This window comes from Pempheris klunzingeri, chromosome 13 (genome assembly GCF_042242105.1).
Source record: "Pempheris klunzingeri isolate RE-2024b chromosome 13, fPemKlu1.hap1, whole genome shotgun sequence".
NCBI lineage: Eukaryota > Metazoa > Chordata > Actinopteri > Acropomatiformes > Pempheridae > Pempheris > Pempheris klunzingeri.
In genome coordinates this window covers 1,579,618-1,650,115 of record NC_092024.1, presented here as the reverse complement: position 1 = coordinate 1,650,115, position 70,498 = coordinate 1,579,618, and the positions used below count along the sequence as shown (strand labels likewise).

The window sequence follows — 70,498 nt, the reverse complement described above, 5'->3', positions numbered from 1 at the left end:
GTAGCACATCAGAATGCCACAGTGCATTTCACTACTCATTTTACTGTGTGTGTGTGTGTGTGTGTGACACATAAACCCCTGAATGTGGAGCAGGGAGGCCATGACACAGGGTTGCTTATGTAAGTACAAATGAATTCTGATCACTCGATCTAAATACTACAGTAGATCCTCTATGTGGCTGCCTGAGGTGGACAGACGTGAGGTGGAAGTGTCTGCAGACCGTGTTGGCTGTACAGCGAACATGCTCACACCTCACTCACACGTGGGTGGTGTTTGGTGATGACGTTAGCTGGTTAATCAGCGCAGTTGTAGCTGGTGTCAGTGTGGAGGTTCACGCAGCGAGGCGCGGATGTTGATTTGGACTAAATCCGAAGTGCAACTCGTGAAAAAGCAGAAACGATCATTGTTTTATCAAACGTTGTTTTAAAAGCATAAAGTGATATAATAAGCACGTTATTGCAACAACTGAGACGAGGTGGCCGAGTGGTTAAGGCGATGGACTGCTAATCCATTGTGCTCTGCACGCGTGGGTTCGAATCCCATCCTCGTCGCTGCGGATGTTTTGAGCGGAAGTGGATCTGATCTTCACAGCTCTCAGTTAATCCGCTCATCCTCTAACAGGCTGTTAATGTAGTCATGATCAGCTCAACTATCTGTCAGGTGAAAGTCTTTTCTGTAGCATTGTGATAAGCTGCAGAATCCCCTTTGTTATAGTGTTCAGATACTGGCAAATGGATTAAAACCCACATTTAAGTGATTACAGGGAGCACTTGAAGGCAGCAGTGCAGGCTGCTGTGCCCCATGTCTCCCCATGGTTGGACAGCATTAGTCATCTCAGAGCTGTGATGCAGGTCGTCAGCACGTGATAGTCCACATGACAGGTACTTACTTGTTACTTGGATAACAGTGGTGGAAAATGACTCCATAAGGCCGGTTGAATAGATCACTATGGGTCACTGTGACCTTTATGCTCCCCCTGATGGCTTGGTGGCTCCAGACCGTCCACACAGAAAGATTTTATTGACATGTGCTTGTTCTGACAAGATATCAGAGTAGAAGGCTACATACTCAAGAGTCACTTGTTTTTCTTGGGTGTAACGAGAAAAGAAATTCAACTCCATGTCACAGTTGTTGTTTGGGAACCCTATTTCCAGGTGTGTATAAATTATATTCAAACTAAACTATCATTGATCAGGAAGTGCTCACTGTGGCATCTTCTTCTTTACCATCAATCCCTTGCAAAATCTAAAACGTACCGATAAACAAACCCCCAAACACACATAGGTAGATACAGAGATAGGCAGAGAAAGAATCTGGTGTGTTTAACTTAGAGAATGCTGCTATCTAGTGGTAACAAACATTTTCACTCTCTGATGACGGTCTGAAACAAAATGCTGCCTTTAACCAACAAAATAAATGCATCCATTTCCACAGCAACAGATTTTCATGGAAGGCATTAAATCACAAAAAAGGTCTGTAAATCATGTGCTGCTTCAGAATCAGGGTCCTGGTATTGTGCGTGCCGGTCAAACCTCCACCAAGGGGCTTATGTTCTTGGTGCTGTCTGTCTGTCTGTCTGTCTGTCTGTCTGTCTGTCTGTCTGTCTGTCTGGAGGATTACTGACAAACTAGTGGCCCGATTTTCAGGAATCTTGGGTGGGTGGAGCGCTTGCAGATTTTCACACGATAGAGAACTGGATTGTCGGCCTTGGGGGAGATCTGTCCTCTCTGAGTGCACTTGTAGTTTCCTTATTAACCATATTGCTATAAGAGATCTAGATGTCTGTCATGAACTAATGTCTAGGGCACTAAAATGATAGGCACTAAACTTCATATAATATTGAACACAATCTACATTTTTTCATTAATATCTGCTGCTAAATTTAAGATATAGCCTTTTAAAGAAAGCCTTCCCTTTCTCTGTCTCTGCTGCATATACAAACCCTGCATATCTGTGGGGAACACATGATACAACATGTGGAGAAGGAGAGTCTAGGTTATTATCTTGATCAGTATTTTACAAGCAATTAAATATAGGGCTGAAATTAAAAACAAGTCTTAAAAGAAACCACATTGTGGCGTTCCCAGCTGACTCAAAGTCAAGGAATGAGGTGTTTGTCAGATACAGCAGGTATGAGCCAGATATGAGTTTGTTGGAACTGTGATGAAGTCCATTCCTTACTGGCAGTCATTTTGCTGATAAAAACGCTCTCAAATCTAGATTTAGACCATCGTGCAAAGAGTTCAACGCTTCATCAGACCATCAGATTCCCAGCGGTGCAAAACCAAGTGCTGTAATTTACATTATTTACAGTTAAAGACATAGTGATTGCCCCCCCACACAGCATCAGATCCCATTTATCCCAACAGAAGTCGGCCTTGATGTTCCTCCTTGTACAGACAGCCATACACCAATCAGATCTATGCTACAGAGTTGGAAATGTGATATCCACACACAGTAATAGTAGTAGTTGTCCTACAACAAATAGCCAGCCGCTGCTCAGAGTCTCCTTTCATGTTTAGGCGGATCACAGGATCAGTCTCTCCATCAGTCTTTGCTTTAATAACTTTATCAGGTAACTTGTGGTCCTTGTGCGTGGCCAGACATTAGAAACAAGCCCACGGTCCAGTGACCCCTGAGCACTACAGGGTCCCACGGGGTCCCACAGGGTCCTACAGGGTCGTACTAGCAGAAGCCTCTGTGGCCTTCTCCCTCCTGTTTAGATTCAGCTGGCTGTCCAGCGTCGGGTCGGTCCTTCGATACTGGGACCTGGGCGGGGCCATGCTGGTGAGCTCGTGCTGCTCAGCAAATAGGATCCTCTGATTTTCCATGCGGGCCCTGAACAGTTTGGCGATGCGCTTGCCAATGAGATAAATCATCTCGCAGATACACATGAAGATGCACAGCGCGCTGGAAACAACCATGAACAGCATGAAGATCTTCTTCTCTGTCGGGCGGCTAATGAAGCAGTCCACGGTGTTGGGGCACGGCTCCAGAGAACATTTGGACAACCTGAAGGAAAAGTTCTCTTAAGTCCTCATGTCTTTTATTTGTAATGCTGAAGAGGATTTAAATCTAAAGTATAATTTGAAAAGCAATGATTAGAGCCCTACCTGGGCAGGTCATAGCCATGGTATATCCGAAACAGGATGTAAAGGAATGATGTGTCGAATCCAGCTTTGAAGACCAGACTCAGCAGGTAGGTCCACCACAGCCCCCCCCTCTTCTTGCCGGGGTTGGAGTACAGGTGAGAGCCGTGGTGCAGCTCCTCGTATTTCCTGTCCTTTCCCTCGCGGTATTTAACATGTGCCACCACCATCAGAGACGGACAGGTGACGAAAATCAGCTGCAGCGCCCACAGGCGGATGTGGGAGATGGGGAAGAAGTGGTCATAGCAGACGTTGGAACAGCCAGGCTGGAAACAAAGTGAAAGAATCTTTAAGACTTATTGCAATGGCTGTAGTGTCTGAGAGGGGTAAGAAGAGTGACAGCACAGGTTGTTGCATCTGTACCATAACCTCAGAGTGGTAGAGGCAAAGCTTTCATTTTATACCACAGCTAATGCAACTGTCACCAAATGATAAATACACAACAATACCAGTCGTGCTGCCAGGAGGGTGTGATGGAGGTTATAATGCCTCTACGTGGGTAAAAAGCTACAGCACCTCTAAATCTGCAGCACTTTTTTAGGGGATCGCTGAAACATTCATACATCTTAACAAAAAAGCTGGATCATTCCAACAGCACAACTTTTTTCCCTTGAAGTACTTAAAAAGATAAAGGAAGGACTTTCCATTAAGGTACGGTTCATTTTCTGATGTTCAGAAGAGAATAAAAGTAAGTTGTATCCCCACAAGTTTTACTTTAATGGATAGTGCTGATTGCCCTCTAGTTACATTGTGTTCTCTGTGATAAATATGAAGTTAGTGGTTATTCCATAATCTGACAGAGATGAATTTTTTTAGTTTTTTTCTAGTTACCTGGGTAAGATTACGAATGTAAACTTTGGGATTATGAGATTTGGGTTTGTAATTTAAGTTTTCTGTGAAAAATTTGAGATTACTCTGATGACATCATCAGGGGTATAACTGAGGTGACTCTTTAGAAGTTTTCCTGTACCATGTATGCTGATATTAATGTGTAAAATCAGTGGAACGCCTCTTTAACATGTGACTCTGATGGGAGCAGCCAACAAACTCACATAGAGGAGTTACGCAGAAATCCTGTCAGTTTATTACAAATAGTGGGAATCTAAGTTCTCTTAAAGGTGCCATGTTCTGTTCTTTTTCAAGTTCATAACTTGTATTTGGAGATCCTTGTAGAACAGGTTTGTGTGGCTTAATGTAAACATGGCTGCTGCAGCTGTTTCCAGCCTCTGTTTTAGAAGAACAGATCAGTCTGCGTGCTCTGCTCTCGCTTTCAACGTCTTCATGTTACTGGGAGCTGGTGTTAGTGAGGAAAGAATACTGGCGGACAGCGAGGTGAATTTGCATTGAAGTTTGCATTGGCTGGGGCAGTCGGCCTGCTGAAGGGCTGGAGGAGGTCACATGATCAACAGATCCCCCCCCCCCATGTGACATCATAAAGGGAGCCAAATCTAAACGGAGCATTTTCACACACATTTACTGAAAGATGGAGCAGGAGAAAAAGAGAGGATGGCTTTTACTCATCGTCTGGCGGTGTATTTATGCTGAAAGGACATTTTTTAAAAGTGCATTTTAAATAATATGGGACCTTTAAAGGCACAGAAGTGTTAGCACAGGGGAACCTTCCTCCATCTCACCTGCCGAGTATTACACACAAAGTCTCTGCTCTCGTCCCCCCAAACCCTCTGTGCTGCCACCACAAACACCAGGACGCGGAACACGAACACCATGGAGAGCCAGATCCTCCCGAACGCTGTGGAGTATTTGTTGACTCCACTCAACAGATTCTCCAGCCCCGACCAGTTCATCCCTGCTGCTGCACCGGCCCGGGTGAAAGACACAAGAGCACCCTGGAAAAGACAGGAGGAAAGAAAAGAGGGTTATGAGCGCTCATCCTGGTGACGGGATAAAGATTAGAGCTGAATTACTCCTCTGATCCCCTTAGATATTTGATATTTCCCCTGAATGGCTTTGCGCTCTATTGCAATAGTAAAGTTCAATTTAGACCTCATCTTACCCAATCTAACAGATGTAAGTCGGTGACATTAATGGAGCAGCTGCTCCCAGGACTGCTGTGTCTGACTTGCATGGGCTTGTATAAGCTTGTTATATAATTCAAAATAAAAAGCAGATCTACCATCCAGAAGCATGGTTTCATCTCATGTCTGCAGGCCATTGAGGAGAAAGCCTGCTCACATTTTTTTTAATGCTTCGTAAATTAATATTCAGGATTATTAATATTATCAGGCTCCTCGCTAATGAAAATTCATGCTTCAGTAGCCATAACAAGATGTGCACAGGCCAGACAAAGTGAAGTCGTGTCACGTTCAGCTCAGCGTGGAAAATAAATGTCTTTGTCAGCTGGCTGCTGTGGCTGATGGATGAGTCAATATTTGCAATCTGTTCTTTAAATACCGACATAAAAAAAATTTGGTCATGATAGTGCTGCTGTCCGCCACTTTTTAAACAGGCAGGTAACAACTCAGCGTAAAGGAATAGTTTGACATTTTTGTGAAATACAGAAATAACAACTTCAGCAAAATTTGTATCTGGAACCAGCGGCTGGTTAGCTTAGCTTAGCACAAAGACTGGAAAGAATGGGAAACAGCTAGCCTGACGCTCAGGTTTCCATCTGAAAAAAGTGTACACTTGCTATTTCATGTGAGGATACGTGACCATCAACAAGTCAAAATGTCTGCTGTAAAGAAGCACATTGCTACAGCTCTGTTCAACTGTTCTAATGATGATACAAAACACTGTTGAGTGTTGTAAAATCTTGGTGTTATTATGTACTTAGACTTAGACTTCTTTTATTGATCCCTCATAGGGGGAAATTTACATGTTACAGCAGCAACAATAGACAAGAAAGAGTGAATAAAAGCAACATTGGAAAATAAAGCAATAGTAAAATAAATATGTGTTGTGATGATAAATAAATATTTACACTGTGGAATATTTACATTACGGGATATTTACACTATGTATCATAAAATAAAATGTGAAATGTTCAAGTATGGACAGGAATATCAAGGAGTGGAATGATATGAGTGGAAAAACAGGGTGTTAACATCAGCCAGTGATGCTGCTGTTAAAGAGTCTGATGGCTGATGGGAGGAATGACCTGCGGTAGCGTTCCTTCTTGCAGGGTGGGGGCCTCAGCCTGCTGCTGAAGGAGCTGCTGAGGGCCCCCACAGTCCCGTGCAGGGGGTGAGAGGGGTCGTCCATGATGGACTTGAATTTACAGTAATGAGACTAAAGTGTTAAAATGAAAGGATTTGTTGAATTCCTTTTACACATAAAGTAGCTGCCATTGAAAAAGGCTGTATAATGGTATCACCATAGCCTTTACTGCAGCTGGCTGTTAAGCATGTACACATGACCATAGCAGCATTTTAAGCTGGCGTATGATGCTTACAATTCATCATTGTGCATGCACACACAGTGGTTGCACATTATGTATTGAAGTCTTTATTTATCTCTCTGGTCTACCCTGGACGCTGCTAATTGTGCCCACACAGCTGCTGCGTGTGTTAACAGTGGACATCGCAGCTGCTACGTGCCGGCCTGCTGCTGCTAAATGAACACAGTGGAAACACTAGCATGTGTGCGAAGGTAATGAGGATCATTGATGAAACAGCCCAGCGTCATTAGTCCAGTATAAATACAAGTTCAATCATGAACCTCCTGGAACATGTGTGTGGTTTCAGAGTTTATGTTACCTAGAGACCGGCCGGTGTGTGTATGAGTGTGTGTTAAACAAATATGTATTTGTGCGTGCGCTCAAAATCTAATGTACACAGTCAGTGCACAGATTTCTATTGAACTCTTATGGTCTCTGTAAGCACATGGGGCTGACACTGGACATTTACAAATATGCACAAATACTGTATGGTCTTCTTTTTCTGATGCTTTCAAACACAGTAACAGACATGAATTCATTACAAATGTGTGACTAATGCAGTGTTCCACCGCATGTTTGTTCCCATTCACTGCAGGCAACAATCAGACTTTAAGTGCAGAAAGTCTTCTACTATTTAGAAACCAACCAATGATGGTTAGATGGTTAGATGGTTAGGTTATGTGAGTGTTTTTCAAAGGAATGGAAAAATGTAAGCTTCTCTGCAGATAGCTGTTATCATTATGCGATGATTCTCACACATACTGGATGGATAGATAGCATATTAAAGACAAATAAATCCATACTGCCATCCTCAGGCCCGTATGGTTTCTGGAGCGGTTCAGGATCACGCACTGTTTAGGAAAGACTAAAATATTTAGATTTGGGAAAACAGGAGTGGCTCAGCACTGAGGACTTTTCAGCGTTAACACTTGGAAACTCTGGATTAACTCTATTGCCACTTAATTTGTCTTTCTCATATAGGCTAAATAAAAAAAGGTTTCAGCAGCACTGAGGCGTGTGGTGACGTTACTCTGACAGCGGCCCTTTGTGGAACATCAGCTCTGGTCCAGCTCAGTGCATGGTCACCTGAAAATGACCTCCATTGTTGGTGTGAAGGGATACAGAGGCAAACACTGACATTCAGCAAACTGTTTTAATTTGAGGAAATCGTTAAATCCTGCTTCTCCATCATTAAAAACCCAATAACATATAATTTACTGTAAAATAAATGACTTTATATAGTGTGTGTGTGTGGGTGGGTGGAAAGTTTCAGCTTTTACTGTAAGAGGGCTACATTCCACAACCGCTCTGCCTGTGTGTTGACTCATACAGTTTATATGAACTCCACATTTGCTTCATGTCAGTGTATCTATGTACTGATTGCTCAATGTCTTGCCAGACTTGAAATGTGTGTCTTAGTCACAGCAAAAGGAGAAGCAAGAAGAAGGAAAGAAAAAGTTACTCCCATTATATCTTTTTTTTTAGGTGGAAAACTGGCACTTTTGTCCTTCTGTTGGCACGAATAACAAGATGTATCCATGTTGTTTTAGGGTAAATAAGGAGAACAACACTGCTGAAACTGAGCCTGTGTTACATCTAAACACTGCTGGCTGCAGTTCTTGGTTTACCGTACTGACTTTAAGCCTGTATTTCAATTAAGTTAATGAAAATCTAACAAAAAGAACCTTACCTAGTGATGAAGCCCCCAAATCCCCAGTACGTGGACGCCACCAGGAGAAGGTTTACGTACAAAACCAGTTAAGTTAAAAATGTACTGAAGTAGAAACGAGTTTCAGCTCCTTTTTCTCTCTGTGTCTGTCTCTCTGCTCTCTCGCCCTTCCCTCAGAAATCCTGCCAAACCAGATTCAGCAGCTGCTACGTCATCCCACACACACACACACACACACACACACACACACACCATATACATGCCCTGTCTTGTCAGTTTGCAGGATCCAGGCACTCCTACAAGCCATGTAACCTAACACCTTATAAATAGGTAAAGAAGCAGACACATATGCTTTACTGAGCAGAACATCCATCCTTGCCAACAATAATGCCTGTGGTGTGTGTGTGTGTGTGTGTGTGTAGGAGAAAGAGTCAAGAAAGACACAGAGATGCCACTCCCTCGTCGATCTTGTACAAAGAGCAGGGAGCAATGCAAATGTGCTCTTACAGTGAGCGATGTGTTCAAAAGGCAGAAACACAATACAATCTAAAAACAGATTTGAAAACATTTAGTGTGTGGAACATTTGTAGTAACTTGCTGCAACAGTTTTAGCCTGGAATCGGTCTGGAACCTCTCAGATCATTTTTCATTTTCCATATCCAGTTGGGTAGACTTACAACCAATCAGAGCAATGACATGTGTGACGTAGCACTGAGCGTAAATTAAACTTTTACCACATCCTGTTGGAAGTATGGCAAACACATTTTTATTATGAAAAAACGTCTCTTGTTCTTCTTTAAGAGAAAATATACCGTCCAGTTTGTCTGATACTGATGCAAGAGTGGATTCAACAGAGCACACAGCCATCTTGGTTCTTTATGAAAATGCTTCAATGGCGCTCCTCTGTTGTCAAAATTGAAGGGGGGCAGGATGCATCTGCCAGAGCAAAAACAACATGGCTCATAATGTCGTTAGGCTACAACAGTTTATCTGAAATACAGTAGCTGCATATAATATGATGCAGTTGCTTAATATGTAAAGGTTAAAGGTCAAGCTATAAATTGCACAGGAGACACATTACCAGTGCTGCCTCTACTCCTGAACCATGAATCATGCAAACCCCCAAAACTGACCGCAAACACATTTAAAAGAATGTGATTTGTAGTTTGGAGTGTTTCTCCCTCGCTCACTGTGTCACTCAGTTACATGCTGGCAGATTCATTCCAACAGTAGATGGCAGCAATGATCTCAACATCATCCTGACACTTCCAGTTTACCTTACAATACCATACAGTATACATATTAGGTAAACATGAAATAGAATTTTCAGGTATGCCTGGATTAATAACACTTGACTTTAAGGGAGTAGGGAACACCAATATCATAAATTAAAGTTTAAGCTTGATGCCTACTACTACTACTACTACTAATAATAATAATAATAATAACAATGATGATAATGATAATAATAGATGCAATAACAAATGCATAAAATAAAGCAGCAGCATCCAGCATGTGATTTCTATTAATTCGTCAAGCTAGCAGGTGACAGGCTAATACCGGAAGTGAAATGGTTTGCCTACAAATTAAAACAGTCATGATTTTTTTTTAAAACAGCGCAACAGATATTTTATTGCACAAAGCTCGCGGCCGGAAGCTTCGGTGTGTATTGATGCTAACTCGACATTCCTGTTCAACATGTCTCCCTCGCAGACTCTTCTCTGTCACTAGAAGCGTCTGGATTTTTCGTGAAACCACTGCGTTTTGTAAGTAGACATGTCCAGTCCGAGTGTGTGACTGTCACTGTTGGTTAGCTCGTGCTAACAGCGTTAGCCCGCTGTGGGAGCGCTTTAGCCTGGAGGTGCTAGCTTGCTCTTTATTCTGTGGACATGGCTGTTGACCTGCTTTCATGACCCGGCTGGCGGCGGCGGAGCCTCTAATGACAGATGGCGTAGTTGATTAACAGGTAACGCTGGTCTGGGGATGTAGTTTGTACATCATGTTTTAACATCTTAAGCTGGGTGTGTTAAAACATTTGTCGGCTCGACAGTGATGTGTGTGTCTTTATTAAAGGGCAGCTACCAGTGCCGTTAAGCTAGCTGCTGGTTGTTGGGTGTTTTAACGGTAGAACATCGCCGTGGCTAACGCTAACATCTCAGCAGGTTGTTTCTGCTGCACAGGCACTAAATTATTGTTTTAACGGAAGGTTACTAGCGTTAAACACTGACTTTCTAACTACTTGTACCGTACTGTCAATCACTGGATAATTAATGTTACTGTCGGCAACTTGCAGGTGTAAATCAGACCTTTGGTAATTGAACGTTAAGCTAACAGTCTGACGTTCCGGTATTTACACGGAACTCCAGTGAGAATCCGGTAGATTATATCACGTTGTTCCGCTGTGCAGGGATGCAGGCTGCTCGGTGGCTAATGGCCTCGCTTGGGGAAGGGATTTGACGTTAAGAATTATTCTCATAAGTCCGTAATGCAGTGAGCCACTAAAGTTAGGTAACGTGTGCTGAGCATCATTAACAGGTTGTGTTCTGGCAGCAGGTTAGCAGGAAGCTAGCGGGCCGTTGTCAGCCAGGACCCAGAAAGCAGCAGCATCATCATCAATGGTGTGTCTACATCCCGGAGCCGTCACATTTTCCTGTGTCCGCTCAATGAACCATCTCCTCAGCTCTCATCTCAGTGAGTGTACTTCCTCAGTCAGCTTCTCTGGATACAGTGCAGATCAGCAGGCTCACATCACACCTGATCCCTCCCTCCCTCCCTGTCTCTCCCTCCCTCCCTGTCTCTCTCTCCCTCCCTCCCTGTCTCTCTCTCAGGCTGCACATGTATGGCGTTTGCGAGGCTTGGAGGGGAGTTTTGCCAAGCCCAGCACCTGCTGCTTATTGTGGACAAGTGAACAGGAGACACCAGCTAGGCGCAAACACTGCCATTCACACACACACAGGTGTGTATTATAAAGCCTGGTCCTCAAAAACTGGTGATTTTTTTTGCCTATATATATATATAGCCTGTGGATAGTAGATAATATATGTGCATAATTGTGTGAATCATTTGTGACATAAATACAGGTTTAAGTGCACATCCTTTATGCAGGAAGTCATGTGGCCTGTTAGAAACTGGTACAAGTGCATCCAGTTAAAGGAAATCAGATAAAATTCACACTAGAATTACAGGTTAACTATTTCATGGAGAATAGATGAATGGACAGAAAGGCCATATCATAATAAAGTAAGAATGAATGAATGAATGTTTCCATGTCCTCATAGGTCCTTACTGCCATCCTGGTCAACCCATATGAAGACAAGCCAACCTCCAGCCTGTCACCTGTCCTGGGGAGTAGGGGAGGCTTTCGTTTTATCCCAGGAGTTTCCTCTCAGCTCATTTCCTCTCCTGCTGTTCTTTTCTTCATCATCTACTGTGAATCGTACAAGTCCTCTCTGAATGGGCTAGAAATCTGAAGGGAAGGAAAGACAGATCTTTTTTTCTGTCTGTTTTTTTTTTTTAATTCAGGACTTTGAGTCTCCTCTCTCCAGTCTTTTATTTCCCACTCTGCTTGTTTTTTAGTTTTTGTCTTTAGCCAAGCCAATTTGAGTTTTTTCTTCATTGCCAAGAAAAAAATTTGATCCTCCGCATTTCTATCTGGAGAATTTTGTCTCGTCTTTTTTATTATTTATTCAGACTGACTTTTTATCACCAAAGGAGTAGAATATTTACATTATTTTCCCTTGAAGCACACAGATGCACTAGTCAGTGAAGTTAATTGTAAAGTGTTTTTTCATTTAAATTTTTTTCCCTTTTTAAAAAAAAAAAAACCAACCAGAAGACTTTCACTTTGATTCCTCTTTGAACCCTCTTCCTCTCCATTCTGTGAAGCACAGTACTTTATCTTTGTTTTTCTTCATCAACAAACTTTTCTGGGTCTAAACATGAACCGACCGGCTCCAGTGGAGATCTCTTACGACTGTCTGAGGTTCCTGATTACGCACAACCCCACCAACGTACAACTGGGAAGGTTTATAGAGGTAACACGCATTTTAATAACTCATTTATAGCCTTCATTTGTGTTCTTTTTATTTATAGAGGAAGCAGCAGTGACGGGGTTTGATGTAAAAAGTGTGTTTTGATGTTTAGGATCTGAAAGCTTATGGAGTCAACACCCTGGTGAGAGTGTGTACAGCTACGTATGACAAGACCCCAGTGGAACAAGAAGGCATACAAGTCCTAGTAAGTGACACAGACTCACAGATTAAACACCAGACTAAACCCAACAATGATCTACAATATTAGAATGTACCTAAGCAGCATTATAGAGGGGTGAAAATGCATTATTCCAGTGCGTCTGCCATGACAGCCCGGAGCAGTGGGCGCAGTGGGCCTTCAGCTGATCTTAAAAGTTTCCTGTTACAGGGATTTGCAGGCATGGCAACAGAACAATGACCAGTGAAAAATGCTCGTCTCCAAACGAACGTGTGCACTTTTAGATTATGTTGCAACAAATTGGCGAGCTCAAATAAAAGGCTGGATCTCCCCTGCAGGATTGGCCGTTTGACGATGGTTCGGCCCCCCCAGACCAGGTGGTTGACGATTGGCTGAACCTGCTGCAGACAAAGTTTAAAGAGGAGCCCGGCAGCTGTGTGGCTGTGCACTGTGTTGCTGGACTAGGACGGTTAGTGTGCACTAGACACAGGATTTAACTTGTGTGTATTACATATGAACAGCTTGCCAGGATGAATTGACCAAGGCAGGTTGAGCTCAGATTATGTTTTTTCAGATTCATGTAATCTTTTGTTTTACAGTTTTTCACAGTAGCTAACAACCATCTACCGAAACGTATTACACTTTTTCTAAATTGTTAACACAGCAGCACACCTACATCACAGCCAAATAGTTCATTTTCAGCTCAAATCACATTTTCTTCATTGAATACCAACTCTACATTCCTTCAGTAAAAGCAGTAAAAAGTAATTAGCTCTGCGTTTGTTCTGTATCCACAGTTAACAAAGTCACCTTTTTTACTGTATGTGTCCATGTAGCTTAAATCAGCTATTTCTCAGTGTTTCTATCAGAAATGCTCATCAGCTGTTTGAATATAGCTTTGTATTTGCTGTCGATGCAGAAGTAGAGGTTCTATATTATATTAAATGGTTTTGAACACTTGGTTTTTATATCTGGCACGCTGTGCGCAAGCAGTTGTAGATAAGACGAGAAAGATCCATAATGTTGGTTTTGGGTACGTTTATATAGAAGACAATTGACTGCACATTCTGTGAAAACAACATGAATTGGGTTAATTGTATGACCGTAAGTGACCCGTGTCGTGCTGATTATGTTCTGCTGTGCCACTTTGATCTTAAGCTTCAAGGGCTCAAAGAAACATTTGGTATTAACTTGATGAAGAGGTGCAGGGAAAATTCATCTGTTACAAACACAGAGCTCATACAGCTGTGTTCATACAGAACATACAGGGCTGACGCCCAAGCACATGGTCGTACATGCTAATCTACTTGTTGTTTGTCCTCAGAGCTCCTGTGTTGGTGGCTCTGGCTCTAATTGAGTGTGGGATGGAATATGAAGATGCCGTGCACTTCATAAGGCTGTGAGTACAAGACACTGATTCCACTGTTCTCCCTTTCACTCGCTTCTACTCACAGCTGCTCTGTGCGCTCTTCTCATGCATCCACATCACACGGCGGCCATTCTCCTCCTGAGCACTGTTCCTCGTTTTGAGCGTAACGTCTCTTTCATATTGTCAGGAAGCGTCGTGGAGCGTTCAACTCCAAGCAGCTGCTTTACCTGGAAAACTACAAACCCAAACTGTGTCTGCGCTCCAAAGACGCCAACGGACAGAGCTGCTCTATACAGTAGGAATCTCCAACCCCCATACATCTTGGCTGCAGCCTCACAGGACACTTTCATCTCTTGGTGTTAAATGGAAAGTGGACGTGTTTGGGTAAAACCTTTTTTTGGTAACATTATAGCCAATGAAACCTATTCAGAGCACTTTGTGTATTTCCAAGTATTTAAGGGCCACATGTCAAAGTTGTGAAAACATAGAGAGCCAGCTTCTTATCTCACATCAAAGATGAACCTAAAAACAAGTGGAGCGTGTTAGAAGTTTTTATTTCTGCTCCGAGGTCTGTAACCTCACCTTTTTAATATGTAGCAACAATAACCAAACACTCAGCCCATTAAAGGGAAACCCCACAGGCAAACAGAGCTCATTAGAACTGAGCATCACTGTGAAACCAAAAGTCAAAAACACTTATTCATTTGAAGGTGTCACACTGCCACAGTGATGCTGCTGATGCTAACACGCTTGTTTTTTAGCTCTGACGTTGACACTGGGAGTCGGACATCATAGAACATTCTGTGTCAGTGAGCAAGTGTGTTCGACAGCTAATTCATTGTGACGTTAAACTGGTCTGCGGCTCGATACTCGTTCTAAACCACAACACCTGCAGACGCTGAATGAATAGTTGGCAGTATGTGCTTTCAGACGCCCGCTGGTTTATTGCGCATCAATCCACACATTTGTTTGATTTGTTCATTCCAATCTCTCCTCAGTGACCAAATCAATGTCCCACATCCAGAGCGGCGCAGGTGGTAGAGAGCTCAGACAAGTTAGAAAACATTCGATATTCAAAATAAAAGTAAAGAATAAAAAAATACTCAGCTTGATGCAAATGCAGCACATGGCCGATGAAACGACTTCACATTCTACCGTCTTGATGTCCTCAAGTCAGAGCTGTCAGCGCTCGGTCTGCTTCTCTAGAACAAACGTGTGTTAAATGTTCAACGATGTCCTTCATAATGTCAGAGGGCAGACGTGTTAAAAGGTCAGTTGGCTTGAATGTATTCATAAACAACCACTCTGAGGGTTCAGTAGGTTGTCCTGTTAGCTGTAAAATGTCCACAAATAAAATCATAGACATGTCCTTGTTACAAGCCACCTTTAGCGTGGGTGATATTTGGCAGTAAGAGCAAGTAAGTAAGCCAGAATGTAACAAAGTCATACAAACGTGTAGATCTTTCTGGCGGCGTCATGGCCGAACAGTCACACCGTCTAACGGGACAATCTCCTGAAAACTCTGTGTATTCCTGTCACAGCCACCGTGGAACAGGAGCCAACATGGCTGCCGCTGACACTCTAGTGGCCATAGTTCTCGTCTGTCTCCGGCTCAGTACTTACCTAGCTGTCTGGTCAGCTGCTGTGTTTGTAAGATGCTGTTTGTGACGTCATTATTTTTGTATAGGTTTTATTTCCCTTCCCCGTGTACCTTTTATCTATTTGTACGTGTTATTTATTTATCGATTCCACAGTGTTTCTGTGAAATGTCTGTCTGCTTGAACAAATCTTAGTCTTCTTAGAAAATTAAAGTGTTTAGTACTGTAACTGCTGCTTGTTGCAGAAGCTATTTTGAAAATCATCCTTATTCTGGTTTAATGTGTCTGCCTGTATGGTGAGTTGTTAAAACAAGAAGTTTAATTTTCAGGAGTATTTGCGTACAATTCTAATTCACAAACTAATTTCAGATTAAAAGCCACTTAAAGACAACCAGTATGGCATGGATCAGTCAGACTACATAACATCTACCTGGTCAGAGGTTGACATGATTTGGATAGTGAAAAGACACGACCATCTTATCAGTGGCATCCATCCTATGTATCTCCAAACACTCCTTTTTGTTAATGTTTGTAAATGAAGCTTCACACAGAACCAGGCTGCTTCTACACTCCAGGTCGCAGTGTTTGGACGGCATGTCGGCTGTAGCTGTAACATGGCAGCCGCCCTCAGTGTGAGGCTGAGCCTGAACTGACCTCCGTGAACTCTGCCTGTGTGTGGGTGAGAGAGTGCCTGCGGCTGGGGTGATGCCGTGTGAATGTGGCAGCATCACATGGAGCCAATGGATGGTTTAAGGCTGATCGGTTTTATTGACTGACCCGACAGCACACGCACATGAGCTAACCTTGAACAAGAGAGCCACAGTGGATGAGAACAATGAATGTCCACAAATTAGCTTCCAGACTCAGTTCTTCAGAAGAAATCTGTCAGATGTTGCTTTTCATTGCTGCCTTAATGTGCACTCAAAGAGACAAGTGACTGAATTTGACGTGACATCCTGGAGCCAGGATATCAAGACAACATTAGAGCAGTGAACTGATGAGAAGTAAAATGATTTAAGAGGACTTAATAGCTGGAGTAAAATACTATATTTCATTTTTCTTATTTGCTCTAGTTTGGTTTCATTTGTAAAACAGTGTTATACAGTAAAAGTTAAATAGCTGTACAGTGTGATAAACCAATAGAAAACAGGCTCAAACACTGAGACAGAGTACAGAGCACACGACAAAACAGCCAATTCATCATCTATCAAGTGAGAGGGCTCTTGGAGTCATTGCAGTGTCCTGTATGTAGCTCATCCAAACCAACCAAGTGAAACCCTGAGAACCGCCTCTGTGTCTTTGTTAAAGCCAGTTTATTAGGTACACCTAACTGACGGGTGTCTCTATTACGTTGTCTAACCTATTTATACAAATGAGGTGGGCTAAATAACTCCCTATACCACAGTACAGTTCAATAGGACCACAAACTTCACCCTCCAGAATCACTCTTATGTCAGGGCAGTGCAGAGGGGTCGAGTCGTTCCAGCGTTCCCATGTTAGGTATCATGGGGTGTTGGTCGGTCCTGTGGACAGTAGATGGCGCTAATGTCCTGCCACATAATGACCGTTATTATTAAGCCATTTGCACCCAGGTTAAAATGTAAGAGGAACACTTTTACAATGTTAAAATGTTTTTTTATTTCAAAGGCCTTGAACAACGAATCAACTTCTGTTCTCAAGTTTGGACACATTAACAACAACAGCTGTTCTCTGGTTTAGTCCCACAGCACAGAGCGTCACAGGAATACTAAGCAAATGCAGCAGTCACTGCTTTACTGTACCGTACTGAATTATTATGGTTTGTACAATGTGCACACACACACACATAATAAACATACGAACTTTCCACACCCAAACACCCATCACCCACCCACCCCTACCCCAGAAGGGTCAATCGCTCACAGAAGTGACTGGCATCTCAAGCAAAATATAATAAAATAAAATAAAATAAAGAAACTGAAATAAATAAATTAAATCAGAAAATTGAAACAAAACACATCTAATAGCAGCTCATCGACATCTTTGCGCATCCGCCTGATCTTTACTGTGACATCTGGATATAGTCGAGGTACATACCCCACTTTAGACAATATTTTTCTGTTCTGTCCAACATCCTATATGACATTCTTTCATAAGCCGCAGTTCTACCTAATTCAGTCATCCAGTCCTTAAGCGAAGGTTCTTCAGGTTTCTTCCAATTCCTGAGGATGATCTGTCGACCAATCATGATAGCAGTCTGTGTCCAATATTTCAGTGACTGTGGAAAAGCAGACAGCACTGTACAGTCCCCTAAAATATAAAGTTTTGGACAGAGCACCAATTGCCTTTTGATAACATTAACCATGTAACTGTGAATCTTCCTCCAGTACTGACTGATCTTGGGGCACGACCATAACACATGTACCAGCGTACCTTCCTCCCCACCACACTTCCAGCAGGCAGCTGCGTCCCTTAGACCAAGTCTAAAAAGTCTGCTCGACGTCCAATAGAATTGATTTAGTATTTTAAATTGAATGAGCCTCACCCTCAGGTCTCTTGACATCATTTTGGAGTTGCCGCATATCGTAGCCCAGTTCTGTTCATGGATAGAGGCCCCCAGATCTCTCTCCCAGGCCAATCTAAGTGCTGAGATACCTCCATCTCCTCCATATTCCATTAACATCTTATAATATTTAGCCGCTTCATGACCCCCTCCCAGTACCTTAAGGACTCTTTTCAAATCCCCTGCCGACCGTGGAGAGAGTGACCCAAAAGTCTGTTGCAATAAATGACGAAGTTGTAGAAACCTCCAGAATTGGGAATAAGGTAAGTCATATTTACGTTTTAGATCATCTGCAGCGTTTTTTTTTTTTTTTAAATTATAAAGACATTAGGAAAACAACACAACATACTGTATAGCCAGGTTACATTACAATCAGCAGTAGTAGTGTGGTTCTGTCAGATGCTGTGGGTGAGAGCACTGGACACGGCCGAGAGGGGGCGCTCCACTCTAAATGACATGAATTGACCTCTTTGGAAAACAGTATTGATTTTTGTATTAGTGATTGTTCCACCACCTACTTTTAGCCACATATTTGAATGAAGCTGTAGGCTATTTGTCGAGAGAAGAAGAAGAAGAAGGAGGAGGAGGAGGAGGAGGAGGAGGAGGGGGGGAGCGGGGGCAGATGGGACGGATGATTGGGACGGTGACCCAGTTCACCCTGCAGCCCAAACCGGAGGAGTGCCCGCCCGCTCGGGGTGACCGGAGGATGAAATCAGAGAATCTGTCATAATGGAACCACTGCTGGTGTTTCCAGGTTTCTCACGTCCAGTTGTATTTCCTCTGTGAAACAAAAGAGAGAGAGACTGTGTGTGTGTGTGTGTGTGTGAGAGACAGAGAGAGAGAGAGAGGGGAAGGAAGAGGGAGGGATTGAAAGAGGAAAGTGGAGCTTTGGTTTTCTCAGCATCTGGATCTCCGGACACGCAGAGGCGGAGAAGAAGAAGAAGAAGAAGTTGGACTTGTGGAAAATGAGCTGAGAGCAGAGGAAAAGAGGGAGAAAGCGCAGCAGCAGCAGAAGAAGAAGAAGAAGAAGAGTGGAGGACAGCGAGGAGCAGAAAGTTGCTGTCCTAACGGGACAGGAGGGCAGAGCCGCAGCGATGTTACCGGTGAGTCTTCATTGATTAAACACATTAAATGAACGTGTTCCTCAGAAAAATGGCCAACACATCCAACACCAACACTGCTGTGTGCTCCAGTGAAACAAACAGGACGTCAGTGGTAGTCACTTAAAGCTGGAGCTGAACCACAGAGCGACAGGATACTTAGGGACATTTTACATATTAAATATTTATTATGTACATTTAATCAACTGCAACTAAAAAATACAACTTTTCAGTCGCTAGTATCGTCATTCAGTGTGTATTTTCACATCAGCTCTTCCCAAAATGATGGATAGCACAATGTGCTGCGAGTTTCTTTCTGGAATAATTATCATAATTTATAAAAGTCTTTAAATTGACATGTAAGAAATGACTTCAGAGATACAAAGGTGTTAAAAGCTGCTGCTTGTCTTCAGGTCTGAGCTCCGTCAAGCTGCCACATGTATGAACAACTAAACCGGAAGTTTCAAAATTGCTTCTTAGCAACTTAGGATGTAGTGAGAAGACCCACTGAGGTTTGTGTGTTAAACCTTTCATACATAGTCCTTCAGTAGGCAATGAAGGGAGGCATGTACTGTAACATGGATACACCAGTGTGTGTTCTTAAAGTGTGCAAAGGATGATGAAGTTATTGTAGTTATATATCAAAGATGCCTGTAGTTTACAGTTTCTATTATTCTAGCTGGTAAAGGTGGTAACTCCATATATCCTCACATAAAGTACCTGCTGTATGGTGCAGTGAGTGTATATGCATTGGAGATTTTCTCTCATTTTGCTTTATTTAACAGTTCTACTGGCAAGTTCATCAGTAGGGCTTTTATTTTGAAGGTTTCAACCGGAAGTCTTACTTTACCTCTCCATGTCTTGACAATATTCAGTGTGTGTGTGTGTGTGTGTGTGTGTGTGTGCATATGTAGTGCGATTGCTCGTCTGAAGTTGGTTGAAATATTTTCATGTTTGTATTTTAAAAGATACAATTAGATTTATATATATTAAACAGAGAAATGCATTCATGCACGACTGCAGCCGAATAAACGAAAAACCTTTTTAAAAGTGCATACATTTTCTGAAGTTTTCAAATACTTTGAAGGAGGTGTTACTGATGTACGATAAGTTTCTGGAGGGTAGAGAACAGTCAGTGGATCTTGCTTTGCAGACGGGACAGATAAAGGCTTCAAAGTCTCTCAGTAGTCTCACAACCAAATAGTTTCTACCCACAAACCAACACTAAAATCAGTAAACCATTAGTGTTCCTGTTCCCATCCTGTCCTTCCTCTCTTTATCGCTCCCTCTCTCTCTCTCTCTCACTCACTCACACACACACACACACACACACACACACACACACACACACACACTCTGAAAACACTTTGTGGCTGGGTTGGGCCGCTGTCAGCTGCAGACAATACACCAAAGATATAGAGATGTGTTTACTGCAGAGACAGAGAGACACACACACACACACACACACACACACACACACACACACACACACACACACACAGAGTACTTCTCTCTTGACCTTTGACCTCACCCTGAATGTCCTTCCTGGTTCAGGCCTTTTCTTCACCCTGTTTTTCCAGCGTACGGAAGTTTTAGCTCCTACCATTGTCCACTCAGCGTTCACAGCTTTGGGACTTTCAGCTTGTCAAAGTATTTGCCTAAAGCTGCCATCATCAAGTTTTCACTTTATTATTCAAACTGCTGAGAAGACTGCACTGACTCTGAAGCACTTTCCTCATGTTTTTTATTTATTTATTTTTTTCTGTCCTCACTTCTGCAAACAGCGAGCAGCGTGCTTGATTGATACAGCAAATGCAAAACAGAGCAGGATATCATCTGGCATCTTCCTGTGAAATGTTGAACTGCCAACACATATTTTCCTGGGTAGAGTGCTGGCTACATTGCTGCCGCCTCTCTCATTTCCCACGAACAAAGAAAGTAGTCCCTGCTAAATCTAAATATGCTGTTTATTAGCCATACCAGCTGCATGGCTGTGTGACTGAAATATTGGATGTATTGAGCTTTTGTGCAGACATTCATGGCCCCCAGATGATGCACCCTAATGACCATTAGGCTTACATTTGTCTAACACACTGATTTATGACCAAAAGCCTGCTAAGTTAAAGACATCCCTGTCAACCTCACTGTGTGTGTAGTGCTAATTAGCACGTTTGCATGCTCACACACTAAACGGTGATCATGGGAAAAGTTATACCCACTAGCCCATCCACAAGTTTGCACGTGGCATTTTAAATTTACAATTAACATTGCAGCTCCTGCAGTTTATCACATCTGAATACAAGTGCAGGTTAGTTCAACACTAATTAACATGCTGAAATGTTCCTATTATGAACTACAAAGTGCAGTATATCCCTCAGTATTAGCAGGGAGCCTACTGTGGTGGCACAGTCAACATATTGATGATCTTGTACTCTGCTGTTATCATAGCCAACATTTCCAAAAGCTGAATAGGAAAAAAACATTTACACCAACTAAAAAATGTGCTGCAAAATCAATTTGGTGGGTTTTTCTTTTGTTGAGATAAATAAATGAATCCTGAACATTAAAATGCTCTCAGCAATGGATAGTGCCAAGCATTGATTTGTTGCTCACTGAGATTGCTGTGGGATTTCTGGGAGGCTGCTCGCATTTTGTAGAAAACTTTCATGAACACAAGCGATTCCGAGGCACAGTAGGAGATACTGTACGCGGGCTCAGAAGTGTACGGATTGTTTCTTTCTCAATGAGCTGGAGGCTCGTGTTTCACAGGTCACATGCGGTTCCTATAGAGACGGTACTGACTGATTTGTGTGTGTGTGTGTGTGTGAGTGTGTTTGGGTGTGGGCAGTGGGAGCTGGGTTGTCTGAAACGCAAATCACTTTCAGCTGTCGCCGTGTTCAACCGTGCTCTGCCTCACACACACACACACACACACACACACACACACACACACACACACACACACACACACACACATAAAAACACAGAGGTTGCTGTCACTTCAAGATGCTTTTCTTTCTTTCCGCGTTTTCTTGTTTTCATTCGTGAGCTTTAGTCATGAGCTTTCTTAAGAATATTTGTTTTGTCAGCCCTCTGTTACCTCTGGACTTTTTTTTTCTTATTCTAATTAATGAAGAAGTTAATTTATTCCAGGACATGCTTACAGTGACAGCCCAGCTCCTCAAGTGCATGTAATGCAATATGGACTCACGCCTATCATTAGTCTGTCTTTAGTGAGTGTTACTACATATTTGACTCCATATTTAAGCTTGCAGATCCCTTCAGTTTAATAGCAGGTGATACTTGAAGCTGCCTCACTGGAAAGACAGTAGCTATTTTCTCCTCAGTGTGTAATACTTTGCTAATCTTGGTTGCTGTGCTCACTATAAAAGGATGTCTTCCTGTGTGGTGTTTGAATGGCAGCACACTCCTCCTCTCCCACACTAACCAGCCCATGATTCATCAGTAACTCGTGAGCAGGCCGTTGTTTGAAATGTCACAAAAATGTAATTAAAATAACGTGGGCTCCCACCAGCTGCTCTTAAATAATCTTCCCGATTTCATTTAAAACCAGAAAGAGTTCAGGTGTCGCCCAAGATCTTGGAGGAAGAGATGAGCAATGAGGAATTTATCTAAGCAACTGCAACAAAACACACAGGAAGCATCTGGACAGTGGACTGGGGGAAAAAAAATCCAGTCTGACAGATGGTACAGACTGAAACCATTTTACTCCCAGGAGGACAACTCTGCCTGAATGGTTGGCACAGCAGGTATAAGCACAGTACACCCCCTGATCCCAGCAGAGCATATCATCATTTTAAATCATTTACTGGCACACACAAGAAAAGGTGCAGCAGCCTGAGCAGCGTCCAGTCCTGTGTAACATAAAGCACATTCACAAACATGACACTGCTGTAGTAAAGTCACACGCTGTGAATAATGCAATAACATGTTAACATGCAGTTTTCACTATGTGCCTTTGTCTTCGCCACGGATAAGTTGTGTAAGCTGCAGAGGGTGACAGAATAACTACACTATACCACTACACACACACACACACACACACACACACACACACACACACACACACACACACTCAGTTCAGTTCAACCAAACAAGCCCCAGTTCTGACATGATAAATATATTTATTATTGTAATATGTATCATAGAGAGAGCAGAAGTCCCAACGATACATCCGCCAAAAAACTACAACTCCCATGATAATTTGCCAATGCAATTTACAATTAGCTTATTTGACTCGGTCCATATCCTCTCGAAAAGTCAACTTGTTGTCCCAACTTTCTAGCTGTTATCTCTGATGTCTAAATCGTGTGTCCAGTCCTAGGGCTTATGGGAAATGGTGTTTGTCCTTACGTGGACATATGGAGAGAAAAACACGGCACACTGTTGAGAAAGACTCCAGTGTTCCAGTGTTGTATTTTTTAGTTATTAATGTTGTTACAGATATCAGTGAGATTTTGAAGGAGGTTTTCTTCTGGAGCAGCAACCAGGAGCTTCTGGTTTGACTTTCTCTTGATACATTTCTCCTTTCAGTGGGCAGCTGGTGACAGCTGATGAGCACAGTGTCACACCCATGTGACTGTTTCACCGCTCTTAGCATGCCTTAGCAAGACACACAGTCACACTGGTCAGCTGAACATGTTTTCCTGTACGAAAAAGCAAAACATTAGTATTGTTATTGTTAAACAGAGGCAATAGGTTGGGAAATATATATTTATCCTTATTCTTGTACTGATTGTACCTTGAATATATCTGAGTGTGTCTCTGTGTGTGTGTGAATGTGACTCGGCTGCAGCATGTGGTTGTATTGTCTGTGGTGGGTGGAAGTACAGTTCTGTCCCTTTGAAGAACTTGGAAGAACATTTTGTTTGTAAGAATTCTAGTTCCTGTGGAGACACACACACACACACACACACACACACACACACACACTAACGAATAACAAAACACTGCTTCTTCTCTAGTCAACTTAAATTACTGTTTTGACATAATGATTGGGTTACCCCACTATAAAAATGCCTCATGATGCTCAAAATTCCTATTTTTTTTTTTCCATTTATCCCAATCATTGATGCTTCTCAACTTTAAGGTCACGGCGGTCTGGAATTGCGTCAAACTGCAGTTTCAAAGGATCATGCAGCATAAATATGAGCCACATCCACACAACAACTGATCTGTGACTGAAGATTTATCGTGTGTGTGTGTGTGTGTGTGTGTGTGTGTGTGTGTGTGTGTGTGTGTGTGTGAGAGCAGGAGTGACACAGAGGTCAGGAAACAGAAACGGTAAAACAGGAAGTAAAAGAGAGATAAGGCCTGTTTAATGTTGTTGCCTTGAATGAATGTGTTCAGTCAGTGCAGACAAACCATATGAATGTGATGACAGTCCACAGTAATGATATAACAACTTGTCTGCACTAGCTACTGATTTTCTGTCAATTCCAATAGATGCAGTGTGTGTCTGTTTTGAGCACATGCACCAAACATGTGACCTCGTGGGTGTGTGTGTGTGTGTGTGTGTGTGTGTGTATGTGAGACAGAGAGCGAGACAGCTCCTCTGCCAGTGTACCTTCTGTGTCCTTTCTGTGTGTGTGTGTGTGTGTTTTAGTGCTCATGCTGCAGTATATCACTGTAGCCTCTCTAATCTCTCCCCACCAACATTACCACCGCTGCCTCTGGACAGCCTCACTCCACACCACAGACACCAACCAATCCACACTCACGTATGTATAATATACACATACAGAAGGATTCAGCTGACATTAACGCCGATACCTTTGTTGATATTCGGTGCATAAAGGAGTAATGTTTTCATATTTCCTTTGAAACATACTCAATTAACTTGTTTCTTCTAGTTTAAACGGCTACCTTGAATTGCACAATCATAATGCAATTAAAGTTCAGTTATAAATCTGCTTATTCCTGCAATATACTTTCAGCACATGATTACAAAAATTACATACAGATAATCTGAAGTAAATTAGTAACTAGTGACTTTGGAGGCGAAGGCATCAGGCTCAACCCTAAGTGACCTGTCCGGCTCCAGCTCTGCTGGTCTCTGAGCTAAAAAAAAAGTTTTGGCATCTAAACGTCTGCGACTTTTTTAAGACCTCACAATTCAGTTGTCCTGTGCTCAGACTAGTCAGGAAGTTAGCTGAGTAATAATCTCTACATCTGATGATGATCATTTTTAATTGTCTCATTGGTTCAACTTAGACCAGATTTGACTCGTTACCAATATGCTGGCTACATTAGAGATTAATACATGAATAAATAGCATGGCAATAAAGGGAAATAGGATTTGATGTCAGTGATTTAAAAACTGTAGAAATGCGAAGCTGTACCCCACATAAAGACGCCTACTGAGGGAAAATCACTACATGAAATTGAAAGAATTGAAAATCTGAAAACAGTATGTAAACACTATGTTAATCCCATGTGAAGTGTTCCATTAATCCATGTCTGTTTACAGTTTTCAGACAGTGATAGTACAGGGACAACCCTGTTCATGGCTGCTCCCAGCATTTATTCACAATTTGACCATTTTCATGATCTGAACATTCCTGAAAATTCTAATTATTCAAGTTTAGCCGCAGAGAAACTTCTTCATGGCTGGACGACCTAAAGCAGGGTGATGTAGTGGAAAGGAAACTGGTACAGGTGCATGAGGCCACTTTATATTCCTCTTTATTCAAATGGTTTTTATGGCCACACCTGTGATTTAATCACTGTAACAATAAAAGCAGAAGCACCTCCATCATATCAGCCGGGGAGGTGTTGACTGGACCGTGTCAGATTTATAATAAGAACCAATGTCAGCTCAGTATCACAGTCTACTCCCACTAATGGCCATGAAAAGTGTCCGGATTCTTTTTCTTATCTCCCATCATCCTCCTCTCCTCACCCTCTGTCCCTCTCCTCATATTTACTGAAAACCGACTCCCCCCTCCCTCCCCTCCTCCCTCTCTGACACACACTCTTATATTTGTGTTTCCTACCCTTGCGCACACACACTCTGACATTCACACGTGTCAAACACACTCTCTCCTACAAAGACGCGACTTTCTCCATCTGACACCACTGCTCATCTATATATCAAACACACACATGCACACGCAGGCACGCACACACACTCGTGTGTGTGTTTCCAGCCGATGGTTTCCCGATGAAGCGTTTCTTTGGGCTGGTGTTGGAGCGACTGGTGTTTCTGTCCGAGAACCTCAAACTGAGTAAATGCAGAAAACAGAAGAAGAAGAAGGTGAAAACCAGGAAAGCCAAACCGTCGGTGAGTGAGAGACAGAAAGCTTGACTGTATTTGGACCCTTTATGTATATTACTAAAAGATTGGTGCTGGTGTTTTGTTTTCATATAAGGAAATACTTTAATTGGTCAAATTAACATTGCAATGACTGCCAATGAGTTTGCTGTTGTTTAGTAGTTGAGGTTTCAGTGAAAAAGATGTTTGCCGACCACTGTGCCATCCTGCCACGCTCCCACAATTAAAACACTGTGCTGAAGTTCCCTGGAGTAACTAGTAAAACAAGCATTGCTGTGTGCTGTCTTTGCAGCAGACGAACAGTGAATACTGGGCTGTTTGTCACTCCACACAGTCTCACTGTGCTCCTCTGACTATCTCTTTCGTTCTCTCTGACGCCCAAAATAGCCAGAGTCACTCCATTCAGCACCAGGGGCAATTTAGGAACCACAACTCAATGTGCCTCCTGCTGTGTGTCTTTTTGTGTGTGTGTCCCGTTCCCTGATAGACAGAAGAAAGTTGGCCTCCTTGTGAGTTCATGTGCAAATGATCAGAACTAGGATCCACTCATGATTCGGCTTTTCACCCCACAAACTGTACAACTGTACCAAACATCCTTAGGTTGTCATCATTTGACATGTTGACCTTTACCTATGTCGAACCTCTTTGCTGATAATGGTAGAGCAGCCATCAAACCTCAGTTTAAGGGTTTGGCGCTTTGGTGAATCTGACCTGCTTGTGACCTTTACTGTCTGGTTTATCTATAGAGGGTTTTTCAGTGACCTACTGTAATCCACACTGTAGTGGCCATAGTGGAAGCTGCAGATTGGGTTTCTAAACACCTACTTTCTCTACATCAAGACAACTCAACAGGCCTCTTCTCACTCAATATGTTTGGTCGTGACCAATTTTGACAGGAACATCTAATGTTATTAGTAACACGTGTGCTTTTCCTTCTGTGACCACTGACTGTATGAAAGAAGTGGACGTAGCTTCTGGGTCTGAAAGGTGAAGCCAATGCGGAAGTCCTTTAAACCTGCATTCATTCTAAAAGCCAGCAGGGGCGACTCCACTGGCTCCATAAAGAAGTCCGATGAAAGTTTATGAGAAAATGAGCCCACTTCTCACTTGATTTATTACCTTAGTGCTAACGTTTCTAATGAGTTTATGGTCTCAATCGCTAGTGTCAAGTCTTCTTCAAGACAGCAAGATGCTCATTTAGTAAATTGTGGTCCCATTTAGAGGAAAACAGACCATGAAGTAGGAGAGGCTTTAGTGGGGGGTTAGCTTGTAACTAACCAATCCGAGGCGGGTCATGCCTAAACATAACCAATCAGAGGCAGTCTTCGTGGAATGAACCTCACATGCAAACACAAAATGCCAAAGTCAAGGCTTCAAAGCAGCAGTCGACATCACAGTGACTACGGCCACTTCTTATATACAGTCAAAATGTCTGCTGTGAGAAAGGCCTGTATGCATCAGTCAACATGGCGTTTTTGACAGAAAGCTCAGGGTTTGCGAATTAAATAGTTGGAGAGAAAAGAAGTGATTGGTGCCAAATCAGGACAGATACCAAAAAGCAGTGAATTGAAAACATCTCCACAAATCACCTCATTTCCAGCAGAAAGGGTAGAACTGCAGGCGTAGAAACCACACGCCTCAACTGTCCACATGCCCAAGTGTCCTTGAGCGACAAACTGAGCCCCGTGCATGAATGCAACAAACACGGGTGAACGAGAGACAAGATGGAAAGTACTTTGGGTGAAGAGCGATTTATGGAAATGCAGTGCAGTTATTTACCATTTAGCAGTGAGGTGAAAAAAGTCAGGCTGTCCAGTTCAGCGGTTTGTTTACCTTCGATGTTGGTCACTAAAAGTGTTTCTAACGAGGTTAGAATGAAGAATGTGACTTCTGCTGGTTGTCCCCGAGAGAGGAAACAGAGGAAATAGTTCCTTGTATCACCTGCATTTGGAAATGACAAATCACCTCTTAATAATTATACTGAATGAACCTGCACTCGCACAGAAACAGCCTGAACTTTTCTTGTCGTTCTAATCTTCTAACCTTCTAATCGTTACACATTTACTCATTAATTAGTTTTTTATTATGGTTTAACACTGCGGCAGAGCTCCATGGAGGTGTCAGATATTAGAAGATTTGTGGTGTCAAACTTTGTGTGTGTGTGTGCTTCATTTACAAGAAATATTTTGTTACATATTTATATTATAGTTATTAATAGTTATGAGTATTTTGTCGATCTCTGTGAATAGTCAGTGTGGCAAATGATGTTTTCTGCCATGTGAAACAGAGCCGTTGGAGCCCTTGCGAGGCCACGATTAGCCTCCTTTAAATGGTTTGGACTAGAAAAACCCCTACTGTGTTTGCATGTGTGTGTGTGTGTGTGTGTGTGTGTGTGTGTTCATACACTCGTGTTTGTGTGTGTCTAATCCAAGCTTTAGAGAATGTGTCCCTGCTCAGTCTGTCTGCATGCAACCAGAGATTACTTCACATGATCTGGGACAGGTGTATATAGAATACTGTGGATTAGTGCACTGTATACATTTTGAGTGTGTGTGTTTGTGTGTGAGTGTGTGCAGAGGGGAGAAAAGGCAACATTGAGATTAAAAGTGTGTCTGGATCTGTGTGTGTGTGCATTGATGTGTGTGTGTGTGTGTGTGTGTGTGTGTGTGTGTGTGCTCCTATCCCAGATTACCCTAAATTTATTTTTCAACTGCCGACTGACTGTGACATGACATCATCGGTGACATTGCCGATGACATCACTGGCGATAACACAGGATGTCCTTTTCTGATTGCTGTTTTAATCTTTTGGCTGCACAATTTGGAGGATTTGATAGCAAAATGATTTCAGAGGGGATCATTACAACCCAGATGATACCGTGAAGTCGTGTGTGGCTTTGTCAGATATGTGAAACCAAACTAAAAGCTTCATCGTAATAATAATAATAATAATAATAATAATAATAATAGCAGTATTATACCATACTTTACTTTGTTAGTCTCAACTAACTAAAGACTAAACTTCAATCGATTCATTTTCGCTCAATTTAGATGAGGTTCAACCTTTTGTCCTGAGCCCAGAGGGAGATGTACGTCTGTGTGTACACAAGCAGTTATTGATAGGTAATTAAAGCTGGGATCAATGTGTTGTTTGGCCAGATAGATGTCTGTATCGTGTTACGAGCCGCTGCTATCAGATGAACAATGTCGGATTCTTTTCCCACCCCACACATCTCTATGGCCTGTTTTATCACTTCACATTAACGTGCACTGTTTCTTAAGGATTTGATTAGATTCAGTTCCCATCTGCAGCTCGATGTTATCTGGGCCAACTTACATTAAACTGTTGCTGATTACAGTGGATGCACTTTTTCCTTGGTCTGTGTGTATTGGAGACGCTCTGCATTCACACACTGTGAGCTGATGTGTCTGAGTGCATCTTAAACTGTCCTCAGAGGTGGTTTGTGTGAGAAGATCTTAGCTGTCTCTTTGTTTTCACCTGGATTTTCCACTTGAATCTGGATGCGATCACTCGCCACAGCCGAAGGAGGAACAGGACTGAGGGATTTATCAGTAGTTATCACTGGCAATGCGTTGATAGACGGATTAACCATGAGTTTGCTAAGTTAATCAGCGAGCCACATCTGATCCCAGTCAGTAATGAGTGAGAGGTACATCGTCTGTCGTTTCCTTTGTCCTGAAATAGTAAGGTGGTAAATCTTAAGATCTTTTATTATATTTAACACGTGTGTTGCTATGGTTACAGGTGATCCTGACGGTTTACCTCAATGACACCCAGCAGATGCTAACTGAGGTCCCAGTGACTCCGGCCACCAGAGTGATCGACGTGGTGGAATACTGCAAAGAAGCTGGCGAGGGGGAGTGTCACCTGGCCGAAGTATGGAATGGACATGGTGAGTCCGTCCGTCCGTCCGTCCGTCCATCCATCCATCCATCCATCCATCCATCCATCCGTGATGAAATTTCTTAGCATTAATGTCATTGTTGTTGTTCTGCTGTTCTGCCACAGTGTTTCTACACACACACACACGCACATACACATAATTCATCACCATTTCCATCACTAATACAATTATTATTGACACGCTCTTTTGAGCATTACAGTATTGACATGTTTCTAATCTGGAATTACATGACAGGATAATCAGAGTGTGGCTCCGGCCTCGATCATTTGCTTTGAAGCTAATTATAAACAAAGTCGGGCCTATGTCATGGCTACAGCTTGTGAAATCAATAGAGGGCTAAGTGCCCACTGTATACCGTACGCCATTGTAAACTTGAATAGACCAGTCCATCACACGCAGACACTGAGAGCTACTGTGTCCATTAAAGTGTGGCCTACATTCATTCAATCATAGCCACATAACAGCACAGTGTGTTTGTGTAGCGCTGCGGAGTGACTGAGCGGTCAGACAGGCTATAAATGACTCTGATACTATACTGTTTCTTAGAGGATGACACTGTAAAGCAGCACATAATAAATGGTGTTGTGTCAGAGCGTTGCTGTGTGATGCCCCAAGGCCACAACCGGCTGCACTCCTAGTGTCTGTGTGTGTGTGTGTGTGTGTGGCTGCTAAGTCATTGTCCACACGTGTGTGTATTATCAGCTGTGGATTGATGTGTTTTGCTGTGATTGTTGCTGTGTTGTTGTAGTGATAGCAGGTTTTCAAGTTTTATGAGTGTGACACCCTTTTGTTTGAATTTTGATCATAGATTAATTCAGTTTAATTCCCACTCTTTAAGTACATGCTGTTTGCACTGAGACTCCATGTGTTTTATACGGCTGCATCGCACCATCACATGGAAAAATCCTGGCTGTCTACATCATTTTACGTATCAAGGATTCAGTTTGCCGTCTTTTGAAGCTTTGAGATCTACACTGAAATTTAGAATACAGTACACATCTGAAAGTTTCAACAACATTTGTCTGCACAGTGGGAGTTTGTAATGACTGACCTACTTTCAGGACAGTGGGATCAAATGGAAAAAAAACAGAAAGAGAGTAGAAGCATAGAAATATAAAAAGCCATCACAAGGAAGTCATCACCCAACCTGATGAGTTTTAAGTGTTTGAACTGTGAGGAGGCAATAAAGGACAACGAAGGAATGTCTGTAATTTTATGTTCGACAGTAACTATTGACAGTGAATGTGAAAGTTAAGAAATAGTTAAAAAATAGAACTAATAGAAAAGAAACTAAAAGAAACTTCACTATTGATTACAACTTTAATTTAACTACTTTAAGAATAAGTAATTATTCGTATCACATTTGTAAATTATTTTTTTAAAAAAAGTAAAAATGCTAATTATGTAAATACATTTGCATCCATTTCCTGAACAAACATACAAATATTTTGCATTATAACTCCTTAAATCAGAAAATGGCCGACAGGCAAAGTGTAGTAAAAGAAACACTAAATGTGAATGTTGTCTTTCCACTTGAAAGAAAAATGTTCTGGAGGCAAAATAGTCCAAAATCTCCGAATTGACCCGTGCATGAAAAAACCTGTAGTGTCTTAAAGGAGTTAATGATGATGTAAGTTAGCTCAGCTAATGTTTGCTCACTTTCTCTCTGCCTCCTCTCAGAGCGAGTTCTCCCTCAGGAGTTGTTATTGTTGGATCTTCTCCAGCAGTGGGGGGCCAGGAGGCCGGAGGTCAGCTTCTACCTCAGACACTGCCCCTCCTGGACACAAGGTACAACAAAACACACACACACACACACACACACACACACACACACACACAGTATAATTGCTGACAATAGATTCCTTTTTCAGCAGTGAGCATCATTTGCTCACATGAAGAAAACATGCAGACACAGAGAGCCAGTGGTGTGTATGAGGTTTAGAGGTGAGGTCAGGGGCTTGGTCAGTAATTAGCCAGATAAGATGATTAGAGTTACATAACATGGACAGGACAGAGGGGAGGGGGATGGAGAGTAGGACAGAGAAATGTTTGGTGTGCTGCAGAAATGTCAGATGACGTTCTGCCAAAATAGCAGTTTGAATTGCTCGGAGCTTTAGAGCTCACAACCGATTCAGCATTTAGCGCTGACGCTAAATGGCTGTCGTTTCTCTCCTAAACTTGTTCAGCGAAAGGAGCGAATGAATATGTGATATTTGTGTGTGTCAGCGCCCAGAGCGTACAGCAGCAGGGGGTGCCGCTCTAATAGCGTCTTTGTACTGTAGCTCTGGTGTGTTTTTGTGTCTGTGTCTGCTCACTGCAGGGACACAACAACCTCACCACCTGCTGGTGCATTCCCATTCATTAAAAACATAATTATCATTCATTAGAATCTCATTATTACAGTGTGCTTCTGAACGGTGAAGTGAAGTAATCATAACATTTGTCTTCGCTTGATGTTTTTTTTGCAGCTTGGCTTAGTCACAGAGGCTATAAAGGCTTTCCCATGTGTGTGATGTGATTGTTTGTTAGTGTGTGTAGCTAAACCTCTGTTTAAGCCGTTTTATCTACACCTGCTCTCATTGCTGTCAAATGTTTCTGTTCCTATCATTTTCCATCCAGTCAGGGGTCATGCCCCAGCAGATGTGTAATCGTTTTAGGAACAGGAAAGCAAGGTTTAAAAGGAGATAAAAAAGAGCCACCTGCCGTCCGACACGCACATCAGTGCATCTAAATGTAGAGGCGGCCACATCATCAGCGGTGATGAGGGACAGGCTGCAGCAGCCAAACTGTCCCTGCGGTCTGCCGCCAGCTTGTTTTCGGCTCTTCACTCATAAAACAGCTCCTTAGACCTGCCAATTGTTCTCCAAGGATAGAACAATACCTCCCACGCAAGGACACCACCCTTCACTGCTTTCCTGCCTCGCCAAATAATCAGGCCTGTAATAGAGAGTAAACTGCTCCTACAGGGGTGGAGCAGAGGTAATTACCTGGTCATAAGTTAATTCAGGCCCACAACAACTAATGGTACTAATGATGTATTCTTTCTGGTCCCATAAATTACTCTTGGTTATTCTCATACTATTTTAATTATCCTGGTGTGATAGCTTCTCCACTCTAATTAAACATACTGAATACTATTTAATTGATTATAAGATACCACTTGATCTGCTCAAGTGAATGTTGAGTGCTATATTAACTGCCCAATTGACTGGAGGAGAAACTTGGAGCTGAATGGGATTAGCCCAGACTGAGCCTGTCTGGTCTTAGTAGACTTCAAACGAATGAGGCTATTTATAGATTGTACACAGATAGAAAGGTGGAGCTGGGTGTAGATACGATGGGGGAGACTACACCCTTTTTTCACTCATAATAACTGCATTTTTAACAATGTTCTTTGAGATGTTTTTGATCTTGCGTTAGAAACACGCAGCATATGTCCTCAGTGCTTCAGTGCTGTCACAGCAGGCAGGTTGCCAACAATATCATCTGCATCCTTAGAAGGTGTAACATTGACTGAATGTGAATGAGGACAGTGAGGACTAACCGTAGCAAGGACACATCCACAGAATAACACTTTCAACCTCAGAGACGGGAACATGATCAAAACACACACAGTCAATAGGACAGATTGTAGATATGAAGGTATTTGTTAAAACAAGCAAAACATGAAGGAAAGAGATTTTTCACACCTACAAGCTGCTGTACTTTTTTTTTCTAGATGAGACACACAGGGTGAAATGGTTAATTATGGTTACTGTGTGTGTGTGTGTGTGTGTGTGTATGTGTGTGTGTGTGTGTGTGTGTGTCACATGTTCAACAGTCTACCCAGCCACAAGGTTTAACTCGCCACTGCCCTTTTTAACTTAGTGTTTCAATGCTGCTCTGATGTTTTTTCATTTTTCATTTATATGCAGGAAGTAGTCAGCAGCCTTTGGAGCAGAGCTGGACCACAGAAGCAACAGAGAGTGCTAGTGACAGGGTAGGTGGACACACACACACACACACACACACACACACACACACACACACTGGAGCTGGGCTGGGCTGAGGATGCAGGACAGGCTGCGTTATGCATCTCCAATTAGCTCAACGTCAACATCCAGGATCTGTAGTGCACATCTCTAGGCCTCTACAGTCCAACACATAGTGATGTTGTGGAAAGTCTCCAGCAGTCCTACTGTATACCTCTGTGGTCTACGGTCTAGACCCGTACCTGTACTGTGATATATGAGCATTTGCTTTACCCCAAAAACAAGCTGAACACACAAATAATCTTTAAAAGAATAATCATTTAAAAGATATTTTGAAAAATAGCTTATTCACTTTCTGGCCAGGAGTTAGATGAGAAGATCGATAATTCTTTCATACCTAACTTAGCTTAGCATAAAGACTAGAAACTGGGGGAAACGGCAATCTTGCTACTCTCTGAAGGTATATATAAAAAAAAAACGTCTTTGAAATAACCTGCTGTAAATCCACAACCTGTCATTTTCCCACCTTGCTGTTTGAATGGATGAAATCAACGAGATATAACATGTTAATAAATAAAGAGCCTCAGAGATGCCGGCAGGTGGATTTAGTTACTTCTGGACAGACCAAGGCTAGCTGTCTCTCTGTTATTAACGTGTCAATATTCCTTTAATATATCTGTAACCTGCTGATTGGGATATTTGGCTTTTGAATATTGGGCTTGAATCAAGTGTTACAATCTCAGTTCCACTAATGAAACCTCAGTGGCGTTTGGGTCTCCTTAAAATGTGCTCATTTAATCGATAGAATGCAAATAAAGCATTAAAAATGTCTTGGTGCGCGTGTGTGTGTGTGTGTGTGTGTTCACATCTTCACAGGTCAACGTATGTGCACGTTTGTGTGTATGTATTTGTCTTTTTGTGTGTAGTCTAGCGGATTAGCCCGTGGATTAGTGACAGTGGTGATTATAGTTCTCTACCAGCAAGACCCACACACACACACACACACACTCACACACACACACTCACACACTCACACACATGCGCACACACATGTAATATATCCTCTATACATACACTATAATCGCCACACATGTAGTCACAGACAGAGACATAAAGGGATGAAATGGGAATCAACCTTTTGTCACTAGAGTGACTAACTCTTGTGAGCTTGCTTGTTTTGTTATCTTTTCTCCAAAATAATGAATCACACAGTAAAAAGAGCAGCTGACCTCATGCTAGCAGCTTTGTATTTATCACTAACAGCTATTTATAACCATGGTAGCTGTTGTATTTCACCCCAGACTAGACGGCTGCTTTGTGCCTGTTGGTCAGGCCTTGGTTAACCAGTCAGCAGCCATGTTTGCGTGTGTGTGTATGTATGTTGTTCGTTTCTGTGTTGGTCAGTCTGCAGGTTAGTCAGCCTGTGTGTGTGTGTGTGTGTATGTGTGTGTATACGTGTGTGTGCGTGTGCGTGTGTTGGTCAGTCAGTGAAGGTAGGATTAGCTTGGTCCCATGACATAACCAGGCTAAGAGGATTGTTAGCTAGCCAAACAGCTCCTCCTCCTCCTCCCTCTTCTCTTCCTCTCACTCCTTCACAGTCGTCTTCAGGTATCTGTCTTTCTTCTTCGTCCTCCACCTTCTACATTCGGTAGCAAACTAAAACGAAGAGTTTGAGACAAGGCAGGAGCGTGTGGGGGTGAGTTGTGGCAATGTGTTTCTTCTCTGTGCATGAATGTATGCGTGTGTGTGTGTGTGTGTGTGTGTGTGTGTGTGTGTGTGTGTGTGTGTGTGTGTGTGTGAGGATACAAGTGGCCGTGTTTGTGTGAAGCTCACAAAGTGTGTGTTTGCCTTACACTCTTCTGTCTTCTTCTCACATCAGCTTTTCATACATAATAGAACAGCTGGAAAACTGGAACTGAAGTAGGAGCAAATGTAGAGGTGACTTTGAAAGATGTGTATGTGTGTGTGTTGGGTGTATGTGTGTGTGTGTTTATCTGTGCTTTACTTTCTTCTAAGTTCCTCAGATTTGCTCCTTGACTTTGTGAAGAAAGCTACACACACACAGACACACACAGACAAATCAACAAGCAGTTTATTTATGTGTCAGGGTGGGACTGCTGGCCGTGTGTGTGTGCGTGTGTGTGTGTGTGTGTGTGTATAAGTGTCAGAGAATCAGTGCACAGTCAGGTCAGTGTGGTTTACGTCTGGTAAAAACTGGACGCTGCGTGCACGCAAGGTGTGGCTTCTGTCGGCCATGTGTGTTTGGCCTTGACAGTGTTATTTCATCTATGTGTGTGTGTGTGTGTGTGTGTGTTACTTAGGGATGTGGACGCATGACTCCAAGTTAGGGTGTGACTCTCAGCTCTGTGTAATCATATCCAAAAGCTCTCACTTACTCACTCGCTCATGCGCACGCACGCACACACACACACACACACACACACACACACACACACACACACATACACACAGACACAGACACAGACACACACACACACACACACACACACACAGACACACCCACCAGATGCTGTTTCTTCCCACAGAATGATGTAAATGTGACAGCGCTGACAGCTGTGTGTGTGTGTGTGTGTGTGTGTGTGCGCGTTTGTAAGTGTGGGTTAGAAAGAGAGGGAGACTGAGATGCTATCAGTTCACAGCAGTTCCAGATTTATTATTCATCATTTCAACACTAATATAATTACTCATTGAATAATATGAACATAATTTAAATAACATTGCAGAATCACTTTGTATTAGAGTGAAATATCTGAAAATCTATCAGATGGATTGTCATGATATTTTACACAAATGTTAATGCACTCTAGAGGGTGAATCCCAAAGGATTTTGTTGATCTTGTTTTGATCTGCACCACCTTTAGGTCAAAGTTCAAATTTGTCCAATTGACATGTGTCTGAGCCACGTCATAGAGGGACACATTCATGAAAAATGCATCATTTCCCACAAATGAAACATCTCTGTTTGCTTAGAGTGCACAGAGTATTAGCATCTAATGTTCTGGCCAGAGCCCAGCTGGATCTTAATGGACTGTTGGAGAGATTTGCACAGAAATATGTGAGAAAGAAATGTTTGTTTTAAGACGTGGTTGCATAACGAATGGTGCAGAGATCAAGCAGGCTCTGTGATCTAGGCTTAGGTGATGGCCTGGGCTTGCTCCAGTGTAAGACTTTGTTGGTGTGCAGAGGCTCTCTGAGTTGTTGCACTAACATAATGTATCTGATCGTAAATCAAATGTCGCAGGAAGTTCATCCATCCTAACAGGAAGTGCATACATCCTAACATATCCAGAATAAGGAAGTTCATCCATGCTAACATATCCAGAATAAGGAAGTGCATACATGCTAACATATACAGAATAAGGAAGTTCATACATGCTAACATATACAGAATAAGGGCTTCTTGCAGGCAAATGGCAGGAATTTCATACATGCTAATATTACTTTCCAAAAAAGCCTAATGTGACCTGTGTCAGAGGGACTTTTATGCTCCTAACCGGTGCAGCCCATTTGTGCTCTGTCACCATTTGCAGTCTTTGCCTGGTAGTCACTAATGGCGTATTTAACTTTGTGTGGTCTTGGTTAGTGTTATTGCTGTCAGTAGCCCGGACTGGCTGTACATCTCACATCCATCCAATTTTAGCTGCTCTGCACTGGATGCCAGTAAAGTTCAGGATTGATTTTAAGATTGTTTTAATCACTTTTAAGGCACTAAATGGATTAGCTCCTGCCTGCATTTCCAAGCCTCTAAGCCCTCACACCCCCGAGTGGCCACTTAGGTCATCCAACCAAAACCTTTTGGTGATGCCGCGTGCCAGGCTAAAAACCAAGGGTGACTGCTCTTTTGTTGTCCTGGCAGCCAGTCTTTGGAATAATCCCCCCCCCCCACCTCCCCTCCACTCCCATTAGATCAGCTGTTCTCAACAACTTTTAAGAAACTTTTGTGGGATGGCTTAAAGGGTGTGTTCTGGGTGGTGACTTGTTGCTGGATTATTTTTTCTTTTGTCTTTTTTATTTACTGATGTGATGTAAAGCAACGTGTGTTCAAAAGGTGCCATATAAATAAAGCTTTACTGACTTAATTACTTGCTCACAGTTGCTAACATTTCTCACTGGACTTTCATTAACCCTGTAGCTATCTGAAGCTGACAGACGCCTTAAAAAAGCTTAGGAAAAAAGAGAAATTGAACTGTAAGAAGTCATTTTACTGGTTTGCAGACAGTGAAAAGGAGCTGTGCCTTCCTTTGTGTGTGTGCGTATGTTCTGGGTCAGTCCAACAACAGTCCTATCCCAACAGTCTCTCCTTCCCCTCCCTAAGACGGTGTCCTATAAACCTCTCCCCAAACCTCAGGACGACCACGGGAGCCGTCACACATTTTGAATTAACCCACGCACGCGCACACATAATCGAGTGTGTTGATCCATCTGTGTGTAACTCTACCCCATCCAGCTGTGTGGGAGAGCACCGCTGAGGGATATATTAAGAGTCAGGAGTCAGGTGTGTCTTTGTGTATGTGTTTGTGTCCTCTTGACAAAACACATATGTCAGGGGTTGTGTTGATGTAGATTAAGATGAATATTTTCACTGGATGCCATCACTAGAGGTGCCTCCGTGGGTTATGTGATAGCCTGGGTTCAGGGACGTCGGCAGACTTGAATCACTACATGTGACAAAAGCTCCCTTTGTTGATGCTGTGACAAATGTTCGACTACTATAAATAAGACTTATATAAGCATATATACATCCAGAACATAGAAATGATCGTTAACATTTGACAGGATTAAACTAGCGTTTCACATTTTATCGAACATTTCAGTGAATATTAGAATTCGGCAACAAGTTTTTGGATAGAAATGGAAGAAATACTCGGTGGGGTTCAGTGATGTGGCCTTTCAGTTGCAGGCTGGTCTCTGTAACCAGCAGGCCACCCTGCTGTGTGAATATTAGTCACTGGGGTGGTTCTGATAACAGACTTTTCCCATTCGATTCGTCCGTGGCTGCAGGAATGTCTGAAGGCTGTTGTTGTAGATTAGGTGGAATATTTTTACTGGAGGCGTACAGCAGATGGGATGGGTTTCATTACTGGAGGGAGCTATGATCAGAACAATGTGTGTGTGTGTGTGTGTGTGTGTGTGTGTGTGTGTGTGTGTGTGTGTGTGTGTGTGTGTGTGTGTGTGTGTGTACACCATGTTTTACCCATGTTGTGAGGACATAAATCTGTTTACACATTCACATTGTGTGGACTTGCCTTCCCTCTGAGGACAAAATGCCCCCATAATGTAAATGATTCAATGTTAGAGTGAAGACTTGGTTTAAATTTAAGGTAAGATCAGGTTTAGGTTAGGGTAAAGGTTAGGTTTAGGCAAGAAGTAGTTACGGTTAGGGTTAGGGTAAGTCTCCAGGAAATGAATGTACGCCAAGTTAATGTCCTCAGAAGGATGGAGACTCTGTGTGTGTGTGTGTGTGTGTGTGTGTGTGTGTGTGTGTGTGTGTGCATAACTCTGAGAACATAGACAGTGTTGGGAAACATAACACTCACACACTGAGAAGGTCAAATACCCCCATGTGCTTCAGATTATAACTGTGATCTCACTACATGTGAAATTGCCCCATAGAGCAACAATTTCAGACGGCTGTGGTAACTTCTAATGCTTCTGAATCATCGCTTGTCAGCACTTTTTACAGTTAAAGCAAAATCCTTTGAAATGACTCAAAACTCTACTGACACCAATTCATTGGCGGTCAGGTTCAACTGGATCCGCCGTCAATGATGCATTCACATGCTCTCTATGATATCCTGCATTTCCCTTTATGTTCATCCTGAGAAATACTCAGAGTAAAAAATGGATACCCTCATATAGACAATACCCTCGTGGCCGTTATTGGGTGTGGTTCTAGGAAGGAATTTGGCCCCTCTGAGCCTCCATCATATGTTCTGTGGTGTTCAGAGGATGTGCGCCTCCGATCCTCTGTTTTCTTACCAGCTGTCAGAGTTTAGGCAAACCCAAAGCCACTTTGGTGAAAGAGCAAGTTATCTAAGCAAATCTCTCATAAGTCCTGGATAACGTCACGCTAAACACATAAAGGTCTTCACTTATATTAATAAGTAGTTTCATCACAGATGCTTCATTGGAACTGGAAAAAAAAAACGGTTGGGATGAACTTGGAGAAATATGTTTCAAACACAGATTGATCCACTGATTAATGACATGAGGCATTAATTTCATCCTGTGAGGTGAGTTGTAATAGAGCCATAAAACCAAAGAAGCTGCATAAATGCACTTCTTAGAAACATGATTGTAGCACATCAGTATATTCTAATTGTGAATGCACAAAGTCGCACTTGATTGTGGAGCCATTGATGTGCAGGTAACACACGGCTGATTCTGTTGTGCTTTCATCATTTTCATGCTATGTTGTCCAAATAGATACTACAGCATCACCAAAGTTTTCCCTTTAAAGAGCTGCCAGCCTCCCCAAAATAACTCTGAGCTTGGTGGTGTCAATAGTTTTAATGAATATTAATGTCCCTTAGAGGTGTGAATGCATTTTAATAACCTGAAAAAGTCAAATTCTGAAGAGAACTTGAAGACTCAAGTAGTTCAAACATCCATTTCAGCCTTAAAAAACTACTGAATATTAATGAAGATGTCAGCCAATTTCAATACTTCTACTACAACCGCTACTACCACGCTCTATTTAATTATAAAAACATGATGAATCACTGTTAACAGTCATGGATTTTATGTCCAGTCAACACACACAAAGCCCACTCACACCCACAGATGCCTGCACGCAGAACAGCAACACTGGCAGAAATTCCAGTCTGCTTTCTGTGCTGTGTGTTTGTCTGTGTGTGTGTGTGTGTGTGTGTGTGTGTGTGTGTGTGTTTATCTGAGTGAAACAGATGTGTGTCTGTTCCACAGCGTGAAAGGGAAAATGTGTGACGCAGCAGTAAAGTCACATGCCACTGTGTGTGTGTGTGTGTGTGTGTGTGTGTGTGTGTGTGTGTGTTGCAAGAGAGAAACAGAAAAAAGAGGAGGACAATATGACGCAGCAGGAGTCAGCTGTTACCCTAGTGTGCGCTCACATACATGTCTCATGCATGTGTGTGTGTGTGTGTGTGTGTCGCCGGACGCGTCTGGCTGAAGTGCGTGCCACGAGATCGCTGCGCACGCTGCCACGGCCATTAATCTGCCAGCATTATCATCCTCATCATCTTCCTCGTGACACACATCTGGAGCAGCGGGCAGAGGTTGATGAAGAGCAGCTAGAGCCCCATCAGGCTGTGGTGCAGTGCTTTCCCTTCTGAGAGAAAGTGGGAGAAGGAAAGAGGGAGGCGTGAGGGGGGAGAGAGGGAGAGAGAGAAAGAAGGGGATGTCGCTGCAGCAAAAAGCCAGCTGCAGAGAGATGACAAGGACTCAGAGAAAGAGAGAGGAAGGAATGCAGATGTAGAAAGAGATGGGGATGAAGAAGGATGGAGAGGGTGTAGAAGGAGGAGGGAGATAATAAAAAAGGATGGAGGAAGACACAGAGAGAAAGTGAGAGGTGTAGGAAGAGAAGGAGGGGGAGAGAAGGGGACAGTTGTACCAGTTTATAAGGTGTAAGTGTGCGTTCCTTTACTGTAGGAAATGAACACATCAGCTTGCTTTACATATGAGAACACACCAGTGCCAGAGAGAGTTTGGATGAGAGAGAGAGAGAGAGAGAGAGAGAAAGGGGTGGAGGAGAGGGGGTGGAGGGAGCGTGGGCGAGTGAGTGAGCGAGTGAGAGAGAGAGAGAGAGAGAGAGAGAAGGGGAGAGAGTGTCATAAATCACAGCACATCACAGGGCGGACGAGAGGGAAAGTTGTGATAAGGATCGCTCTCGTTTCCCCCCCTCCAAGCTTTTCTCTTTCCAGCCTCTGGCACCATTTTTTCCCTGTCTGATTCCATAAAGGTCCGCTGGCTCTCTGAGAGGCTGTGAGGATGGAGTGGAATGAGGTGGATTTGGTGCAGGAATTTACTGTTGAAGGACAATGCAGCAAAATTAAAGTCCGCTCCTGCAGGATCACATGGGACAGCCTGCAGGTAAATACAGCGCGGCGGCGAAGCAGATACAAAGTGCATGTTTATGTCAGCCGGGGGCTCCCAGCAGCAGCAGCGGCGCTCTGCAGGATGTTGTACGGTGTGTTGGCAGCATGAGCTGCAGAATACATGACACCGTTGCTGAGTGTCAGGCGAATTGTTAACTTTTCAGCAGCTGTAGGATGCATGTCATTATAAAGATTAGAGAGGCATAGCCGTGCCTAGAGGGTGTAAACTTCATCGACTGGTAGTCCCAAGATAACACTGTCACTACTGTCTGACAAGTGATCTTAAGTCCGTCCGATGAGCATCGTTCACATTATGGCTTTTAAACCAAGCAAGTCAGCAAGATTGTTGAGGGTGTTTGCAAAGCAGTAGTGAAAATAGATCAAATACTTTATAAATTGTTGGCTTTTTAGGTTTTTATATGTATGGTCAAGGCTTTTCCATTCCTGGATGTGGCATTTAGTCTTTACTTAATACTTTATACTTAATCTAAATGCCTTGAAATGCTTCATTTTTAAAAATCTAAATCGTGTGGTTTGAATTCCCTTCTTTGGAATTTTCAGAAGATAATTCCAAGCGTTGCAATTTGAAAAACTTGACTAAAATGTGTTTTTAAATTCAAATGGCATTTATCTTAGAAGTCGACTGAATCTAAAAAGTCAAGTCAAGTAAAAAAAAAAAAAAAAAAAACAGATTAGAAATTAGAATGATGAAATTCAGACACAAATATTTAAGACGTAGTGGTTCATTTTCACCACGATGTATTTTGCTGCTCATAAAGCTTAAATCACTGAGGACTTTTTTGCCTCCATACGTGCACATCTACAAGTTATTGTTTCAGATGGAAGAAAGTTGCATAATGATAGATGGATAGAAGGGGAAAATGTGGGCTAAGTAAATTTTTTATTTTTTTGCAATTGCCATTGCTTTGTCACGATCATTGTCAGGAGTTAATCTGTTAATTCATTCATGTTAATCTATTAACCACTGCGTGCAAAGACGAACTGTGAGCGGTGACGTTCTGATCATACTGGCAGCGCCTGGTCTCCTTTAAGGTGGCAGCACTGGACCACAGTGCATTAGCAGGAGATCAGTGTATATCTGCAGACTCTTCATAATGCACATCAAAGTGGGGATCTGCAGAATCCCACAGCTCAGCAGTTGGATAATGACATGTGGCACCACTGACTGGAAAACCAGTATAATGTGCATACTGTCATTGTCTGAAACATGATGTAGTCTGCATTATGTTGGACCACTGTGTGTCTGCAGTATGTTTCTAAAATAATGCGTGACAGCCTGAAGGCAGCGATGCTGTCTATAGCACAGTGTGGCTATCAGCGTCATTAATCATCGATTCTCATATTTAGCATAGCGCTAATGCTGCCTGAGCTAGAGCCTTCATTCCCCGAGTCGATAAAGGTCCGGCGGGCTTCATTTGTTTCACTGATTTCATATCTAAGAATTGCCATAACCCTCAGGGTTCGGTTCAGGGTCGTCGAGTTTTTCATCAGCTCCTCCCTGAGTCATGGCAGTAAAGTCTCCGCTGAGATTCGTGTGAAGACTTTTTGGAACATTTAACAAAGTTGACTGAAGCCTCCAGTCTCTTGCCGTTTTGACACCATTTCTCTTTCATCTCTGGCAGAAATGGCGTGTTTTAATGAGGTCTCTGTGATGCTGTTCAAGCCCTTAAACCTTAAGGCCTAGACCCATTATATCCCAGTAAATATCTGTCTGAGAGCAAAGCTCAGTACAGACAGTCAAAACTGGCTAATGAAGTTTATCAAGACTTTGATGTCTTAACGTGCAGTTCACTCAAATTTAACAAAAAACCAAACGAACAACACTCGGTGGCAGAGACCTCACAACTTTTGCAAATCAAAAATGGTTTCATGTTTTCTGTTAATGTGGTTGGACTGGAACTTCACCACAGGGAGATCGCTGCCTCACTACAATTACTATGTGTCACACATTGGTTCTCATCACTGAAATCATTGTGCTGACAAATTTGGAAGTTAGCAAAAGTTAGAAAACAAGACTTGCAGTGCACAGTGCACGTTTTCGTTGAACTGAGCTGCTGCTCCCAGTGACGCTACTGTGTTTGCACTGAAGGAACGACAGAGGCTTTCAGTCTTACGTGGTCTTGGCTTCAAAATCCCATCCTAAACTCCATCGTATCACTGGAAAGATAATCTTCTGGTCTGAAATGAGCGCCACAAATAAACACCAACTCACTGTTACACTTTTGCTCAGGCTCACTGCCTCCTATTACAGCAGCGGACAGCGACTCCCTCATGTTACATGACGTCTTATTGGAAAAAAAAAGAGCGTTTGTAGGAGCTCTGAACTTCGGCCCTTATGTCCTGTAAAACATATTGAATCCTGCATTGCCATTTAGAATGATAATTTCCAGACAAGGTTAGGTATAAATGTCAGAAAACCATTAACCTGCAAGTTGCTCTTTAAGGAGGTCTGGAGTCTGTGAATAGATGAGAGATGCAATGAGCTATACTGATAATGTTACATGGTACTGACTCATTCATATGTTTCTGCTGATAGTCAAAGATCTGCTTTGTAAGGCAAGACTTGATATTCTACTATGGTTTTGTACTACTGTATCTGATGCAGTGCAGAGCTGCATGGTGCTATATGGTGCTATGACTATGGTCCAGGCAGCAGCCCGAGCAGCCGGTGTTTAGATAATCAGTTAAACAGCATTTAGAGTCTTAACCGATGTATTAACACAGAAGAGAGTCTTTTTTTTTTTCCACAAGCATTGTCTGGCTCCACTGTGGACTGGAAATGAATGTAACAGGCCAGGTGCAGCGTGTGTGTGTGTGTGTGTGTGTGTGTGTGTGTGTGTGTGTGTGTGTGTGTGTGTGTGTGTGTGTGTGTGTGTGTGTGAGAGAGTGTGTGTGTCCATGAGTGAACACACACAATAGCAGGATGTGACTGGGCAGAAACCTTCCGCTGTTGTCTACTAAAGGCATTTCTCTCCCCCCTCCCCAATCAACCCCCTGCACACACACACACACACACACACACTCACACACACACACACACACACACACACACACACACAGTTGATGCATGTCTCTGAAGAACATCCACAAACGCAGCTACATAACGAGCTGTTCTGGCGTGTGCCCGGTCCGATAAAGCTCTCCTCTGATAATAAAGTACGGGACAAATTATGAGTGTGATTAGATTTTGCCCAGCTGATGTTGATGTCTGTGCCACAGCTCTGTAATAACCACAGCAGATAGGATTCTTCCTATTTTCCCCGAACCAATACTATAATTCTGTCACTCTGCCAAGGCCACCAGCTGCTAGCCTAATAACATTTCTGTAGCACACTGGAGGTGCTCTATGACCCAAAGTGTGAGGTGTGTGCGTGTGCGTGTGTGTGTGTGTGTGTGTGTGTGTGTGCAGCTGCGTGCCGTCGTCTAGCATCTATCTCCTGTCGCTGTTTGGGTTTTCATCTTGTCAGTAAGAGTCCCAAGACAAGACACACTCATCGGTGTGTAATGGATGGATGGAAACAGTGATATTAGATACACAGGATGGACATACTGTATTAATGTATGTAACGTTTGTGTGTGTGTAGGTTCCCCGTGTAGAGCTGACCCTCTCTGAGCTCCAGGAAATGGCCACAAGACAACAGCAACAAATAGAGGCTCAGCAACAGATGTTGGTCGCCAAGGTAACTCTAGCACACATATGCACACACACACACACACACACACACACACACACACAGAGCTGTTGAATGGATTGCCTGTCAGTTAGTGTAAGGTTATCTACATTAAAGTCTGTCTAAAAAGGTCGACTTTGAGGTCCCAGGAGCTGCGGCCTTGGAGGAATGTGTGTGTGTGTGTGTGTGAGTGTGTGAGTGTGTGTGTGTGTGTGTGGGTGTGTGGGTGTGTGGGTGTGTGGGTGTGTGTGTGAGGATCATGTCTCATACGTCTTCCTAGGAACCAGGACATGTGATCCAGGTCAAGGTTTAAGGACTGGCAGGAAAGAACAATTTGGTTTGTGCTAATAGACGGTCACTCACCTCCAGGTTTTGTGTGTGTGTGACAACACTCTGTGTGTGTGTGTGTGTGTGTGTGAGTGAGTGACAGAGATAGATCACAACCACTCTCTCATGACAGGAAATGAGGTCATCGGGGAGCCACAGCTGCTGGGAAGTTGAAGCAGAAGTGTACTCCAGGAAAGAGTCAGGAAGGGGAGCCAAAGAAATGTCACATTCTTTTAATTTCTTTAAGTCTCTCCATTCATTATGATGAAGTGTCTACTTAGTATAAAGTGAATAAAAATGCTTTCAGCATGGAACTGCTTTCAACCACCATCTTTCATTTTGGTCAATTTGGGGGTTTTTCAAGGCCACTGACGTTTTATATTATGGAAACTTTATGCTGATATTCAGCACTTTAAAAGCAGCTATTAAGTGTTTCCTCCCCATCTGGAAGAGTTGAAGTGTTTTGTCATCTTGCTGGGTGGGAAAGTCTCCCATGTAGAGACAGACATGGATTGACGACTTCCAGGAAAAAGAGTCCAAAACACAGCTACTGTACTGGCACCTACTAGCCCTGCACTGTGGGTGTAATGAAACAAGCTGCTGTTATGTAATGTGTTATTAGCATGTGTGTGTCAATGTCTGTGTGTGTGTGTGTTTCCAGTGAATGATGGGAGGCTTCTTGCCAACATTCCACTTCCCTCTTCGTGTGTGTGTGTGTGTGTGTGTGTGTGTGTGTGTGTGTGTGTGTGTGTGTGTGTGTGTTGAGAGAGAGACACAGGTCAGCTGTACTACGTGCCAGCACTAGCAGAGAGAGAGGTGTAAACTGCCTCAGTCAGCATCACTCATCTCAGCCCTCCCCCCCCCACTCTCTCTCTTGCTGTTTTATGTGTGTACAAATACACACATACAAAATACATGACAATCAAGTGTGTATTTTTAAAACGTGACCTGACGTGGAGAATTGGTGGCAGGGTGATGCATCATACTATTATTTAAGACACTGAGTGAGTCAGGTGTCAGACAGGTGTTTTCAGTTACTGGACAATCAGACCTCCAGTCCGGTTGGCGGTGGGTGGAGCCAGGTGATGTCATAAACTCCATGAACCAATAGCAGTGGTAGTGATGTAGATAGATGGAACAATTCAATGTTTTGCTGTTTTCTATAGCATGTCAGAGAAAAGGCACGTTATGCTCCTGATTTTGTGCTGTATCTAAAGCTCCTACGTTCAAAGCGATTATTTATAGAGGATTTATTCATGCTGAAAACCTCAGGTAGTCCTCTTCATCTGGACTGTGTGCATGTGGTGTGATTCGGTGTGACTGGCAACAGTGCAGTTACGTTAAGTTAATCAAAAGCTAGTTATCAGTTGTCATGGGCGGTAACAAACAAATTCACAAAAATAAACCGTTTCATGATGAGAGAAATGCTTGTAGTAATTAGTCGAGATGACGGGGGTCACGTTTGTGCCATTTTGGGTTCTTGGCAACTGAAAATGTACCAGGAAATGAATTAAAATTTGTATTTCCTCACCTTCTTTCCCTCCTAGGAGCAGAGACTGAGGTATCTTCAGCAGGGAGGCAGAAGTAACCAGGGACAGACACAGGTGGGCTCTATAATGCTCTATAGGGCATCAGGACATATTTAAGGGTGAAACCCTGTATGTTACATGTATACCGTAGGTTGGCCAGTAATGACACTATTGCTCACTGGCATCTGTTGATTTGGGTATAGAAAAGCATCTCTACAATATAGCCTGAAACGTAATCATGTGTTTTTGTCACTGATCAAATGTGATGTTTACCTTGCGTCTGTTCTTGTTCTCTTCTGTCCAGTCCGAAGCTGAGAAGCTGCAGCGGCTGAAGGAGCGAGTCGAGACTCAGGAGGCCAAGCTGAAGAAGATCCGAGCCATGAGGGGCCAAGTCGACTACAGCAAACTGATCAACGGAAACCTCTGTGAGCCTGAGCACATTAAGCACGCTGTAAAGATTACAGGCCAATCAATCAATGGTGTAATAGTCAACAGTGAAATAGTCTTGCTGCTGGTGACTGAGACACTAAGATAAACTTACGCTGGCTTGATCAGTAAACAAAAGACCGTGGATCTCATTTGACTTGGACTATTTCAGTTTAACTTGCCCTCTCCTGGTTTCTGTCTCCAGCTGCAGAGATTGACCATGTTAGCAGCCTGTTCCAGGAGAAGCAGGCTGAACTGCAGTCTGCTGTGGTCAGAGTGGACCAGGTAACGCACACGGTTCAGAGATGCTGCATTATAACAGTCAAAGTCAAGCAAAACTGAGTTGGAGTCAGCTGAGTTGCTTAGTTCCTTCTGAATGGTTTTCCCAGTTGACCCAGCAGTTGGAGGATTTGAGGAGAGGACGCCTTCAGCTGCACACTGTTGCACCAGCTCAGGGGGTGCACACCGGGCCCCAGGGTGCACACACCGGCCAGAAAGGTTCACCCCTGTCTGGACCCGCAGCTCTGGAACTGAGGAAACTGTACCAGGAACTGCAGGTAAATGACGCCATCTCATATGCTCCCTCCCTTTTCAACAAATGAGCACATTCTTTTAGTTAGAAATGTAGTTAGTGCATCAGACTTCCACCGCTCTGTGTTTCAGGCTCGTAACCGTCACAACCTGGAGCAGAGCAGCAAGCTGGCCCAGAACAAAGAGCTGCTGAACAAGAGGAACACCCAGGTGACAGTGATGGATCAGCGCATCGGAGACCTGAGAGAACGACTGCATAAGAAGAAAGCAGAGGTGCACAGCTTGACTCTTATCAGAGAGCTTTTTTTTTTAAATGCGTGAAGTGTCCTGGTCCTCAGTCACTGTCTGGCTTATCGTGTCCGTGTGTGTCTGCACCCCTCCAGCTGAGTCGAATGAACGGAGGAGGCCTGTCCTCCCCTCAGACCTCCGCCCACCCAGGAGGGGGAGTTTCGGGCAGAGTAGCGGCCGTCTGCCCCTACATCCAGGTTCCAGCGGAGGGGAGACAGGAGGCGGGGTACCCCCTGCCAGCTGACCCGCCATCCAAACCCACTCCGCTCAGCCACATCCGCTCCCTCTCAGGTTGGTCCAGCTTTATTTTTTGTTGACATTCTAAGGCATGTCAGGGTTTCTTATATCTCTGTTTGGGCTCTAACTTCCTGTCTATTTCCTTTTCCTGTCTGTTGGCTCCTTGTTTCCTTTTCCCTTATCTGTTGATGTTATCTCAAATGTGACGTGTTCCTATCACCGTTGATCCTGTGATTGTCGTGTCACTTGTTGATGTCGTGGTGGTTGCTGTTGTGACTGTTCCTGTTACTGTTTTGTGATGTCATCGTGATGTCACCATGATGACGTTGGTGTTGATGTTGTCTCGGTGGTTGTCACTGTCGTGGTCGGTGTCTCGTTACTGTTTTTCGTGTGTGTGTGTGTGTGTGTGGTGGGTGTGGCCACACAGAGGAGGACAGGAGTGGCGCCAGGAAGCCTCCCAGCCAATGGAAAGTGTCAGATTTAGACATCGTCCTGTCAGAGCCCACTGAGACATGGGAGGGACCTCGGTCCCCTCAGGGGGGCGACAGTAACAACAGTGAGTCCCTAGAAGGCACTAGAGAAACCTACTCACCACTAGCTCCATTGGTGGTAGATTAACAGCACCTTAATCCTCACCCCATCTGCACCTTAAGGTGGTCTGTTAATAGTCTGTCCTACATGATTCTAACACAAGTGTGTTTTATTGAGCCTTAATCCAAAATGTGACCTGGGCTGGACATTGACGGGTGCATTCAAACAAGGGTTGCTGTGGAGTGTTTTTGTCTATCTCTACAGAACAGATGGCGAGGGGAACATAATTGAATCAGCTACAGAATATGACCTTAAAAAGTAAGGGTCATGTGTGTGAGGACACAGACATGACATCTGATAGCCAGCAGCTGCTCGGGGTTAGGAAGCCCAGCATAAGAAAATAAACCGGGGACAAACCACAGTCTGGTCTGAGACTCGTACTCAATTATTCCTGCACGTCCTCCTCCCTGGTTTCTTCAAATAGAACTGTTTTATTGCTGAGAGTTGCATGAGAAGCTTGATTCCATGTCTTTTCAGTAAATATGAAGCCGCAGCCAGTTGCTTAGCTCAGCACAAACACTGGAAACAGAGGAAAACAGCTAGTTAAAATCTGCAACAAGTCATGGTTTTACCAGGGGCCATGTAGCAGCCTATGTGCAGACATTTGGTGAGGCTTAGTGGTGCCGGTCAGTGGATTTTGTTACCTTTGGGCTGGGCCGAGCTAGCTGCCTCCCCATGTTTCCACCATGTGGCTGTGGCTTCATATTTACCGTACGGACATCTGAGTAAGGAAGCAAATAAACAAACAGGATGTTATTAAATCTAGTTAATAATCACACTAGCTTAACTTATCAGTGTCAGCATCCATTCACATAGCTAGCACCAGCCGTGTCAACGTAACACAGCCTCCTCATTAACCACTGACCATGCTGTAACAAACCACTGTCGTTCTGCTGTCAGGCACTTACAGTCACATATATACAGTGTATGCAGTGTTGTACACTCAGGGTAGAAGTAACGAAACATTTCTAATCACTTACTTCAACTACTGGGTGTGTTTAACCAGCACGGATACAAATCCCATTGTGTTCTTGAATGCCAAAGCAAATGCCACAGGTCTATTTATTGCCCCTGCTCAAGTAATGTGGAAAACACATAGTTGTTAATCATGTCAGTGTACTGGACAGGCAGGACAACAACTGAATGAAAGGAAGTCTGACTAACTTTGAAGCTGTGTGTGTGTGTGTGTGTGTGTGTGATAAAGAGAGCTTGTTGGGTCATGGCAGCTGTTGTTGCTGTCATCAGAGAGATTAAGACTCTAACAAATGTTAACAGTGAACAGGCCATCTATTACACTGCGTCAGTGCTAATACAGCACAGCAAGGAATTCTGTGCATGCAAATCAGCATCAAAATAAGAGTGAATAATTTGAGAGAAACGGTTTCATTTTCTGCTGACTTAAACTATTGTTTGGCAGAAAGTGGTAACAGGACCCGGTGCCAGCTTTTCTGAAACAAAAGCTCTCTTTTTGAATGTGCCATGAGGAGGTGTGATTAATAATCTATAAGACAAGGGTTTACAGAAACAACGGTGAGAAAGATGAACTTGTCGTTTTATTAAAAACCTGATCCGGTCCAGTCAGTGTGGTGTACCTGTGGTAATGACAGGGAGGTGCTTAAGGTGCTAAGTCTTAAGGGACTTAGTATCAAATGTAGTAAGGATTCATCTTTGAATATTTATTGATTTTGAAGGTACAGTTCACTGTTTTGGAAAACATACTGCTCTCATGTCTCTCATGGCTTAAATGTTGAGCTGTCCGGTAACATCCTCCTACCAGCACCTACAAAGCTCACTAATTAACAAGTTCTATCTGGTTTGTTTAATGTACAAAAACCAAAGTTTGCTATCTAACTGGGTTTATGTGCTGGCTTTTTTCTTGAGACCTCCTGGAGTCTTGTCTTGTTGATTAATGAGCTTTTGATGTGCTGATAGAAGGATTTTGTTACCTTTGGAGGGAGCCAGGCTCACCGGGCAGATATGAGAGTGGCATCAATCCTCTGCTCTAATTCTCAGCAAAGAATGAGCTTCTTTCCCCAAATTATACAGCATACTTAAATATGTTTCTTTGTGTTTTCCCTCTTACTGATGAGAGAGTTTCTCTATTGAGCTTGTGTTCTTTGGGCCAAATGATATTGCAGAAGATCTAAAATACATTGATTATTACCACAAATTATCACCAGTCATCATACTAAAGTTCAAACACCCGTATTAGATGTTACCTAAAGCTGAGCCTTGAGTAGTGCTGAGTTCGCTGGGCTTCGTAAAAACCTGAACCTGAGCCATCCTTTGTCTTTTGCATCATGGCGCACTGTGATTGAGCCAGTGCTGTAAACTGTACCGTCTCTCCTCTACAACACCGAGCGTCTAATCTGGGTTCTCAGGCGGACGGCCAAGTTTCCGCCTCGCGCAGAGCTGACTGTTTGTTTCCTGTCGTGACTGTTTTCCTCCTGCGGTCAGCAGGTTACAGCAGCAGCCAACAGGTTGCACGGCGCAGCTTACCGACTGCAGGACTCCCAGGTTCAATAGTTAATCAGTATTAGTCTGGTACGTGCCAAAAGTGTGACGCACCACAGAGAGCTAGGCCAAACAGTTAGGTAACAGTTTAAAATGATACTCTGACAATGGACGCTGACTTGGAGCCAACTGTGACATGTAGTGGAATTTAAAAGTCCCACAATGGACTTTTTCAATTATTTTTAGCCAGGCCTGCAGCGCCGCTGTAAGAATGTTGGTCCATCTGGTCGGTCCACCAATTTGGAATTAACTTTGTAACTTTAACTTTGGTGATCCCCTGATTTTTCGAGCACCATAATCAGGTCGAAATGATGAGTGCTTTGGTTTTTCATCTTGCACAAGCATAACGGATATTAAGCATGTAGGATGATAAAATCTTTGGAACAATAATAGTATCAGTGTCGGTCCTAAAAGTCCTGCTGGAACCTGTACTGTGGTATCCTGATATTATTGTTCTCTACGAAAGTAACTTTATTGAATGTGAATGTGAGGAAAGGTTAAACTGCTGTGAAACTGTGAAGCATTAAGCCGGACCACTGACCTCCAGGGCTGTCACTAGTTAATAGGCGACAGTGGATCAAGATTTAGTGGCTGGCGGGCGCAGTGACCTTAGTGTTGCATCCAACTGCCAATTACTTATGTAACGCCACCACTGTGGAGACACAGGCTGGTTCACACTGCTACTTTTCACAGCTAGCTGGCTTCATTTTTTAAGAGCTTAGCATTTTAGCGTTCAGTCAGGTCAGTTTTTAAGCTTTGAGGCAGCAGCTCTCTGCTATTCACTGTCTCTGTGTTTCTCCATGTTAACCAACAACTCAACAAGAGTAATTCTTTGGGTAAAGCAGCACCCCAAAGTCCATTTTATGACAATTGTCTGTTACTATGAATATTTATTATTATTAGTCTTATTGTTATCAGATACAGGTGTTACCATAACAACGACCCAACTCCCAGAACAGAGCTCATAATCAGAGCTACTTCAGTCCCATTGGCGCTCCACTTACAGGACGCTAAACACATGTTTGTTGCGGAGAACACACTGTAATCAGCGATCTGAACGTGTAGCGTAGTGGTTAAGCAATTTAGCGCTTGTCTGGTTACATTACAGTGTTCACTATGTTGAAAGGCAGACTTGTCAAGTCAAATTAAAAATAACTCGTTGACTCGGAGTCTGCTCCAAATATTGCATAATTGGTACGTGGTGCTAAATGATGGACTGTGAAGGTGGTCATGCACACAATATGTCCCGCACTGTTTTTCTGTTGTTCTCAGAGTAAAGTATAGGTATTGATAATAATATATTCTTATTCTAGTCATTTGTTTTCCTTTTTGTACATTTGTACATCAGTGGGTGAGCTTTCACCCACTTTCACCTTCTACAACATACATGCCACTTGCTCATACTCCTTTCTGTCTGTGTCTGTCTTTGCCTCCTCTTCTCCTTAATTGCATTTCCTGTTGTAACCTGTGTCCCTTTCTCAACACTTCCGGTCTCTCTCTTTCTGTCTGTGTAGCTAATGAAGCGTCATGGCCGAGCATCAGTAAGAGTGTGTCAGACTGGAAGACCAACAGTCCAGAGCAGGTAAGGAGATGATGGTGGGAGGGGGTTGATATCAGGGGTGAACTTTTCAAAACCTCCTTCCAAAATAGTCACGCAGGTTCAGTTTTCTGTGTCTCCCTCCCACCAGCATCCCTCTGGTTATGGTACCTACCCCAGTGCCGGCCACCAGGCGGCAGGGCATCACTGTGCCACCAGCTCCCTGCCCCGTTCTGCCCCCGGTACACTGGGCTGGCCCCGCTCCAGCGCTGCAAATGCCACCTCATCCTCCTCTTCATCATCTTCCTCTTTGCAACAAATACAGCAACGGATCTCTGTCCCCCCAAATTCAAGCCAAGGTAATTTAGAGAGTGGTTAAGTTAAACCTCCTGGAGGTCTGCAAGTTCAAGTACCTTTTTAAAATGTTTTATTATTTTACTTCAGAATTCATTTCTAAAAAAAAGAAATTTAGGGACATTTAGGGAAACTGAATTATGACCTGTGCAGGTAGGTTAGGTGTGATATTTGGAAATGACGTGTTAATTGTATATTTTTCCCGCTCTGTCTGAACTCTTAGGCCCGGCCACCACCTCCCAGCCCTCACCCTTGTCCCCACAAACAGAGCGGACAGATCACCCTCCTGCGGTGGCAGTTCGTCCTTACGTCCCAGACCACCCCTCCAGACCCCAGTCCCCAAGGAAGGGCCCCGCCACCATGAACAGCAGCTCCATCTACAGCATGTACCTCCAGCAGCCTCAAGCCAAAAACTACGGGTCTCTCAGCAACAGGACTGCTGTCAAAGCAGGTCATTCAACAGCAGATTGCAATAGATTGTCACACATTGTGCCACATCCACAGAGTAAAGATGGTGTATGTTTTATATCCACAATGAAAAATCCATCTCTCTAACTCTATCCGTCTTTCCTTTTTCTCCGTAGTCTACGGTAAACCCATCCTCCCCACCTCCTCCAGCTCTCCGTCTCCTGTCCCTTTTCTCCAGAGCGGAGGAGGAGGAGGAAAAGCAGGAGGCGAGGATGTTACAGATAAGGAAGGAGGGAAAGGAGGAGGCGAGAGCACAGATGGGCAAATCCTGCCCCCACCCAGCGTGGACAACATCCCTCGTCCCCTCAGTCCCACTAAGCTCACTCCAGTTGGTAGGTGCCAGAGAATAAAAGAGAACCTTCATTGTTTTTCTCTAAATTGGAGGAAGAAAATCTTCTGTGCCAAATTAGTGATGGCTTGGATCTAATGAAATTTTGATAAACAATTAAAGGTCCCATATTGTGCTCCTTTTCAAGTTCATACAACAACAGTCTGCGTGTTTTGTTCTTGTTTTCATCATCTGTGTGTTACCTGGAACTGGCATTTAAAAAAATAATAGTAGACAAAAAGTGGTTTTCAGTGGGCGAGGACAGTCAGTCAGGTGAAGGGCTGAAGGAGGTCACATGATCAGCAAATCCATTAGGATAGACTGCACTGTCTATTTTATGTGTTTTATTCATTTTACCTGTTGTGCTGTGTTTTTTAGATGTGTGGGGGTGTCTTTTAATGCCTGAATGTGGGTTTTTAAACCTTGTTTTTATAGCTGTGTTTTTACCTGAACAGACAATAAAGTTGAATTGAATTGAATTGAATTGAATTATGACATCATAAAAAGGGCCAAATCTAAACAGAGCGTTTTTAATCCACATTTCTGGAAAGATGGAGCAGGACACAGGGTGGTCTTTTCTAATAGTTTCAGGATCTCTAGACGGACATTACATTGAAAAAAACGTTTAAAAGTGTGTTTTGCTTAATATGGGACCTTTAACAGAAGAACAAATGAGTGTCCCCCTCTAACATACGTTGCCTTCCCCTCTCTGCCATCCACAGCCCACTCCCAGCTACGCTACCAGAGTGATGCTGACCTGGAGGTTCTCCGCAGACGCCTCAGCAATGCTCCACGACCCCTGAAGAAGCGGAGTTCAATCACTGAGCCAGAGGGTCCGCAGGGGCCCAATATCCAAAAGCTACTGTACCAGAGGTTTGTGCTGTTCTGTGTACTGTACCCCAGCGTAACAGCAAATGCATGTTTATGAAACTGAATATGGAACAGAAAGTAAATAAGAGTGAATATGAGGTTTTCTGTTGTGGTGTGCAGGTTCAACACATTGGCTGGAGGCATGGAAGGAGGCTCAGGTAAGACACTGATGTGATGATGTGGCCTCATTTAGGGGGCTTCAGCTGGTCTATAAAATATTCCCCACTGATGTTGAGGATCTGATGACGCTTAATTCAACTGTTTCAATCTTAATTCCAGGTACTACTTTCTACCAGCCTGACTGCCTTTTGGGCGACGTGGACAACATCCATTCAGCAAATGGGAATGTAGAGCCTGGTGACAAGCACGTCAGCACGGCCACCGCGGAGGGCGAAGTCCAGAACCTGAACTCTGGCTCCCGCCGCTTGTCCCCTCCTTCCGTTGCTGTAGAAAAAACCAAAGAGACGAGAGCGAAAGCAGAAACTACAAATAGCGTGTCCCCACCAGTCCAACCCAGCCCATCCCCTGCACCTGACAAACCAGAGGACCAGAACAACAACAACCAGAGAGGATTGAGTCCAACACACAACTCTGTAGGCCATGTGTCCCCTTCCCCATCACCCCCTGCCCCACCTTCACTGCCTAAGGTAGGCATAGATTACAATTAAAGCTGCACACACACATTCATACTTAACATAACTTAGATAAACACAGCATCTCACTTTCTCAGCAGGTATTCATCTTAGTTGTGTTTCCCTTTGAAATGTGCTGCTGATCACCTAAACAAAGCATTGTTCTCTGTGAAAGCTGAAGTGCCAGGTTAAGCAGTGTTTCTCTCCCCGTGTGCTGCAGGTGAAGCGAACCAATCTGAAGAAGCCGTCGTCAGAGCGAACGGGCCACGGCCTGAGAGTCAAGTTTAACCCTCTGGCTCTGCTGCTGGACGCGTCGTTAGAGGGCGAGTTCGACCTGGTGCAGAGGATTATATATGAGGTAACGCAAGATTAACGTTGTGGCTACATTTGTGTTATAATGTAGTCTCAGATTTCAGAGTCATGATGCTTGTTAACTGTCTGCGGATTTAAAATCGAATCAACTTTATTTTTTGCAGCTTAATATTCCAGTGAATCAAAGGGCTTTAAGAGCGTACATTAGTAATGCTTTAAACACTTTTCATGCTTTGCGAGAAAACAAGGAAAAGCCCCTATCAAAACTGCTATCGAGACACCCACAGAGAGGCAGGTCAAAGAGAGATCTCCCACATCTCTGGTAGTGCAGTAGGATCCTTTGGTTGGAAAGTGGCATGTATGTACAAAAACAGTTGGGTTTATAGCACGAATGTAATAAATGTAAAGTCCAGTAAACAAGAAGAAAACTCCAAAAAGTCTATAAGTCTAGTATTAGTTAGTAGTTCTCCACATCAATTCAGGTCCTCAGGGCAAGCTAGCTGGTGTAGGGCAGAGGGGTAAGAGTCATAAGACCGGAAGATGCGTAGCTTGGTGGGCTTGGTCAGGATAGGCAGCCTGACACGTGGGAGGGTTGGGTAGCTGGAAGATGGCGGAGGGCCGAGCTCCTCCGAACAACCACGAGGAAGAGCGACGTAGAATCCTGGGAGCACTGAGTGGATCATCAGTTTTGACGGCAGCGTAGAACGGATTGTCGTCTGCGCAGAAGTGGAACCACTGATTTGTTCAGGGTTTCAGTGCTGTAGTGGGGCCCGAACCCTGACAGCTTTGGGAGACCTGACCTGAAGCCACAGAAGGTTTCTATAATGTAGTGAAGCAGATGTAATCTCACTGGACTGTCATGTAGGGCTGAATATCATCGGACACAGTTTGGTTCTAACTTTTAAAATGTACTGCCTCTGATACATTTCTGTGTTAAATGAAAAGGAAACAGATTTTCTGATGCAACAGAAGAATATTTCTACATGCCAACAATTACTTCACACCCACACACAGATTGCCTCAACGGATCTGCTAATAACTGCTATAAAGTTTGAAGCTTTTCAATACCACCATGGCAACACTTATGAAGTAATATATCTTTGATCCTCAGCAGCTCAGTCAGCGGAGAGGTGGTCTCAGTTGTCAGGTGTGTTAAGGTACTGTAGAGGATACACTCTGTATGGAGGTGTTTTACAGCAGCACGGAGCTCCCGAGGACACAAACCTTTCATCTTTAAAGGCAAACCGCTGTTTATATCCCTGACATCTTTCACTTGGAGACTGGACAGAAATGCTTACTGAACTGAGCTCTCTCCAGACTGATGCTCTCAAGGAAACATTTAGGCGCTTCACACCCAGAACACGCTCAGTTTGACGTTCTCATACCCCGAGGTAGTAAGACTCAACAACTCCACAGCTTCCAAGTTGTTCAAAAAGTGCTGCGCATTACTGAGTCTTGCAGTGGATTCAGGACTGCTGTAGCGTTCTCCTCTGGGCTTTTAGTGAAGGGCTTCTGAAGGCTGATACCAATACAATTATTCTGGGAGCTTCTGCTGCTGTTGTGTCATTCTGATCAGTCTAATATCTCTGTGAATATGTTTTCATTATCTCTGACTTTAAGGTGGAAAATCCCAGTATGCCCAATGATGAGGGCATAACTCCTCTTCATAATGCCGTCTGTGCCGGCCATCACCATATTGTGAAGTTCCTGCTGGACTTTGGAGTTAATGTGAATGCAGCCGACAGCGACGGATGGTCAGTACCTTCGGTGATATAATAATAACAGCAGCGGCTGCTGAGGGACTTGATGATGATGTTTGTGTGATGAACACACTCTGTGGCAGCGATGCTGCAGCTCAGCTCAGAGGCAACAATGACAAAGATAATTACATTTCTAAATTAATTTTTGACTCAGCCGCCTTAGCAGTATCGAAAGAGGAGATTACCATTGTCCAGTTCAAGTCAGCCTGTTTCACAATGACACTAATCGTGTTTAGGCTATTAGATATTTTCATACAAGGGTTTTACTGGAACATTTTTGCCCTGTTTTTAATCTGGTATATGAACCTTGTCTGTGTTTTTAACGCTGTCCCTCCCAGGACTCCTCTGCACTGTGCAGCATCGTGTAACAGCGTCCACCTCTGTAAGATGCTGGTGGAGTCGGGGGCCGCCATTTTCGCCACAACGATCAGTGATGTTGAAACTGCGGCAGACAAATGTGAAGAAATGGAGGAGGGCTACACCCAGTGTTCTCAGTTCCTCTACGGTGGGTACATACAGACATACAGACAGACAGACAGACAGGTGGTGAGTGAGCTTAGCAGGTCTGCCTCAGTCCACAGGAGCAGAGAGTTTAAACACACCTGAAGCATCACGAGACAATTCCACTCTCCACTGAACGCTGTCTTGTAACACTGAACGCTCTGCACCGCTCCCAGGTGTACAGGAGAAGTTGGGTGTGATGAACAAAGGCCTGGTCTACAGTCTCTGGGACTACACGGCCCAGCAGGCCGATGAGCTGTCCTTCAGCGAGGGCGACGGCCTCACCGTGCTGCGACGGCGCGACGACACCGAGACGGAGTGGTGGTGGGCGCGGCTGAACGACCGCGAAGGATACGTACCCAGAAACCTGCTGGGGGTGAGCGAACACAGTGTTTTCTAACAGACACTTTTACATCACCTCACTATTATTTATCATGTATTATTATCACTCCTTCAGGCGAAACAATGGACATTTTTCTATAAATGAAGTTAGGCTATTAAATTAATTTTATTTTACTGCACACTGAGCTTGACTGCACCCGTCAGCAAGATATCTGAAGAACGTATGAGCTTGGCACCAGATCAAACGTGGGCTCTGAACAGACTGAACGAACAGATTTCATTAATGATCTGGATTTCTCTCATCTGTGGATGATCACCATCATATTATTTACATGGCAGCACGGTGGTGCACTACTTATAACTGTTGTATCACAGCAAAAGGGTTCCAGGTTCGAATCCGCTGGCAAACCTTTCTGTGTGGAGTTTGCTTGTTCTCCCCGTGCTCGCATGTTTTCTCTGGATACTCCGGCTTCCTCCCACAGTCCAAAGACATGCAGGTTAATTGGTGACTCTGAATCGGCCGCAGGTGGGAATGTGAATGGTTGTCCGTCTCTAAAGTGCCTTGTGTATGCACACACTCTGTAATGCTCAGAACTCAATTATCATACTAGGAAAGCTTTAATAAAACTGTCCAGTGTGTATAATAAGTGAATCCTGCCTCTGTGCATTTACAGTAAGAAGCACCAAACTCATTCAGTGACTGAGCTGTGATTCAGCCAAGCAGCTTCCTAAGTGGCAGATTTATTCCCCCACAGTGTCTCGCGGTCTTCCTTCATGATGTTCAGGCACCTTGGGATCAACGTTAACATGATGTAGTGACCCTGCCCTCTGTCTCTCCCCCTCTCTCCCCCTCTCTCTCCCGCTCTCCGTCCTGTCTTCTCTCCAGCTGTATCCAAGGATCAAACCCAGACAACGCTCGCTGGCGTGAAGCCCAGATCAGGTGTCACGTGCACACTCGCAGAGGGCGCATGTACAGCGAGAAGAAGAAGAAGAGCAGCAGAAGCAGTGTGGGCGGAGGCCTCAGCTGAGGAAAGGAAAAACAAAGGATGGAGGCGGTCCGGAGGATGAGAAGAAGCGAACACGGAGCTCACAACTCTGAGAACTTTTTTTTTCCTCGTTTGTTTGGATGTCATGCTGGAACCACAGAGCCACTTTACGGTAGAATCATAATATATTTTCACTGAGTCGCTGCAGTTTAAGGAAATTGCCTAAATCTTATTTTGAGCAACAGTAGCTTGGCAGCTTCACGCCACTTCAACCGCATGAGAGAAGCTGAACAAAAAAAAGAAAACTATCCATCGTTTGGATGCAGCTTTGAACTGAATGCCACTTTATTTTTGTATGTTATTAATAATAATAATTTTCAAAAAAAACAAGCGGTTGGATCTTTTTAAAGCCAAGCTCATCAGTAGCAAAAACATGTGCTCTTCCTCAACGGCGAGGATAATAGTATGTACACTTTAATGCAGTGTGGTGTGAGGACTTGATTAAAGTATATTTACGGGCTAGATCAGGTGACATGTGTGTGTGTGACATGTGAATGTGAAGATGGATTGAGGGAAGTGAGAAGAGAGGACAGACAGTGTGCGTTACAGGAAGTCAGGTTTTGTCAGGTTGACGGAGCGGCTGTTGGCAGGAATAATGTTAGATGTACAACCACAAGACTGAGGAGCAGAGCCCAGCAGGCTTTCGATGCATGGTGGCCGAGGTCCACATCAACCCACACAGGCTACAGATGTTTACAGTATAATATCATGGCATGGTTAAAAAATAAAAATAAAAAAAAAGTTTGGATTCTGATGCCACAAAATGATAAAAGAAACACCTGTGAATCATTACAGGTGTCTCAGCTTTTTACTATTCTGCATTTATGTTGACTCAGCACTGCTGCATGCTGTCATATCAACATCTGTTCAACTGCAAAATGGTTGCTGCTGGTAAGACGGGAGGGAAAAGAAGGAAAATGTGAGATGGGAATTTGTGAAACCAAAGCACCTAGAAAATGAGTTTAGAGGTGAAAGAGGAGGAGGCATTCAAGCGAGGACATTCTCTTCATTTTAAGATGAAACCCCTGTGCAGTGTTTACCCATTAACACACCAGGACTGGTCCAGACCAGGGCCTGACACATGCTGGTCCTCACACTGGGGAAACACTGGTACCACACTCTAAAACTAACCATATGATGAAGCAGCGTTTCCCATCCACCAAAAACAATGAAATATTGGTCATTCCACTACTTTGTGTTGTCTTCAAAGTGGAGACAAACCTTGTCAGCCTCACTCGGGCACATTTTAATATACACACAGTATCCCTGGGCTAACTGCTTTAGTGTTAAAATGGGGCTAAATTAGCCCAGAGTGACCTAAGAATCTAAGGTGTGAACCCAAACTTGATTTTCTTGTGTCATCTCTGATTTTTTTTTTTTCATATTTACACATTTCAGTAGCTGTATGACATGTATTATTCTCCTAATATTTGTTGTTTTATTTAAACAAAATAATGACTATTGTTTTCTATTATTATTTTCATTATCATTAATATGAATATTAGGACGTTGCTCTTGTTTCTGTGTTTTTTGGGGCTGTGTCAGTCGCTCACTGCTGCCACCCAGTGTACAGGAAGGATTTGACACCAGCCGTCATTTCCTTCAAACATGCTGTGTAAAATATATGAAGCAATAAGGTGAGTGATGTGGTCTGAGGAGTGCGAACCATTACTTTGTGTGTATGCCACCTATAACTACACAGCTCATGTACATTAATAATAAAGAAATTATAATCCCTACAGAGAATCAGACTGTGACTGACTCACTCTGGTATCTGAATGGAAATGCATGACATGGAAAGAGACAACAAACATCTCTCTCTCTCTCTCTCTCTCTCTCTCTATCTCTGACTTACTCACACACACACACACACACAAACACACACACACTGAAGCCTTGGTGATTAACTGTGGACTTTGGAGGGAAATTCAAGTTCACAGGTCATTCAAGTCCCTGCACCGACTGACGGCTCTTCACACTGTAAGTTTGTTTCTGTTTTAATTCACAGTACTGTCACACTGAACAATCAGCATTAGTAACTGGGTTCGCTGTGCAACATTCCCTTGTTCTAAAAGCCAAAGCATGCCGGCACAGCTTGACTGTAAATACAAACGTTTCAAGTAACCTTGTGAGACAGATAATGTACGGAAAACCTATCCAAATGAAAGAAGAGCATAATAGAGGTCTGGAGGTCAGCTGTGGATCACCCAGGGTTTACACCTGTAAGGGTTTCTGCTTATCTTGTCCTTTTTATTGTTATTATTATTTAGTATGTCCACAGCTATGGCGAATTAACGGTCAAAATGTACTTGTATGCTGGTATAGTATGTTTCAGAGTAGCAGCTGCATAAATGACACAGAATATAAAATTACACATTATTGTTGTTGTTGTTGTTGTTAAAAGTGCCGCTTTTATTTTGAAGTAGCAACCGGAAGTGGTAATGTATGCTACATCCAGGCTATGCTACATCATGTAGCATAATGCAGCACACACTGAAAACTCTATACATTTAGCATAAAGCAAACCATGTGTTGTTAATTGGTAAGAGGCTCGTTCAACAAGACATTTGACCCAAACGTAAGTCAGTATTTAATACCTAAAATGCTCTCCCATGAAGCCTTGCGGCACTGTTTACTGAAGTGCGTCATTAAGTTGGTTTACATTGTAACTCTGTGTATCGTCACGTCACGTCGCGTCACAGAGTCGCTGTAGTGTCACACACTCATGTTTCAGCCCGCTGAGGTCTGAGACCTTCACACGGCTTTTTAAAGGAAACCCTTTATTTCACAGGTCCTTCTGTGTGGAGGAATTAATAAATCACTGCCTGACTTTAAATCTCATTCTGGGGAGATTTATGAGGGTTTTTTTTTTTTGGTATTCAGCTCAAAATATATGGTTCCACTGAGCAGCAACCAAAGTGACCAAACAGTAATGAACAAAACGTGTTGACTGGAAATGTGCTCCTTTTGCTCCTGTGTTCATGGTCACATGGCTACTGCTCAGTGCTGCTGTGGTTTGGAGGCATCAGAGTGAACATTCACACTCATTAATGTAACCGGTCTGTTGTTGAGCGACAGGCTGAAGTCATGATAATCAATGCTCTGCTTTTACCAGAACATCTCTTACCTCAAGGTCCACTGAGTAACTTTCTCTGGAGCTTTCAACCACATTTAACAGTCATCGTCATGCTCCACTCTCTGCTCATCCAACTAACTTTGTCAGTAAGATTAGGTGCACCATGGCAAAGCATTTCCACGTGAACACCCCGCTGCTGGAGAGCGCCAGCATGTCCAGACGCGTGGGAACCACCGTGTACCTGAAGATGGAGAACTCGCAGCCCTCTGGCTCCTTCAAGATCCGCGGCATTGGACACCTCTGCCAGCAGGTGGGAACCCTCAACCCCCCCCCATCTAGTGTTTTAAGTGTTGAACGATTGTGGTGCAGATCTCAGGGGGAAAAAAACACTAACTTGCCCTTTTTCATGTCACTGCTGTCTCTCTGCAGCTCACCACACAGTCCAGAGGAGTTGTCTGCGCTTCAGGTGACATTTCTGCTGCTAATATGCCCGATACAGTATCATCTGGTGACTGTCACACAACATAATATGGCCTTTTATTTCTAGGTGGTAATGCAGGTATGGCTGCTGCCTACGTAGCCAGAAAAATGGGCGTACCGGCCACCATCGTAATTCCCTCCTCCTCTCCTCAGCTGGTGGTTCAGAGACTCCAGGATCAGGGCGCTACTGTCAAGATTACAGGCAAGGTAAAGTAGTGTGCGCTTTATATATACGTCAGTGGGCACTTTATTTCAGTGTAGTGCAATTCAGTACAAGTGCTCTGCCATAAATCTACTTTTATCATGCTCACATAGTTCAGTGTCATGGAGGTGTGGAATTTAATATGTTTTAGCTTATAGTTAGATAATTAGAAGTGTTTCTATACCAATGTGTATAAATAGTGGGGACAAAAAGGTAGAAACACCTCTCAGGATACTTTACAGCGCCTATATGAGAGGTCTGTAACAGACAATGAAGTCAAATCTTCTTCGTAGGTTTGGGATGATGCCAATGCAGAGGCACTCAGGCTGTCAGAAACTGAAGGACTCACCTATGTTCCTCCGTTCGATCACCCCCTGCTCTGGTAGAGAAAAAATACCACAATTAAAGTTTGAAGGATGAGCTAGAAAACTGGCACTGTGCAGTCCTTACATTGTGTGTCCCCCTCCTCACACCCAGGCAGGGCCACGCCAGCATGATCGCCGAGGTCGCCGCCTCTCTGGGTCCCGGCGAGAGGCCCGGAGCTGTGCTGCTGTCCGTGGGCGGAGGGGGGCTCCTCTGCGGGGTCATCCAGGGCCTGAAGGATGCAGGCTGGACAGGCGTGCCCGTCGTCGCCGTGGAGACGGTGGGGGCCGACTGCTTCAACGCCGCCGTGAAGGCTGGGAGGGTGGTCACCTTAGATGACATCACCAGGTTAGACGTTAAGAGCCGGTGGTTTCCCTGCAGTCGTGACCACAGCCAGACTGACTGTGCTGTTCTCTGTCTCTCCACAGCGAGGCCAAGTGTCTCGGGGCGAAGACGGTTTGCAGCAAGGCCTTTGAATACAGCCGGTGCAGCGAGCTCACGCTCATCTCTGAGCTTGTGACTGACCAGCAGGCCCTGCAGGCCGTCCAGACGTTCCTGGGTTAGTATGGGTTCCATTTGAATGCTTTCTTTGACTGGTGAACGTTACTGTAAAGAAAATGAGTAATTGCCCTTTTCTTTTTATTTCATTGCTAACATAAACCAATGGTATATAAAGTCATATGTACTGAACGTGGCTTCATGTTGCCTTTGTTTTACTGTGTGTGTGTGTGTGTGTGAAGACGAGGAGCGAGTGCTGGTGGAGATGGCGTGCGGAGCGGCACTAGCAGCGGTCTACAGTGGACTTATAACTAGACTACAGGATGAAGGTAAATGCTCTGGAGTCATCATCATCATCACCTTAACATATACGTTCACTACCAGACTCCCGTCGTAAGAAAATCCATTTCATGACCCTTTCCTCATGAGCTCCTCTCAGATTACCACTCCTCACTTTCTTGTGGCAGCCATGTCTGTAGAAAGTGCTTAAAAACAACAGTTAATTTGACTTTTCCTGTTTATGGTAACTCCCTCCTCAATGGGGGGGGGGGGACTTGTGGAGATGACAGAGGTTGTTCAGTGTTGTGGCTCCGCTCCTCTCTAGGCCGGCTGCAGACCCCTTTGGGCCCCCTGCTGGTGATCGTGTGCGGTGGCAGCAGCGTCGACATGAAGCAGCTGGCGGACCTGAAACACAAGCTGCAGATTTAGACCGCTGTTTGTGCACAGGCGTGCGTGTGTGTGTGTGTGTGTGTGTGTGAGGCTGCGTGGGAATATATGTGTGTGTGGCCGGTCAGTGTTGGACTACAACAGCTGAAACGATTGCATCAGGTCAGTGAACGATGTGTGTGTGGATGAATGAATGGAATAAACAGGAGTCAATGACTGGGTTCCCCCACATGGTGGTGTCACAGTTCACTGTTCAGCAAGACGCCGGCCATCCACAGAGCCTGAGCCACATTCACAAAAGATTATTTTCTGCTTCAAAACAGATGTTTGAACTGATTTATCCATAAAGGAACCGTACTTCAGCACTGACGGTCTGACAGAGTATTCACTACAACACGTCTCGTTTTTACATTCCACATTCATTTTAGGACACTACACCCACACGTTTGTGCCTTTGAACCTTCTTTGTGACTTGCAGCATTGGATAGTTTTCTGATGCAGTGGACGAAAGCCTCTCAGACCTTTAATGCCGGATTGTTTCACCTACACATTCGTTTTAATAGTCCACTATAACGTGTAGGAAGCCATTGCTATGGAAACGGCTCCTCGCTGTCCTGCCTGCGTCACAGAAGTTGGTGGAAAGGTTTGCATTTAACAGCCTGTTGACAGACGTCTTAACTCTCAGACAGTTGCGTAACAATGGAAAATGAACTTCATGCTGAAGGTGGAATCACCTGCGTGCTCTGGATTAAAAAGCACCCCAAGTGATTTTATAGATCAAATACTAAACTGTAGCTAACAAGAAACTGGAATGAAAATGACTGTACATGCATACATAACATGGTGCTCTGTGATGGTAATAAAGAGACTGGTATACTCATCAGTTTGACTTCTTAACCTAAGGTGCACTCATTAGCTTTCTTTTGGGGCTTTCAGCCACATCACATGGCCTTCATCTCCAAATGGATCTTGCTCACTTGTCATGGCGGTGGCTCGGTTCTGACATAGCTGTGCAGCTTTGGTCCAGAGATCAGCCACAGACGTTCACTGAGCCAGTTAAAAGTGGGGGTGCGTTATTGGCGATGGGCCGAGGGAGGTGTGGCAGGAAAATAGTCATTTAATTGAAACCTGAAAATGTCACTTCCTACAGTACAGAGGCTTCACTAATGACCAGTAAAGTACAGTAATGCAGACATTTCATAGTGTGCAGAGACAAACTGTGCTCCTCAACTCATCTGGACAAAGTTCGACTCAAAAACAAGCTTCTGCTGTGTTTGTAGCCTGATTAAAAAATCATGTGCTTTTCAGTTTCTAATCCACAATAAACTTAGAAAGTTTTACTTTAACTACTTTTTAAACCCTAAAAAAGTAAAGAAATCCTAACCCCTCGTACACGGTGTGTGTGTGTGTGTGTGTGTGTGTGTGTGTGTGTGTGTGTGTATAAATAAATCATCAACGGCACCAACAGGACTCGACCCCCATCTCCCTGGTAAAAGTTTTACTCATGGCCCATTCACCCCTTCAAACCTCATCTTCATCAGTGACAAATTCAGTTTCTTGTTCACATATTATTATAAATATATATTAGATACGACACGACCGGACAGAAGTCATTTTAATCCAAACATGCTACAATGTTCAAAGATTCAAAAGTGCTCCTATGATCGTGTGTATTTTCAGTCGTGAATACCTTGTAAAGAAAATGAACTAGGACCAGCTTTCACTGAAGGGAACATGAAGCAGTTGGTTTATGTTGTTCTGACCACTCAGACTAACGACATCATACCTGCTCTGCATCTAAATCTCTTTATTGACTTTAGTGTGCATCTTTAGCATTGTTATAGTTGTGTGTGATTTCACTTCCTCATCCTCATAATGTGAAATAACTAAAGTAAAGATGCATCCCCTCTATGATGCTGTTGTGTGCAGGGATGACAGCATGGCTGAATGACTGAGGTGTTTTTATAGGGGTTTCACAAGATGGAGCTCGCTTGCTCATAAAGTCAGACACAGTGGCTCTCTGACCCCAGTGTTCATGGTCAATTCTGTCTTACACAAATTAGTAACAGCCCTGAGTATGTTATGGCCTTCATGCAACATTTACAACATTTTTAAAAGCGTCAGGTTATTTCTAAGATGTTTGTTGCAAAGCATTTAACACCTCAGTCGCAGGGAACACATTTACTGAAAACAAGGCGATGTAAGTGAGTGTATAACAGTTATGAAACACCTGTCATTCAGTCACAGTGTTTGGCTGAGAGCAGCTCCTCTGAGTAACCAGTTTTCCCGGCAGCATCATAGCAGCAGTCGGTGATTCCCAGGAGCACCGTTGGTGCTGGCACCCCAAGGTCACACACGGAGTGAACATGACTGTGTTGTAAATGCCGCTCTCATGTCAGACTGCGCCACTCCAGCCTCACAGTCCCCTCGGATGTCATATGAAAGGACTGAAAGGCAAATGGCAGATGTTGCGAGTGGGGGGGGGTGCACTCATCTGATCCCCTGTTTTGATCCGAAATGATCTTTTTTTGACCATGATAAATGATAGTTGGGTTATTTCATGTCCTTTCCCGGTCCAAACCGTGTACCTGGCCCACAGCTGTGCTCCCCCCTCTGGTGAGTGTGATCTGGGCAGCCCTGCAGACGGAGAAGCTAATGTGGACGTGCCAGCTCATTTCTATGACAACAGGAAGGAGCTGCTTTGATGAGCCCAGCAGAGGGCATTTGAGCAGAGCTAAAAATAGGCCAAAGTAAACAAGAATGAATGGAGAGGAGACACACAGGGGAACATGCCTGTGCACATGGGCTTCTGTGTGCACACTTTACAGTCTTCAATGCACAATGCTATTGTTAGCTGTCATGCTAACATCCTGTATTCCAAATCTTGTGCCATGTGTGTTTTTGTCAAATCACCTTAGAAAGCTTCCATTCAAACATCCACACTCTCGTTCTTTTTGTTTTTGGTATCAAACACTCATTTTTGATTTTCGAAATCCACCCAGTGAGGTTTTATAAAATATCTTCAACCTGAGAGCATATCACCGTTCACCACATCTGGATAAGAGAAAGTCGCTGTTAATATTTAAAAACACCTGTTTCCAAATAACACCATAATAGGTGTTTGTGCTCTTCCATGTGTTCTTATTTTTTTGGACGCATCTCATGTTTGTTTGTTTTTTTTAATCTAAAAATCTGCTCACTTAATAACATTTTTAATAACCTTTTTGATTTGCACATCACATTTGGCTATGCTGAGTGATAGTGGTAAGGTTCGCTTGCACTTGAAGCCTCTAGTATTAATCAAACATGTTTTGATCATTTGTTCCTTTTCATTTGTAAATGTATCTTATGTGCACGAGTGGATGCAGATGTTGTCCAACATGCTTCATGGCCGTTAACTGTGATTTGGCCGAAGGTGAAAGGCAAAGGGTGCCTAACACACGACAGGCCCAGTTCAGCTCATTGTGACTTAGACATGTGACACTTTTACTCAGATGTCACGTTGATGATTCGCAAGCAGGTAATGACTTTACTTTTGCTGTCTTCTTCAAACGTGCTGTTAATCACTTCAAATAATTCTCCTGCAAATTCTCAATCCAATAGGAACTGAGAGAAACAGTTTTCATACACAAAGGGATATCTTTTTGTGAAATGCTGTTTTACCTTTTCAGGCCACTTAAAAGGATTTATATTAAAGAATATGTCTGTAAGAAACGACTTACACAATATATCCCCAGGGGATTATTATGATCAGCATCGATGATGATGTGAAACAGGTGTCAGTGTTGACATGCAGGTGAGATGGATGTCAGTCATCAGCAGAGATGTTTACAGTGAGATTTTAGGAATCTGATCTTCGTAGAGCTGAGTAGCCTGACAGCATGGCAGTCAGTGCACAGATATAAGGCATCTGTGGAGGACTCTGCCACAGCATAATACTCTCCTCCGACTCCCTGTGAGGCTTTTATCAGCCATTCGTCTATTCTACTGGACAGCTTTCATTAAAACAGCATGCAGATTATACTACAAGACATTTCCAGGTAATGTCATTGATGTGTGTCATACGATCTCCTGTGTAAATCCCACTATAGGAGCCTGCCAAGCGCTGTGATACATGTTTGACTGACAGTGAGGAAACTAAAGGCACAGCAGAGTGAGAAGACAGAGACGGTGTGCTACACACACCTCCATTAGGCAACATTTGACCATGTTTTTGACTGGGAGTCACATGGTCGATAGCTCAGCAGCTGCTGTATGTATCCATGGCAACCCAATGACGGCACAGCGGTGTAAACTGGATCTCAAAATGAGACTTGATGGGTTTTATAATTCTATTGTAACAACAGGTCCTCGTGAACGTTCATACAATACAGCAGCTGCATGTTTTCAGAGGGCAGAAAGAATGCACTGACATGGTATATTTACATTTTAGGTTGAGCGGTGTTTTTCTGATTTGCAAAGATAAGTTGAATTACAATTTGATTGGCTGGAATTAATGAAGCTTTAATGATCCTCATCAGGAAATGGGGCGACTGCAGCAGCACAGAGAGCAATTCAGATGAGACTAGAATAAATACAGGGCACTGAAGGAAATACAGTGACTATTTGACAC

The 70,498-nt window shown here is 43.5% G+C and overlaps 4 protein-coding genes, 1 long non-coding RNA gene and 1 other non-coding gene across 6 annotated transcripts; 5 read left to right on the top strand and 1 right to left on the bottom strand.

Annotated features, from left to right (window-relative positions):
- The first annotated feature begins 469 nt into the window (after positions 1-469).
- On the top strand, positions 470-551 carry trnas-gcu (transfer RNA serine (anticodon GCU)). Its single transcript has one exon. It is a non-coding gene; the product is annotated as a tRNA-Ser (tRNA).
- Positions 552-2,277: 1,726 nt separating this feature from the next.
- Positions 2,278-8,336, bottom strand: LOC139211686 (gap junction beta-4 protein-like). Its single transcript, XM_070842011.1, has 4 exons — positions 8,237-8,336; positions 4,784-4,996; positions 3,114-3,415; positions 2,278-3,012 (listed from the first exon to the last, which is right to left on the bottom strand). The coding sequence occupies exons 2-4, from the start codon at positions 4,952-4,954 to the stop codon at positions 2,673-2,675; spliced, it is 813 nt and encodes a 270-aa protein (XP_070698112.1). The 5' UTR covers positions 4,955-4,996; positions 8,237-8,336; the 3' UTR covers positions 2,278-2,672.
- A 1,568-nt stretch (positions 8,337-9,904) lies between these two features.
- On the top strand, positions 9,905-11,845 carry LOC139212429 (uncharacterized). The gene is made up of 4 exons (XR_011585308.1): positions 9,905-9,981; positions 10,769-10,906; positions 11,044-11,171; positions 11,494-11,845. It is a non-coding gene; the product is annotated as an uncharacterized lncRNA (long non-coding RNA).
- Positions 11,846-12,052: 207 nt separating this feature from the next.
- On the top strand, positions 12,053-15,620 carry LOC139211703 (protein tyrosine phosphatase type IVA 2-like). The gene is made up of 5 exons (XM_070842032.1): positions 12,053-12,249; positions 12,359-12,451; positions 12,763-12,893; positions 13,749-13,823; positions 13,981-15,620. The coding sequence occupies exons 1-5, from the start codon at positions 12,154-12,156 to the stop codon at positions 14,090-14,092; spliced, it is 507 nt and encodes a 168-aa protein (XP_070698133.1). The 5' UTR covers positions 12,053-12,153; the 3' UTR covers positions 14,093-15,620.
- A 10,596-nt stretch (positions 15,621-26,216) lies between these two features.
- LOC139212069 (apoptosis-stimulating of p53 protein 1-like) lies at positions 26,217-62,347 on the top strand. The gene is made up of 24 exons (XM_070842520.1): positions 26,217-26,336; positions 30,093-30,240; positions 31,933-32,040; positions 34,167-34,231; positions 45,922-46,017; positions 47,883-47,939; positions 48,169-48,289; positions 48,496-48,575; positions 48,680-48,847; positions 48,954-49,094; positions 49,205-49,400; positions 49,774-49,902; positions 53,966-54,033; positions 54,140-54,347; positions 54,566-54,793; positions 54,927-55,142; positions 55,861-56,011; positions 56,129-56,166; positions 56,288-56,655; positions 56,861-56,998; positions 58,573-58,706; positions 59,051-59,217; positions 59,390-59,589; positions 60,442-62,347. Exons 1-24 carry the CDS (start codon positions 26,217-26,219, stop codon positions 60,481-60,483), a joined length of 3,387 nt encoding a protein of 1,128 aa, XP_070698621.1. The 3' UTR covers positions 60,484-62,347.
- A 738-nt stretch (positions 62,348-63,085) lies between these two features.
- sdsl (serine dehydratase-like) lies at positions 63,086-66,749 on the top strand. Its single transcript, XM_070842345.1, has 9 exons — positions 63,086-63,179; positions 63,825-63,987; positions 64,107-64,143; positions 64,225-64,364; positions 64,653-64,741; positions 64,837-65,070; positions 65,151-65,281; positions 65,463-65,549; positions 65,825-66,749. Exons 2-9 carry the CDS (start codon positions 63,841-63,843, stop codon positions 65,926-65,928), a joined length of 969 nt encoding a protein of 322 aa, XP_070698446.1. The 5' UTR covers positions 63,086-63,179; positions 63,825-63,840; the 3' UTR covers positions 65,929-66,749.
- Positions 66,750-70,498: the final 3,749 nt, after the last annotated feature.

Excerpts from the sequence above, each read along its gene's own strand:
- LOC139211686 (XM_070842011.1), bottom strand. The coding sequence starts at position 4,954 with ATGAACTGGTCGGGGCTGGAGAATCTGTTGAGTGGAGTCAACAAATAC. Across the intron at positions 3,416-4,783 it reads TTGTGTGTAATACTCGGCAG|CCTGGCTGTTCCAACGTCTG; the intron begins GTGAGATGGAGG and ends CTTTGTTTCCAG. Across the intron at positions 3,013-3,113 it reads CATGGCTATGACCTGCCCAG|GTTGTCCAAATGTTCTCTGG; the intron begins GTAGGGCTCTAA and ends CTTTTCCTTCAG.
- LOC139211703 (XM_070842032.1), top strand. The coding sequence starts at position 12,154 with ATGAACCGACCGGCTCCAGTGGAGATCTCTTACGACTGTCTGAGGTTC. Across the intron at positions 12,250-12,358 it reads AACTGGGAAGGTTTATAGAG|GATCTGAAAGCTTATGGAGT; the intron begins GTAACACGCATT and ends TTTGATGTTTAG. Across the intron at positions 12,452-12,762 it reads AAGAAGGCATACAAGTCCTA|GATTGGCCGTTTGACGATGG; the intron begins GTAAGTGACACA and ends TCTCCCCTGCAG.
- LOC139212069 (XM_070842520.1), top strand. The coding sequence starts at position 26,217 with ATGAAGCGTTTCTTTGGGCTGGTGTTGGAGCGACTGGTGTTTCTGTCC. Across the intron at positions 48,576-48,679 it reads CTGTGGTCAGAGTGGACCAG|TTGACCCAGCAGTTGGAGGA; the intron begins GTAACGCACACG and ends TGGTTTTCCCAG. Across the intron at positions 54,348-54,565 it reads CCCCCCAAATTCAAGCCAAG|GCCCGGCCACCACCTCCCAG; the intron begins GTAATTTAGAGA and ends CTGAACTCTTAG.
- sdsl (XM_070842345.1), top strand. The coding sequence starts at position 63,841 with ATGGCAAAGCATTTCCACGTGAACACCCCGCTGCTGGAGAGCGCCAGC. Across the intron at positions 64,144-64,224 it reads AGGAGTTGTCTGCGCTTCAG|GTGGTAATGCAGGTATGGCT; the intron begins GTGACATTTCTG and ends TTTTATTTCTAG. Across the intron at positions 65,071-65,150 it reads ACCTTAGATGACATCACCAG|CGAGGCCAAGTGTCTCGGGG; the intron begins GTTAGACGTTAA and ends GTCTCTCCACAG.